The sequence below is a fragment of the Rana temporaria genome, chromosome 10 (genome assembly GCF_905171775.1).
Source record: "Rana temporaria chromosome 10, aRanTem1.1, whole genome shotgun sequence".
Taxonomy (NCBI): domain Eukaryota; kingdom Metazoa; phylum Chordata; class Amphibia; order Anura; family Ranidae; genus Rana; species Rana temporaria.
Window position 1 is genome coordinate 21631245 of NC_053498.1, and position 60948 is coordinate 21692192.

The 60948-nt window shown below is 44.7% G+C and overlaps 1 protein-coding gene across 1 annotated transcript; it reads right to left on the reverse strand.

The window, feature by feature from the left end:
* Positions 1-14213: 14213 nt before the first annotated feature.
* On the reverse strand, positions 14214-54116 carry LOC120915807 (mucin-5AC-like). Its single transcript, XM_040326606.1, has 9 exons — positions 54026-54116; positions 39862-39981; positions 37597-37749; positions 35611-35757; positions 31531-31668; positions 26492-26611; positions 24992-25144; positions 21531-21671; positions 14214-17574 (listed from the first exon to the last, which is right to left on the reverse strand). The coding sequence occupies exons 1-9, from the start codon at positions 54075-54077 to the stop codon at positions 14651-14653; spliced, it is 3948 nt and encodes a 1315-aa protein (XP_040182540.1). The 5' UTR covers positions 54078-54116; the 3' UTR covers positions 14214-14650.
* Positions 54117-60948: the final 6832 nt, after the last annotated feature.

The window sequence follows — 60948 nt, forward strand, 5'->3', positions numbered from 1 at the left end:
ACTTGCAGGGTGCGTGGTTCATCAGTCTAGAACGAGAGAGAGACAACCTCGTGACAGGGTTGGGTTGGGAGGGAAGATACTCGCCTCCTGTCTTCATATAATTAATATTTTCCGTCACAAGCTAGGAAAATCTCGAATTATACATCAGACAGGAGGCTCATATCTTATGCAAGTTCAAAGCTATAACAATGCATATGACCAATAACAATCAAAATAATCCACAACACTGACATAGATATGTGTACCTCCTGTTCAACGCGGGATTGGCGGAAAAGCGGTCGCTGACAACAGTCCGCCGCTATAGTAAGTCACAGAGGAAACCGGGAAGAGAGGATTAACGTAGGAAACGAGGAGTTGAAAGACTTGCGAAGATCGCAGCGAGGCTGTCAAGGACATATAAGTCTGTAGACAGCGGACCACATACAGTTGTGGATGTGCGGGGAAGAACGGGTAGAAAACCGATCGAAGTACCGTCTGGTCCAACGCACGACGGAAAAAGACTTGAGTCTCTGAGGCGAGGAATGACGCCTGGATATGTCCAAAGCCTTGACGTCTGACCCACGATGATGGAAATCAGACACAAGAAGACAGTAAGCTCGAAAGACAGTAACCTCAAAACAGAGTGTCAACGTCCCCCAGCCCGAGAACATGATCATGACCTTGGAAAAATCCCAAGTGTGCTGGTACATTGGGCGATTTAAACTTAACGCCTTCAAAATTGACACACCAACGGATCCAAAGAGTCCGCCAGATAATTGGCTATTACAGACCCTGGCGCTTGAACGGGGTCGACCCGTCGTTGATCACACCAAGTAACCCAGAGTCCCCAGGTAGATCGAGATGCCGATCTAGTCCCGGGGCCCAGTCCAAGGCAGGGAATCCCTAGCTGTTCCCGAAAGGTCGTAGTCTGCGACCGGAACCCCGATACTAACCATGTGAGGAGAGGTAGGATGTGCTTCGTGAGTAGAGGGTGCAGATCCCCGTTCGGACCAGCGAGGAGGTGGGGGGAATGAGGAAACAACCTGGGGAGTTCCACTGTCATCCTCAGAAGGAGGGGAAACCATGGCTGCGTCGGCCACCACGGAGTGAACCGCACGACTGATGCCCTCCGGCTCGCTAAGTGAAGGAGGACCCTGAGGGTCACCGGGAACAGGGAAACGCGTAATGTGTCCCCTGTGACCACATTTGGTGGAGGGCGTCCACATGGTGCGCCTCCGGATCCGGCCTCCGGTTGTAAGAGCGCGGAAACTGGTGGTTGATACCCTGAACAAACAGGTCCATAGAGAAGGATCCGCGAAGTGAGCGAGGATCAGGGACCCTGACCGGTGCGGTCGCCAATCGTTGGAATCGGTCAGGTAACGAGAATCCAATCTGCCACCCTATAGGGATAGTCTGTGGCATATCCCGCAATCTGGACGATGTTGCATTCCAGGCAGAAGTGCCCGAAGTCTTACTAGATCCGCTAGGATTCTGGATCAGGGGCCCACCAAGCGATCGACGTACCGGACTGCGGGTACGTTGTCCGAACGCAATAGCACACAGCAGATGGACGTGCAAAAAAGGCCGTCAGGGGTGTACGTGTTGATGTGCAGCCGAGGGTTCTCTGCGGACCACGTCCTACCGGAGGACGAGGGACTGCACCGAGCACCCCAGCCGAGGCGGCTGGTATCCGACCCTATGACGAAATCCGGTGAGGAGTTGAAAATGTCTCGCCGTTCCGTTTGACGGCATGACGTAACCACTACCGTAGGTCCACCATGGCTTCACTTAGTTTGTATAGCGAAGCCCCTAGCGAAGATGTAGAGTCTCGAGTCTCTGGAGGGTTCGACAGTGAAGAGGGGCTGGAGAGTGGCCTGGATTGACACCGGGAACAGGCCGACTAAGCGAGTCAGTCCGAGTAAGGACACCCGCTGCTGCCCAGCATGATACTGATGTCTTTGCGGATGGCGGCTAATTGGGTATGGGTAGCCGAAGGATCGCTCGGTTGGTGTCCACCAAGAACCCCAAAAACTCTATCTCCTGAAATGGGGAGATAATAGGTGTTCGTGATCTATGAGGAGTCCCAGATCGCGAAGCGATCCGACCATCCAGGAGGCGTGTTCGCTCGCTAGGCGAGGGGAACCAGCCATTAGAAGTAGGTCGTTCAAGTAGATGTTCAACCTCACCCTTGTTCCACAGGGCAGTAAGTTGGTGAGATTTCTCAAGCTCCCACCGGACGAAAAACCGCCTTTCTTCTTCCTGATCGGGAAGATGTTGTTGAGGAAGTTCAAAGAGAGCGGGTCCATCTCTACTATCGGCTGTTTGGTCCAAGGTCTAGCAACCTGTTGTCCATTAGGACGGTGTTTAGGTTTGAAAAACCGAATGGGATGGTGAACCAGGTATACGCCTGGTAATATAACTCCATTTGTCCTACCGTCTTAAAGATATCATCAATTAGCGTGATCCCATTGTGCTAGGTCAACCGGCTTACAGAGGCGGTAGCCTGCTCACTAAGGCGTAGGGTTAGGTGATAGGTCCAGAGATCTAAGACCCAGTACTGTGAGGTCCCAAAGGCCCTCTCTATTCCCTTCCTGGAATACTGAATGATTATGGGATCCACCTCTGGAGTGAGCACCACCGTATTTGGTAATGGAAGGGTGAGTATTCCACCCTCAACTTGTCCGGTTAGCGTACCGATCGATCTCCGGGTCCAGCATTCGATCTATTGGATCACCTCAGGTAGAGGTGCCCAGTCACCGGAGTGTGGGTGGCCAATCACCTCCTGATCGAAAAATGGTACTCCACAAGAGTCCAATAAGGTTTTACCCTGGGACCTAGGGTTGGCGTCGTCATGGAGCGCCATGTGCCCACTGCTCACATAATCATCATCATTATCATCATTATTTTCATCCTCAGACTCAAAGGTGTTAGCCGCCTCGTACTCCGCGGACGACTCTGGAAGAGTCCACGAGGAGTCTGGCTCAGTCCGTCTAGCGGATCGCTGCCTCTGCATGTGCATCTCCCCGAGGCTCGGGGGTCGATTGGAGTCTGGGAAGGCAGTGGGTCGGCAGGCCCGGGAGGGTACTGCCTGGGGCATGTTATTTACTTCCCCTGCCGGGGAGTCCGTGGGTCGGCAGTCCTGGGAAGGTACTGCCTGGGGCATGTTATGTACTTCCCCTGCCGGGGAGTCAGAGGGTCGGCAGTCCTGGGAGGGTACTGCCTGGGCCATGTTATTTACTTCCCCTGCCGGGGAGTCAGAGGGTCGGCAGTCCTGGGAGGGTACTGCCTGGGGCATGTTATTTACTTCCCCTGTCGGGAAAACAATGGGTCGGCAGTCCTGGGAGGGTACTGCCTGGGGCATGTTAATTACTTCCCCTGCCGGGGAGATGGAGGCCACATTAATGTGACGGCGCATACGGGACGCCATGCCCTACTCAGGGGCGTTATATCATTGCCGGGAGATCCGGACATAGGGGTGCATGTGGGTTGGAACAACCGATGCCCTGATAGTCTGGACGGACCTACCGACCAGCTCAGGAACCAGTGCAGCACTGAGGTAGGTAGGGCCTTCCAGGGCTGCGTCCACCACTTCAGTGGCACCAGTAGGGAGTAAAGGATCTGTCGCCAGCCACAGGAGAAGAGTCAGCTGTCTGCGGACAGCACGGCCGTGCAGCACAGGAAGATACGGAAGTTATGTACTATAACTTGTATAGTAATTTCTATAATTCATTCAATTATTGTTATAATTTGTTTATTTATTTATATATATATATGTATTTATTTATTCAATTATATATAAAGTATAGTTTAATAGTTTATATTTTAAAATTTGTTTATTATATATATTTATATATTTATTTATTTATTTATTCAATCATATAGATTGTATAAATTATTTATTTATAGACATTTATGTTCATTGATTTATTTATATTTATTTAATAAGTCAATAATTTATTCATTCGTATAATTATTAAAATGTATTATTTATTTACATGTATTAATATATTCATTATATGTAGAATAGACTACAGGGGAATAAATTCCCAGAACAAGAACTGATGTTTAATGTAACTGAAGGTGAAGGAGTGACAGAAGCAGGGGAGGGGAGGAATTCCCCACCAGCTAGGTGTGAGTGACAGAAGTTAGATGAGGGGAGATATTCCCCACCACAAGGGGAGCTAGACGTGAGGCTCGGGGCTGTAGTCTCGCGAGACTACGGCCTAACGTGATTCGCATCGATCAGTGAGATCTACACAGAGTTCCAACCATACAGCCGCCCGCACCCTGGCGTGGCGGCGATGGGGAGAGACGGCCTAGCACACGGAGGATGGGGTCCCCAGGACAGGTCCGCAGCAATGACGCCGTCGATTCGCTACAATAGCGCGATTGGTGCAGGGAGATCCTCACCGCCACGCCCCCCTCAGAGATGAGACGCTCTGAGGAGAAGAAGGGAGGTAGGAAAAAAGGCGCCGAGATGTTAAAATGGCGCCGTCCTACCTCCAGTCAGAAAACGAGCAGTGTGCAGAGCGCACCGGGGGAAACAAAAGAAGCAAAGCAGCGGTATATTGTAAAATAAACAAATAAAGAAGCCCAATGACTGTAAGATGTACACATCAGAAGAAACCGCGTTCTCTACAAAACGGGTGGCACAGATAGCAAAGTGGGAAAAGCATACAGCCAAAACTAAACGTTTATCATTTTTTTAAATATCAGTTGTGCTTCATAAGACAGAAGGTTGATAGAACAACACACAGATGAAGGTCTGAGGGGATCAGAGGGTATATACAGATACAGGTGGAAGCTGAAGGGAATAGCGGAGGAGGGAAAAACCTCCGTAGCTGTAATAAAAGCCGGGGTGGGAGGGGGGGGGATCCCCAGCACCCTGTGGAAAGACGATGTGACATTAGGATCTACACAAATTAAAAAGGCTGCTGATAACCAAATAACAAGCAAGTCTACATAAAAATTATAAACATAGAGTAATGTACTTATCTGAGTTCTGGCTATGAGCAGAAAGAAAGAGGAATAGGTTACCTCAGACAGTCCCTTATATAGGCTACGGTCTGGGAGGGGCTACACTGGCCCAGGGACTGCTGGGAAGGGTAGTTCTTTGAATTTTTTAAGTTACAATAAATGTTTACTGTATTTCTGCTATGGGCATTATTAAAGAAAGATAATGCATAAGATATGAGCCTCCTGTCTGATGTATAATTGATCCTAGGTGAACTATTGTTCCTATGAAATGTATTGGTTTGGGGTTGCATGTCCAGTTTGGCGGTGGCTGAAAGACAGTCCAGGCATTTTTGTAGCAAAGCCATGAAGAAGTGAAGAACCACAACAAATAAATGGACACGGAGGTAATCCTTTCCCGACCAGATATAGGTAGATTCAGGTAGAGTTAGGCCGGCTTATCAGTAGATAAGCCGACCTAACTCAGAATCTATGCCGACTTATGTTTAAGCGTATGCTCAAACAGAGATACGCTTAAACATATCTAAGATAAGACGGCTTGCGCCGTCCTATCTTAGATTGCAATATTTTGGATGGCCACTAGGTGGCGCTTCCATTGCGGTCGGCGTAGCATATGTAAATGAGTAGATACGCCGATTCACGAACGTACGCCCGGCCGACGCAGTACTTTTACGCCGTTTACGTTAGAGATAGGCTGCCTAAAGTTAGAGCTAGGCCCTATTGGAATAGTAATGTCAAGTATGGCCGCCGTTCCCGCGTCGAAATTCGAAATTTTTACGTCGTTTGCGTAAGTCGTCCGTGAATCGTGATTTACGTCGTTTACGTCCACAGCAAAATCAATAGGCCTGTGCGGCGTACTTAGCCGCAAGGCACACTGGGAAATGTAGGCGCCCGGCGCATGCGCAATAACAAGAAAAAGGACAAAAACGTAAGGTCTAGCCTCATTAACATAAAACACGCCCCCTCACACACATTTGAATTCGCGCCCTTACGCCCGCCCGCTTTAGGCTACGCCACCGTAACTTAGCAGGCAAGTACATTGTGAATCATGTACTTGCCTCGCTAACTTACGGCGGCGTAGCCTAAACACGCTAAGCTACGCCGCCGCAAGTTTAGGCATCTGTACGTGAATCTACCTAATAGTCTTCAGTCATAAGAGTATGGTAGAGATTAGTAAATATCAGGTGATATAATTGACGGAATCGGAAAAAAAAAATACTTTTTCCAAAACATTAGGCAACTCCAGCTGAGAAATACATGTGACGATCTCCTAGGTGCAGGGTGCTTTAGACAAGCAGAGGTAATTCCATTATTACTCATAGGAGGCTCGTCATGACGCAACACCCAAATGTATCGCTGACAAATCCAAGTGACCTTTAGATGTTCTCTCACCTCGCTTTTTCGGATTGGTAAAGGTAAAATATTTCTGATCCTCTAATTATTATCAATATTGTATTTTAAATATGAACTTTTGGCTTCTTTAATAAAGAGTTCTTGTTATTAACCCCTTCCATACCGGGCGGCACTTACGCACCTTCCTGCCCAGGCCAATTTTCAGCTTTCAGCACTGTCGCACTTTGAATGACAATTGCGCGGTCATGCTACACTGTACACAAATTATATTTTTATCATTTTGTTCCCACAAATAGAGATTTCTTTTGGTGGTATTTGATCACCTCTGCGATTTTTATTTTTTGGGCAACAACTTTAAAAAAAAATGAAGTTTTTATTTTTTTCTGTTCATTTTTTTTGTAAAAAGTAAGTTTTCTTCTTCAGGTGGCACTGATGGGCACCGATGAGGCAGCACTGGTATGCTGCACTGATGGTAACTGTTAGGCGGCACTGGTATGCTGCACTGATGGGCTCTCGTAGGTGGCACTGATGGGCACTCATAGGTGGCACTGATGGGCACTCATAGGCGGCACTGATGGGCACTCATAGGTGGCACTGGGCACTCTTTGGCGGCACTGATGGGCACTCATGGGCGGCACTTATGGGTGGCACTGATGGGTACTTATGGGTGGCACAGGTGGGCACTGATAGGTGGGCACTGGGCATAGATGGGCACTAAGAGGTGGCACTGATAGACACTGGGTGGCACTGATGGGTGGCACTGATGGCATTGCTGGGCATCATTTTTGTCAGTGGCCATGTTGCCATGTTTTTTTTTTTTAATTAATTTTTTTTGTTTGTAAAAAAGTAAGTTTTCTTCTTCAATTATGGGCACTGATATGGCGGCACTGAAGGGCACCCCGATGAGGTGGCACTGAGGGTCACGATAGGCGGCACTGATGGGCACTGATAGGCAGCGCTGGTATGCTGCACTGATGGGCACTCATAGGCGGCACTGATGGGCACTCATAGGCAGCACTGATGGGCACTCATAGGTGGCACTGGGCACTCTTTGGCGGCACTGATGGGCACTCATGGGCAGCACTTATGGGTGGCACTGATGGGTACTTATGGGTGGCACAGGTGGGCACTGATAGGTGGGCACTGGGCATAGATGGGTGTAACGGTCACCATCGTTTACGACCTTCCATCCCATCCAAGACAGCTTATCGACACTCCACAATCAGGCAAACGAACGAGACCCATAAGAATTCCCCCCAGAAACGAGACACACAGCTCTTGTTTGAGGTTCAAAACAGGGAATGAATCTTTATTATCTGCACATGGTAACACATTCCTCTTCAAAATACATCCCTCCCACCCTTGGGAAACAGGGTGGGTTAAATTGTCCAATGACAATGGTGATACAGGTCAGGTGTGTTCAAACTTCTCCTTCAGTAAACAGTCTTAGCAGGGGGGGGGTTGCTGGAGTGATTCCCCCCCTTTCCTCACAGCAAGACACTTTAACATCCCATAATAGGTATGCAGACTGCCTACCAAGCTCCAATCCACATAGCAGACTTAATTACCACAATAGACAATGGAATGCAATCACACCCCACCCCTTTCATCACAGCAAGCTTACAAGTATACATCAGCCAACACACAATATATATACAATATCTGACCGCATTAAATGTGACTAGCACAGACCATAGTGGGGTTCTCATTCACCCTGTGCCCCTAAAGTGACTCCTGTTACATGGCTCCCTCCTTGTGGAACACTCTGGCAGACCCGGCTTGATCCTTTTCGGGTCAACTTGGGGATGTCCGGAACTAGGAGGCCGGGATAACGTCTGTTTGCCGGGATAACCCATCAGCATTGCCATTTGGCTTACCAGGTCTGTAGCTGATGGTGAAGGTGAATAATGGAATTCAGTTCAGGAAAAGTCACTTGCTTTGCTCTCTCAATGGCTCCCAAAACCTGTTGCTGATGTTCTTGGGACAGATACGGCACCACCTGGATGCAAATCCCATTTAATCTTTTGACAATTTCAGCCTGTTTGTGCATTTCAATGTTCAAGCCACGGGACATCTCATAATACATGACATAGTGTCGTTGCATCTCTGATTTCTCACGGGCCAAATTGTCACATTCCCATTTTAGACTGTGATATTGTGCCGGATCTACAGTACATTTCGGGGAAGGTAGTCTTACCCGGGTCTCAGCAGCAAGCGAGTTGGTTCCAGCAACGCGGGTCTGGGCACAGGTAGTCACTGTGTGGGCTTCAGCGGGGCACATCGGGGCGTAAGCAGAAACAAGGGGGGCCAAATCATTCCCCAGTAGTACATCTGCTGGCAAATCCTTCATCACCCCCACATTCACATGTCCCGAACCAACCCCCCAATCCAGGTGAACCCGGGCAACGGGTAGCCGGAAGACGGTGCCTCCCGCTACTCTTACGGCTACGGTGTCTCCGGTGTGCTGGCTCTCTGGGATGAGTTTCTTCTGTAGCAGGGTCATCGTGGCCCCAGAATCGCGTAGTCCATTGGCTACCTTTCCATTGACCCAGACAGTCTGCCTGTGTTGCTGCCTGTTGTCCTGGTTAGCTGCTTGTATCGGATCTGCCTCGTGCAGAATGCCCCAATGTTCTTCCTCCTCAACGCAGTGGGCCGCAGGCATGGATGTGCGGGGGTTCCCCCTTTCTGGCTGTTTCCATGACTGTGACTGCCTGGGTGGATTCAATGGACAGTCTATCTTTCTGTGTCCTAGCTGTTTACACCCAAAACACCTGATGGGCTGTGAGTAGTCCTGGGAGTTGAACCTAGGCTTCTGAGGATAAGTGGCCGCTGGAGGTGGTGTTGTAGGACGGTCCGACTGGGGTTTGTAGGCAATAGCCGGCGGGGGTGCCGCTGATCGATAATCCACCCGAGCTGTGGTCTTGACCACAGAGTTGTCCAGTTTGCGGGCATCTGTATATTCGTCCGCCAGGCGAGCTGCTTCAGACAAGGAGAAAGGGTTTCTGTCCCGGACCCATTCTCTGACTTCCCGGGACAGTTTGTCAAAGAAGTGCTCCAGCAGGAACACCTGCAGCACCTCTTCCCCGGATTCTGCTTGGCATCCATCGACCCAGTGGGATGCTGTGCGGTGTAGGCGGCATGCCCACTCGGTATATGAGTCTCCAGTCTGCTTGCTTGTCTCTCGGAACCGCCTCCGGTATGCCTCCGGTGTGACGGCATACCTGGCCAAAAGTGCTTCTTTTACCAGTCCATAGTTCATAATATCCTTGTCTGGGATGGCCCTGAACGCTTCACTGGCCCGGCCGGACAATTTCCCAGACAAAATGGTAACCCATTCCTCTGTGGGCACCCGGTGTAGGGCACATTGCCGTTCAAAATCAGCAAGGTACCCATCAATCTCCCCTTCAGTTTCAATGAAGTTCTTAAAAGCAGCAAAATGTATCTTTCTCCTTTCAGTTGGTGCTGCTGTGACTTCTGCTGCTGCAGAACCTCTTTGCCGTAGCCAATTTGCGTCCACAGCAGCTATAACCCGGTCTATGATCTCCGGTGGAGGGTTAGGACCATAGTGTGCCAGTCTTAGCTTAACAGCCCGATCAAAGCTTGCCTCCTCCGGGGTCCTGTCTGTTACGCTGGGCCTTTCCGTTACGTTGGGTCTTTCCGCTCCATCCATTTGGACAAGTTCTGTGATCATGTCCATCTTTTTACGGTTGCTGGCCGGTCTGCCCCGGCTCTCCAGTAAGTCCTTGAGGGTGGAGCGCTTCAGCCGTGCATACTGAGACTCCATTGTCCTGTGTCCTTGTAGCCGTCCTTTAAGCGATGGAATCATCCCACTGCTGTGCCACCACTGTAACGGTCACCATCGTTTACGACCTTCCATCCCATCCAAGACAGCTTATCGACACTCCACAATCAGGCAAACGAACGAGACCCATAAGAATTCCCCCCAGAAACGAGACACACAGCTCTTGTTTGAGGTTCAAAACAGGGAATGAATCTTTATTATCTGCACATGGTAACACATTCCTCTTCAAAATACATCCCTCCCACCCTTGGGAAACAGGGTGGGTTAAATTGTCCAATGACAATGGTGATACAGGTCAGGTGTGTTCAAACTTCTCCTTCAGTAAACAGTCTTAGCAGGGGGGGGTTGCTGGAGTGATTCCCCCCCTTTCCTCACAGCAAGACACTTTAACATCCCATAATAGGTATGCAGACTGCCTACCAAGCTCCAATCCACATAGCAGACTTAATTACCACAATAGACAATGGAATGCAATCACACCCCACCCCTTTCATCACAGCAAGCTTACAAGTATACATCAGCCAACACACAATATATATACAATATCTGACCGCATTAAATGTGACTAGCACAGACCATAGTGGGGTTCTCATTCACCCTGTGCCCCTAAAGTGACTCCTGTTACAATGGGCACTAAGAGGTGGCACTGATGGACACTGGGTGGCACTGATGGACACTGAGGGGTGGCACTGATGGCATTGCTGGGCATCATTTCAGTCAGTGCCCATGTTGCCAGTCAGTGCCCATTTGTGGGCACTGATTGGCATTGATTGTGTTAAAAAATTTTTTTTATTGTTCCCCCCCCCCTATTTTTGGGTGGTCCACTGTTGACATCCGATCAACGGCTCTTCCTGTTTACATCGTGATCAGCCGTGATTGGACACAGCTGATCACGTGGTAAAGAGCCTCCGCGGAGGCTCTTTACCGAGATCGGAGATGCAGGGTGTCAGACTGACACCCCGCATCAACGATCACGGGCGCGCGCCGGCATGTAATCCTGCAGGACGTCCATAGATAATAAAAACTGGCCGGGTCCTTTACCTGCATACAGGTCCGGGTCTTAAGTGGTTAAATAAGGTCCCAGTTTTTCACCACTATTATACATTATGAGAAGAAACAGACACACAAACACAATCAAACAGGAACACACTTTTATTAATTGATCAGCAAGTCTACAAATGATGTCATTAAAATGTTAATCACAGAGTTATTATACAAATTGTGAGTTATTATAAAATTCAAATACAACTGATAATGTGAATGTTCCCTGCACTGACCCGGATACAATATAAAGAATAGGTGCAGACAGAACATAAAAACACTTATCGTGGAAGAAACAAAAACATTCCAAGAGGAAAATCTACAGAATCCCACCCAGTTGCTTCATCCCTTCAAAGTGCTTAGTAAAGAAAAACAATATGCATCAGTTATTGTATAATGGGCCATATTCTCAAATACTTTACGCCTGCGTATCAGCAGATACGCCGACGTAAGTCCGATCCTATGTTTAAGTGTATTCTCAAACTGAGATACACGTAAACATGCCTAAGATACGACGGCCTGCGCCGTTGTATCTTAGGCTGCAATATTTACGCTGACCGCTAGGTGGCGGTCAGCGTAGAATATGCAAATGACTAGTCACGCCGATTCTCTAACGTACGCTTGCCCGCCGTAGTGTTTTAACGTCGTTTCCGTAAGCGATACGCGGCGTAAAGATAAAGATGCCCCCTAGGTGGCGTACTCAATGTTAAGTATGGCCGTCGATCCCGCGTCGAAATTTGAAAATTTAACGTCGTTTGCGTAAGTCGTCCGTGAATGGCGCTGGACGCCATTTACGTTACAGTCAAAACAAATGACGTCCGTGAGACGTCATTTAGCGCAATGCACGTCGGGTAATTTACCCGACGGAGCATGCGCATTACGATCGGCGCGGGAGCGCGCCTAATTTAAATGATCCACGCCCCCTACCAGGATCATTTGAATTAGGAGGGCTTGCGCGGGTGGACTTTACGCTACGCCGCCGCAAGTTTACAGGTAAGTGGTTTGGGAATCAGGCACTTGCCACTTAAACTTGCGGCGGCGTAACGTAAAGGACATACGTTCCGCCGCCTCAGATATTTAAGAATATGGCCCTATGTAAACAAACCATCACCTTGTAAAACAATCCATTCCATTTAAAATATAAATAAAAGGCAAAACATTTGAGTATAGATCTATAAACATTATAAAATACTTTTTTTTCCTCTTTTTTTTTGTGATCACATAATATTTTTTGCTGCACAAGGAGCTCAGAGATCTGGGGGAGGAGAAACAGCAGCATACTGGTCTTCCCAGAGAGCAGGGGGGGGGTCTGGACAAGTCTGATTACTGCTCCCGTGACCCGGTCCGAAGCTCCGGGACCACGGGACTCGTGGACCCGATCGCCGCTGGAGTCCCGGGATCGGTCCCAGGAGCTGAACAACGGGGAGAGCCGTGTGTAAACACAGCTTCCCCGTTCTTCACTGTGGCGCCGTCATCGATCGTGTGTTCCCTTTTATAGGGGGACACAATAGATGACGTCACACCTACAGCCACACCCCCCTACAGTTGTAAACACACTTCAGGGAACACAGAACCCCATCAGCGCCCTCTTGTGGTTAACTCCCAAACTGCAACTGTCATTTCCACAATAAAGAATGCATTTTTATAGCATTTTTTGCTGTGAAAATGCCAATGGTCCCAAAAATGTGTCAAAATTGTCCGAAGTGTCCGCCATAATGTCGCAGTCACGAAAAAAATCGCTGATCGCCGCCATTAGTAGTAAGAAAAAAGTAATTCATTAAAATGCAATAAAACTATCCCCTATTTTGTAAACGCTATAAATTTTGCGCAAACCAATCGATAAACGCTTATTGGGATTTTTTTTACCAAAAATAGGTAGAAGAATACGTATCGGCCTAAACTGAGGAAAAAAAATTATATATTTTTGGGGGATATTTATTACAGCAAAAAGTAAAAAATATTGCATTTTTTTCAAAATTGTCGCTCTATTTGTGTTTATAGCGCAAAAAATAAAAACCGCAGAGGTGATCAAATACCACCAAAAGAAAGCTCTATTTGTGGGGAAAAAAGGACGCCAATTTTGTTTGGGAGCCACGTCGCACGACCGCGCAATTGTCAGTTAAAGCGACGCAGTGCGGAATCGCAAAAACTGGGCTGGTCCTTTACCTGCATTTTGGTCCGGGTCGTAAGTGGTTAATGTTTTGTTGTGGGCATCTGATAATCTACCCATAATGCCATATGCAGCATACCTACTGTGTATATGTGTGTGTATGTGTGTATATGTGTGTATATGTGTGTATATGTGTATATGTGTGTATATGTGTATATGTGTGTGTATATGTGTGTATGTGTGTATATGTGTGTGTGTATATGTGTGTATATGTGTGTGTATGTGTATATGAGTGTGTATATGTGTGTATGTGTGTATATGTGTGTGTATATGTGTGTATATGTGTGTGTGTATGTGTGTATATGTGTGTGTGTGTATGTGTGTATATGTGTGTGTGTATATGTGTGTATGTGTGTGTATATGTGTGTATATGTGTGTGTGTGTGTGTGTATGTGTGTGTGTATGTGTGTATATGTGTGTATATGTGTGTGTATATGTGTGTATATGTGTGTGTGTGTATGTGTGTATATGTGTGTGTGTGTATGTGTGTATATGTGTGTGTGTATATGTGTGTATGTGTGTGTATATGTGTGTATATGTGTGTGTGTGTGTATATGTGTGTATATGTGTGTGTGTGTATATGTGTGTATATGTGTGTATATGTGTGTGTATATGTGTGTGTATATGTGTGTATGTGTGTGTATATGTGTGTGTGTGTATATGTGTATATGTGTGTATGTGTGTATATGTGTGTATGTGTGTATATGTGTGTATGTGTGTATGTGTGTATATGTGTGTGTATGTGTGTATATGTGTGTGTATGTGTGTGTATGTGTGTGTATATGTGTGTATGTGTGTGTATGTGTGTGTATATGTGTGTGTATGTGTGTGTATATGTGTGTGTATGTGTGTGTATATGAGTGTGTATGTGTGTGTATATGTGTGTATAAAGCACAGAAGCTGATCAAAGCTTGTGTGGTCAGTTTTTATCCTTTGGCTGACCATCAGAGATACAGGACACTGTGCAGACACACAGCATGCCTGTACTGGATAGTCTGTTCAGCCACCAAGCCCCCTTTGGTACACACCCCCCTCCCAATCACATTCTTTCTCTTGAACACGCCCCCTGCTTAAGCACAGCCTGCATTTTGCCAAAGGCTAAACAGACTATGGAATATAGGCACACGGTGTGCCTGCACAGTATCCTGTAACTCCGCCCCATTATGCAGAAAAAGAGATCACATGACAGAGCCTTTTACCTTGTAAAGAAAAAAAGGTAAGAAAGTGCATTTCTGAAACAAAGAAAAGGTAGAACTATAATATAAAGCATCCCGAAGGAAATCACAAACAGATATAAAGACCTGCCAGAGCCGTAACCCTCGCTGACTCGGCTAAGTCATGGAATAAAGGGAGGCGAGGGACGCAGTCAGAGGAAAGAGCAGAAGAAAGGGAAGAGAGGAACTTTCTCGGTTGCTTTTACTTTTGAAGAAGTGTGCGAAATCTGGGGTGGTGGGGGTCGTTTTTGTGGTCGTTTTTGTAGTAGTTTTTGTAGTAGTTTTAGTGGTTGTTTGTGGAACCTTGGTGCTACTACTACTACTGCTGGAAGTTCTGGGCTTAGTAGTACTCTGCAAAGTTGTAGTTGTTCTGGTGATACTGGTTGTAGTAGTGCTGGTAGAAGGTCTAGTAGTGGTGGGACTGCTGGTTTTAGCAGTATTGGCAGAAGATGTAGTAGTACTAGATTTAGTAGTACTGGGAGAGGATGTAGTAGTGCTAGGAGGTCTGGTTGTAGTAGTACTGGGAGAGGATGTAGTAGTGCTAGGAGGTCTGGTTGTAGTAGTGCTGGGGGATGATGTAGTAGTGCTGGGAGGTTTGGTTGTAGTAGCAGTGGGAAGGGATGTAAGAGTGCTGGGAGGGCTGGTTACAGTAGTATTTGGGAAGGATGTAGTAGTCCTGGGAGGGCTGATTGTAGTAGTGGAAATATATGTAGTAGTGCTGGGAGGTCTGGTTGTAGTAGTACTGGGGGATAATGTAGTAGTGCTGGGAGGTTTGGTTGTAGTAGCAGTGGGAATAGATGTAGTAGTGCTGGGAGGGCTGGTTGCAGTAGTATTTGGGGAGGATGTAGTAGTCCTGGGAGGGCTGGTTGTAGTAGTACTGGGGAAGGATGTAGTAGTGCTGGGAGGGCTGGTTGTGGTAGTAGTGGGAATGGATGTAGTAGTGCTTGGAGGGCTGGTTGTAGTGGTACTTGGGGCAGATGTAGTAGTGCTGGGAGGGCTGGTTGTAGTAGTAGTGGAAATAGCTGTAGTAGTGCTGGGAGAGCTGGTTGTAGTAGTGGGGATGGATGTAGTAGTGCTGGGAGAGCTGGTTGTAGTAGTGGGGATGGATGTAGTAGTGCTGGGAGGGCTGGTTGTAGTAGTGGGGATGGATGTAGTAGTGCTGGGAGGGCTGGTTGTAGTAGTAGTGGGGATGGATGTAGTAGTGCTGGGAGGGCTGGTTGTAGTAGTAGTGGCGATGGATGTAGTAGTGCTTGAAGGGCTGGTTGTAGAAGTAGTGGGGATGGATGTAGTAGTGCTGGGAGGTGTGGTTGTAGTAGTAGTAGTGGGGATGGATGTAGTAGTGCTGGGAGGTGTGGTTGTAGTAGTAGTGGGGATGGATGTAGTAGTGCTGGGAGGGCTGGTTGTAGTAGTAGTAGTGGGGATGGATGTAGTAGTGCTGGGAGGTGTGGTTGTAGTAGTAGTGGGGATGGATGTAGTAGTGCTGGGAGGGCTGGTTGTAGTAGTAGTAGTGGGGATGGATGTAGTAGTGCTGGGAGGTGTGGTTGTAGTAGTAGTGGGGATGGATGTAGTAGTGCTGGGAAGTGTGGTTGTAGTAGTAGTAGTGGGGATGGATGTAGTAGTGCTGGGAGGGCTGGTTGTAGTAGTAGTGGGGATGGATGTAGTAGTGCTGGGAGGTGTGGTTGTAGTAGTAGTGGGGATGGATGTAGTAGTGCTGGGAGGGCTGGTTGTAGTAGTAGTAGTGGGGATGGATGTAGTAGTGCTGGGAGGTGTGGTTGTAGTAGTAGTGGGGATGGATGTAGTAGTGCTGGGAGGTGTGGTTGTAGTAGTAGTGGGGATGGATGTAGTAGTGCTGGGAGGGCTGGTTGTAGTAGTAGTGGGGATGGGTGTAGTAGTGTTGGGAGGGCTGGTTGTAGTAGTAGTGATGATGGATGTAGTAGTGCTGGGAGGGCTGGTTGTAGTAGTAGTGGGGATGGATATGGTAGTACTGGGGGAGGATGTAGTAGTGCTGGGAGGTGTGGTTGTAGTAGTAATGGCGATGGAAGTAGTAGTGCTGGTTGTAGTAGTAGTGGGGATGGAAGTAGTAGTGCTGGGAGGGCTGGTTGTAGTAGTAGTGGGGATGGATGTAGTAGTGCTGGGAGGGCTGGTTGTAGTAGTAGTAGTGGAGATGGATGTAGTAGTGCTGGGAGGGCTGGTTGTAGTAGTAGTGGGGATGGATGTAGTAGTGCTGGTTGTAGTAGTAGTGGGGATGGATGTAGTAGTGCTGGGAGGGCTGGTTGTAGTAGTAGTGGGGATGGATGTAGTAGTGCTGGGAGGGCTGGTTGTAGTAGTAGTGGGGATGGATGTAGTAGTGCTGGGAGGGCTGGTTGTAGTAGTAGTGGGGATGGATGTAGTAGTGCTGGGAGGGCTGGTTGTAGTAGTAGTGGGGATGGATATAGTAGTGCTGGGAGGGCTGGTTGTAGTAGTAGTGATGATGGAAGTAGTAGTGCTGGGAGGGCTGGTTGTAGTAGTAGTGGGGATGGATGTAGTAGTGCTGGGAGGGCTGGTTGTAGTAGTAGTGGGGATGGATGTAGTAGTGCTGGGAGGGCTGGTTGTAGTAGTAGTAGTGGGGATGGGTGTAGTAGTGCTGGGAGGGCTGGTTGTAGTAGTAGTGGGGATGGATATAGTAGTGCTGGGAGGGCTGGTTGTAGTAGTAGTGATGATGGAAGTAGTAGTGCTGGGAGGGCTGGTTGTAGTAGTAGTGATGATGGAAGTAGTAGTGCTGGGAGGGCTGGTTGTAGTAGTAGTGATGATGGAAGTAGTAGTACTGGGAGGTGTGGTTGTAGTAGTAGTGGGGATGGATGTAGTAGTGCTGGGAGGGCTGGTTGTAGTAGTAGTAGGGGGGATGGATGTAGTAGTGCTGGGAATAAAAATGTTACTATCATTACAAAGGATTTTGATCTGGACAGGCTGCTGCCCATTGACACTGATCCCGGTGCCCCCGTAGTAGCACGCGCTGTCTGTTCCGCAGCCTTTCATGGACTCCAATGTCACCAATGTACTTCCTGAAATCAGAACATCAAATATTATTATTTTTCCTATAAATTGGAACTCGGAGCAAATCTGGATTCCTACTATTCAGTCCAACTTTTCACCGATCACCCAAAACATTCCACCACCCACCATAGCCCACCAAGGCGTGGGCTCCACTAGAACTTTGAAGGAACGTTGTGAGTAGGGATGAGCCGAATGACATGGCACATTAAAAATGAGAAGCCCACGTGCAGTAAGAGCGACTGCGTGTATGTGCAATTAAATAGCCCACGTGCAGTGAGTGCGACTTCGTTTATGTGCAATTAAATAGCCCACGTGCACTAACAGCAACTGCGTTTATGGGCAAAAAAACAGTACACGTGCAGTAACAGCAACTGCGTTTATGGGCAAAAAAACAGCACACGTGCAGTAACAGCAACTGCGTTTATGGGCAAAAAAACAGCACACGTGCAGTAACAGCAACTGCGTTTATGCGCAAATAAATAGCACACGTGCAGTAACAGCAACTGCGTTTATGTGCAATTAAATAGCACACATGCACTAACAGCAACTGCGTGTATGTGCAATTAAATAGCACACGTGCAGTAACAGCAACTGCGTTTATGTGCAATTAAATAGCACACGTGCAGTAACAGCTAATGCGTTTATGTGCAATTAAATAGCCCACATGCAGTAACAGCGACTGCATTTATGGGCAAAAAAACAGCACATGTGCAGTAAGAGCGACTGCATTTATGTGCAATTAAATAGCCCACGTGCAGTAACAGTTAATGCGTTTATGTGCGATTAAAGCGGGAGTTCCGCGGCAAAACAGGTTTTTTTAAATAGCATTTTGAAACGCTGGTGGTACAAAGAAATTAGTACTCACCAGTCTAATCCTCATAGCCGCAGGCATGGCGATATCCCTCCGAAAGATATTTTATAAAATATTGTGATGGACATTGCCATCTTTAGTCAGGGCACTCTGAAGCCCTCCTGCAGTATCTTCCGGGATGCGGTGAATGCTGTCCCAGCATTCACCGCTCTATCCCGCGCATGCGCAGTTTGACGGCGAGGCGCGCCGTCAACACTGCAGAGTTGCTAGGACAACGGCCGAGATATCGCGAGATTGCTCCTCTGGCTGCTGTGTCTCGTCACCGTCCAGAGACACACGTGTTAGCTCCCAAAATCCTTTGTGGAGCTAACCGACACGCCCATTCCCGAACCCCTACAACCCGGATGTGCCTGCTCGAGATGCTGCAAAGGGGGTATGTAGATTTTTATATTTTTTAGGAACGGCCAAATCGTCAGGTACATCGGGGGGACTATTAAAGTCAACAAAGTGACCTAATAGGGTGAACCTCCGCTTTAAATAGCACACATGCACTAACAGCAACTGCGTTTATGTGCAAATAAATAGCACACGTGTAGTAACAGCTACTGCGTTTATGTGCAATTAAATAGCACACGTGCAGTAACAGCAACTGCGTGTATGTGCAATTAAATGGCACACGTGCAGTAACAGCAACTGTGTTTATGTGCAATTAAATAGCACACGTGCAGTAACAGCTAATGCGTTTATGTGCAATTAAATAGCACACGTGCAGTTACAGCAACTGTGTTTATGTGCAATTAAATAGCACACGTGCAGTAACAGCAACTGCGTTTATGTGCAATTAAATAGCACACGTGCAGTAACAGCAACTGCGTGTATGTGCAATTAAATGGCACACGTGCAGTAACAGCAACTGTGTTTATGTGCAATTAAATAGCACACGTGCAGTAACAGCTAATGCGTTTATGTGCAATTAAATAGCACACGTGCAGTTACAGCAACTGTGTTTATGTGCAATTAAATAGCACACGTGCAGTAACAGCAACTGCGTTTATGTGCAATTAAATAGCACACGTGCAGTAACAGCAACTGCGTTTATGTGCAATTAAAAAGCACATGTGCAGTAACAGCAACTGCGTTTATGTGCAAATAAATAGCACATGTGCACTAACAGCAACTGCGTTTATGTGCAATTAAATAGCACACGTGCAGTAACAGCTAATGCGTTTATGTGCAATTAAATAGCACACGTGCAGTAACAGCTAATGCGTTTATGTGCAATTAAATAGCACACGTCCACTAACACTGAGTACTATGTTTAGGTGTAAACTAAACAGCATACAGGCAATACAACACGTTAGAGCACTGCATCTAGCACAATCTACTGCCTAACAAATAGGAAGAGCTGATCTAGCTAAGCTATACAGTGTATAAATATATGTACAACGCCTAGGATGTATATATATCCTCTACACACTGTAAATTTAACTAAACTGACTAGCCTGCCTGCTCTATCTATCTATCTGGTACAAAAGACACTGTGGCCCAGATTCACGTAGATCGGCGCATCTTTGAGCGGGCGTAACGTATCCTATTTACGTTACGCCTCCGCAACTTAGATGGGCAAGTGCTGTATTCACAAAGCACTTGCTCCGTAAGTTGCGGCGGCGTAGCGTAAATAGGCCGGCGTAAGGGGGCGTGTTTTATGTAAATGTTATGTGACCCGACGTGATTGATGTTTTTCACGAACGGCGCATGCGCCGTCCGTGGACATATCCCAGTGTGCATTGCTCCAAAGTATGCCGCAAGGACGTATTGGTTTCGACGTAAACGTAAATGACGTCCAGCCCCATTCACGGACAACTTACGCAAACTACGTAAATGTTTCAAAATTCGACGCGGGAACGACGTCCATACCTAACATTGGTACGCCACATGTACGCCACCATATAGCAGGGGTAACTTTACGCCGGGAAAAGCCTAACGTAAACGGCGTATCTGTACTGCGTCGGCCGGGCGTACGTTCGTGAATTCGCAAAGCTAGCTGATTTACATATTTCTAGGCGTAAATCAGCGTACGCGCCCCTAGCTGACCCGTGTCTAGTTGAGAAGCGGGGGGGGTGCTGCCACCACGAATTGAGGTCGGGGGGCTTTGGGTGCAAAAAAAAAAAGGGGGTACCTCTGGGTCCCTTACAAAAAAAAAGAGAGATAAAAAAAAATTATATATATATATATAAAAAAAGGGGGGTAGCCGTCCGGGCCTCTGTGGACCTCTGGGCCCTTTAATAATAATATATATATATGAAAACATTTTTTTTATAAAAACAAAATATAAAAAAGGGGGGTTGCCATCTGGGGCCCTGGGGACCTCCGGGCCCTTTAATAAAAACAAAAAATAAAGATATAAAATATTTTTTTTATAAAAAACTAAATTTAAAAAGGGGGGTTGCCATCTGGGGCCCCCGGGGACCTCTGGGCCCTTTAATAAAAACAAAATAAATAAATATGTAAAATTCTTTTTTTATAAAAACAAAATAAAAAAATGGGGGGTTGCCATCTCTCAGAACGCCGGAACACATTACACAAGGCTTCCAGGCGGCCTTATATGGTGTGGGGCGTGTACTAAACCCCCTGAGACCTAATCGGCCAAAGCCACCCTAACTTTGGCCAATTACGGCTCTCTGTACAGACGGCGCTCTGATTGGCCAAGCATGCGGGTCATAGTGCACGCTTGGCCAATCATCAGCCAGGAATGCACTGCGATGCCGCAGTGAATTATGGGCCGTGACGCGCCAAACTCGAATTTGGCGCGAACATAAAGTTCGAACTCGAAGCTCATCCCTGCTGTAGAGAGAAGAGAGTAGGAACACCAGTGGCCAAGCAACCTAGGCAGCAGTGCGCCCTAAGCGGCTGCCTAGTTTGCCTAGCGGTAGCACCGGTCCTGATCGGTACCACTGTGCAAAGACTGAAGGGAAGGTCGCAGTTCAGCTTTAAAGCAGACTGTGCTATCTGTGTTTAATGCTGAGCTTTCCTTTATTGGCGCTTCCTCCTAATGCCCATCTGAGCAAAGTCATGATTATAACAAGGTCACTGAATGCAGAATCAACCCAACTGAGCGTTTTCCTCGCATTTAATCATACGACGGGCACTTACCGTTTTTTACCGCGCTATACGTGACGCAGCGATTCTGATTGTCCAGGCACTGCACGGTGCTGTCCTCCAGACACGTGTTAGAGCTGCTTGAGTTGCACGATCTGCACATCAGGTTGCCAGTATTTTGACTCACGGCAGGAGCTGGAAAGTCACAAGAAGATATCGTATTATGCCGCGTACACGCGACTGTTTTTCATGACGAGGAAAATTAATTTTTTTAAATTGGTCATAAGTGGCGGCTGGTGCTCAAAATTTTTAGGGGGGCGCAAATAAATGAAAAAATAAAATAAAAAAGACAATTGCAGCCTCACTGTGCCCATCAAAGGAAGCCACTGTGCCCATCAAATGCAGCCACTGTGCCATGCCATCAATTGTCACCAATGTGCCCATCAATTGTCACCACTGTGCCATGCCAAACACAGCCACTGTGCCATCAAACGCAGCCACTGTGCCATGCCATCAATTGTTACCACTGTGCCCACATCATTTGTCCCCACTGTGCCCACATCAATTGTCCCCACTGTGCCCACATCAATTGTCCCCACTGTGCCCACATCAATTGTCCCCACTGTGCCCACATCAATTGTCCCCCACTGTGCCCACATCAATTGTCCCCCACTGTGCCCACATCAATTGTCCCCCACTGTGCCCACATCAATTGTCCCCACTGTGCCCACATCAATTGTCCCCCACTGTGCCCACATCAATTGTCCCCACTGTGCCCACATCAATTGTCCCCACTGTGCCCACATCAATTGTCCCCCACTGTGCCCACATCAATTGTCCCCCACTGTGCCCACATCAATTGTCCCCACTGTGCCCACATCAATTGTCCCCCACTGTGCCCACATCAGTTGTCCCCACTGTGCCCACATCAATTGTCCCCACTGTGCCTACATCAATTGTCCCCACTGTGCCTACATCAATTGTCCCCACTGTGCCCACATCAATTGTCCCCACTGTGCCCACATCAATTGTCCCCCACTGTGCCCACATCAATTGTCCCCACTGTGCCCACATCAATTGTCCCCACTGTGCCTACATCAATTGTCCCCACTGTGCCCACATCAATTGTCCCCACTGTGCCCACATCAATTGTCCCCCACTGTGCCCACATCAATTGTCCCCACTGTGCCCACTTCAATTGTCCCCCACTGTGCCCACATCAATTGTCCCCACTGTGCCCACATCAATTGTCCCCACTGTGCCCACATCAATTGTCCCCCACTGTGCCCACATCAATTGTCCCCACTGTGCCCACTTCAATTGTCCCCCACTGTGCCCACATCAATTGTCCCCACTGTGCCCACATCAATTGTCCCCACTGTGCCCACATCAATTGTCCCCACTGTGCCCACATCAATTGTCCCCCACTGTGCCCACATCAATTGTCCCCACATCAATTGTCCCCACATCAATTGTCCCCACTGTGCCCACATCAATTGTCCCCACTGTGCCCACATCAATTGTCCCCCACTGTGCCCACATCAATTGTCCCCACTGTGCCCACTTCAATTGTCCCCCACTGTGCCCACATCAATTGTCCCCACTGTGCCCACATCAATTGTCCCCACTGTGCCCACATCAATTGTCCCCCACTGTGCCCACATCAATTGTCCCCACATCAATTGTCCCCACATCAATTGTCCCCACTGTGCCCTGAAAAATGCTGCCAGTCAGATTGCCCCCCCCCCCCGCGCTCGGCACTTACCTTTCTGGGGTTCGCCATCCTCCTTGCACGGTCCCTCGATGACGCTTCAGCCAATCAGGTTACTGATAACCAGAATCAGTAAACCTGATTGGCTGAGACGGCCGTCAGTCTTATCCAAGGGACGTAGCCCACTACGTTCCGAGGATAAGACATCCGGGAGCTGAAGGGCTGTACTGGGAAAGCCGCTGGCTCTGATAGGCACTTCCGCACAGCCAACCAGCTGTCCTTATTCAGATAATCGGCGCCCAATGTCCGGTTATCTGAATAGGCTGGCCACAATAACATACACTCATACAATGCATCGATCGGGTCACAGGATCTGAAGAACGGGGAGAGGTGAGTGTAAACAAACCTTCCCCGTTCTTCTCTGTGGCTTGTCACTGATCGTCTGTTCTCTGATATAGGGAACGACGATCAGTGACATCACACGTCCAGCCACGCCCCCCTACAGTTAGAAAAAGCACATTAGTACACACTTAGCCCCTTAGCGCCCCCTAGTGGTTAACCCCTTCACTGCCATTGTCATTTTCACAGTAACCAGTGCATTTTTATAGCCCTTTTCGCTGTGAAAATGACAATGGTGCCAACACGCCCACATCGTCGTCATTTGAATTCCGCGCCCTTACGCCGACACATTTATGCTACGCCGCCGTAACTTTAGACGCAAGTGCTTTGTGAATACAGCACTTGCCTCTCAAAGTAGCGGCGGCGTAGCGTAACTACGATATGCTACGCCTGCTTAAAATTACGCCGATCTACGTGGATCTGGCCCCAAGACTATTTCTATTTTTGTTACAAGTTAAAATCAGTGGGCCAGATTCACAGCAGAAATACGCCGGCGTATCTACTTATACGCCGGCGTATTTTCAAATTTGCCGCGTCGTATCTTGATTTGGAATCCTCAAACCAAGATACGACGGCTTTTGGCATAGATCCGACAGGCGTACGGCTTCGTACGCCTTCGGATCGTAGGTGTAATTCTCCGGCGGCCGCTGGGTGGAGTTTGCGTCGTTTTCCAGCGTCGGGTATGCAAATTAGCTGTTTACGGCGATCCACGAAGGTACGCACTTTCGTCGCATTCTCTTGCGTCGGTTTTTCCCGTCGTAAAGTTAAGTGTGCTATTTAGATGGTGTAAAATTACACCATCCATGTTAAAGTATGGCCGTCGTTCCCGCGTCGAATTTAATTTTTTTATTTTTTTTGCGTAAGACGTCCGGGAATACGAAAGTACGTTACGCACGTCGCCGTTCAAAAAAGACGTCGGGGCGCTGTAATTTCGCGCAAAGCACGGCGGGAAATTTCCAAACGGAGCATGCGCAGAACGTTCGGCGCGGGAACGCGCCTAATTTAAATGGTACACGCCCCATTTGAATTAGGTGGGCTTGCGCCGGATGGCTTTACGCTACGCCGCCGAAAGTTTACATGCAAGTGCTTTGTGAATCAAGCACTTACGCTGGAAACTTGCGGCAGCGTAACGTAAACAGGATACGATACGCCGCAAATCTACATGAATCTGGCCCAGTATGTTTGCTAGAAAATTACGTAGAACCCCCTAAAATTATATTACATCCCCCCCCCCCCCCAAATGTTTCTTTATAGGAATAAATGTCTGTGATTATGTAAAAAAAAATAAAAAAAAAAATATTCAGGGTGGAACTCTGCTTTAATTATGTATTATTGGATACAGATCAGTGTCATGTGACATCATATGCTATATGTATGAACACGGTAAGATGTGATATGTACATACCCGTGGTGGTAGGTGGGACACATCTACTTGTATTACAGCAGGTGGTGCTGATAACAAGGCTTCTCGTTGGATAACTCATCACAATGGTCCGGCCGCACTCACTGGAGTTCCCACATCTCCCTACTTGGTCCACGGAAAGTACATTACCTAAAGCTAAAACACATACATGGTCATATTATACTGTATATACAGAATCTCACAAAAGTCAGTACACCCCTCACAGTTGTGTAAATATTTTATTATATCTTTTCATGTGACAACACTGAGGAAATGACACTTTGCTGCAATGTAAAGTAGTGAGTGTGCAGCTTGTATAACCACTTAACGACCCCTTCACCCCGATATACGTCGGCAGAAGGGCACGGCTGGGCACATCAACGTATAGGTACGTTGTCCTTTAAGCCCAGCCGTGGGGTCGCGGGCGTGCTCCCGCGACCCGGTCCGAAGCTCCGTGACCGCGGGACTCGCGGACCTGATCGCCGCTGGAGTCCCGCGATCGGTCCCCGGAGCTGAAGAACGGGGAGAGCCGTGTTTTAACACGGCTTCCCCGTTCTTCACTGTGGCGGCGTCATGGATCGCGTGATCCCTTTTATAGGGGGACACAATCGATGATGTCACACCTACAGCCACACCCCCCTACAGTTGTAAACACACTTGAGGTCACACATAACCCCATCAGCGCCCCCTGTGGTTAACTCCCAAACTGCAACTGTAATTTTCACAATAAACAATGCATTTTAAATGCATTTTTTGCTGTGAAAATGACAATGGTCCCAAAAATGTGTCAAAAGTGTCCGAAGTGTCCGCCATAATTTCGCAGTCACGAAAAAAATCGCTGTAGTAAAAAAAAAAAAAAATTGTAAAAATGCAATAAAACTATCTTGTAAACGCTATAAATTTTGCGCAAACCAACCGATAAACGCTTATTGCGATTTTTTTTACCAAAAATAGGTAGAAGAATACGTATCGGCCTAAACTGAGGACATTTTTTTTTTATATATTTTTGGGGGATATTTATTATAGCAAAAATTAAAAAATATTGCATTTTTTTCAAAAATGTCGCTCTATTTTTGTTTATAGCGCAAAAAATAAAAACCGCACAGGTGATCAAATACCACCAAAAGAAAGCTCTATTTGTGGGAAAAAAAGGACGTCAATTTTGTTTGGGAGCCACGTCGCACGACCGCGCAATTGTCAGTTAAAGCGACGCAGTGCCGAATCGCAAAAAGTGCTCTGGTCTTTGACCAGCAATATGGTCCGGGGCTTAAGTGGTTAAAAAAAAACTATTTACACTTTTATTTCCGAAAGCATTCTTCAATTACAGCATTTTTTCACAGCTGCCTAAAACTTTTGCACAGTCGTGTATATATAAATCAATTAAAATGTAGAAATATAAAATTAAAATGACATTAATCCAAAACTGTTTAATTTTTCCATTAACAATTTATGTACTTGACTTTTTTTTTCTGTATGATAAAGTAATAAAGTATCAGAAGTTACCATCTGTAGTTCGGTAGACCTCGGTCACACAGACGTCCTCCGTTGGTAAGCATATATAAGGATTGTAAAGAAGCTTTAGGTCGGTGGAATTGATGTAGTTGTTACAGAACAGGATATTGTCTAGGAAAGATATTAAAATTAAGTTATTGACAGTTGGTGAATATTAAATAAGCTTGTCAGGAATTGGTGTAGGATGGCTTCTAGAGTCTAAACCACACACAGTGGGGTGGGATTTACTAAAATAGACATCATTTGGTGCATCTGTGCATGGTAACCAATAAGCTTCTAACCTCAACTTGTTTAACCACTTGACCACTGGGCACGTAAACCCCCTTAATAACCAGACCAATTTTCAGCTTTTGGTGCTCTCACAATTTGAATGACAATTACTCATTCATACAACACTGTACCCAAATTAAATTTTTGTCCTTTTTTTCACACAAATAGAGCTTTCTTTCGGTGGTATTTAATAACCGTTGGGTTTTTTATTTTTTGCGCTATAAGAGAAAAAAGACTGAAAATTCGGTAAAAAAAAATAATTTTTCTTTGTTTCTGTTATAAAATTTGGCAAATTTAGTATTTTTTCTTCATTCTTTTGCAAAAATGTGAAAGATGAAGTTACGCCGAGTAAATAGATACCCAACATGTCACCCTTCAAAATTGCACACGCTCGTGGAATGGCGCCAAACTTTGCTACTTAAAAATCCACATAGACGACGTTGCAGGGTATTGTGGGGTATTGTGGAGTATTGTGGGGTATTGCGGAGTATTGTGGGGTATTGCAGGGTATTGCGGAGTATTGCGGGGTATTGTGAAGTATTGCGGGGTATTGTGAAGTATTGCGGGGCATTGCGGAGTATTGCGGGGCATTGCGGAGTATTGCGGGGCATTGCGGAGTATTGCGGGGTATTGCAGAGTATGGGGGCATTGCAGAGTATTTTGGGGTATTGCAGAGTATGGGGGCATTGCAGAGTATGGGGGCATTGCAGAGTATGGGGGCATTGCAGAGTATGGGGGCATTGCAGAGTATGGGGGTATTGCAGAGTATGGGGGCATTGCAGAGTATGGGGGCATTGCAGAGTATGGGGGCATTGCAGAGTATTGCACAGGGAGGGATGGCTGGATCTGTGACTGCATGTGTCACAGATCCAGCCCGCAGCAGCTGCTGCTGCTTCCGCTCTCTCCCCTCTCCTCTCTCACACTGTACCGTTCGGTACAGAGAGGAGAGGGAGGAACCGGCGTCATCACATGACGCCGGTTTGTTTACTAATGATCGCTCCGTCATTGGACGGAGCGATCACGTGGTAAACCGCCGCTATCAGCGGCGATTTACCATGATCCGTGATCAGCCGGGTCCGGAGGACCCGGCGGTCACGGAGACTCCCGTGTGCGCGCCCCACAGGGCGTGTGGGAGCGCGATTCTAGGAGGACGTACATTGACGCCCTCCTAGAGTTAAGCAACCGCCTTGTAGACGTATTTCGTCTATAGGGCGGTTGTTAAGTGGTTAATCAAGCTTTGACAATAAGGCGCCTTTCACACTGAGGCGTATTTCAGGCGTTTTAGCGCTAAAAATAGCACATAAATAACAACTGAAATAATCCTCCCCCAGCATTCTTAACGTGAAAGCCAGAGGGCGCTGTCGGGAGGAAAAAAAATCTCCTGCAAGCAGCATCTTTGGAGCGGTATAGGAGCGGGGTGTTTACCGCTCCTATACCGCTCCTTCCCATTGAAATTAATGGGAAACCCGCGGTAATACCGCCGGCAATGCGCTTCTGCAGAGGCGCATTGCCGGCGGTATTAACCCTTTTTCGGTCGCTAGTGGGGGTTAAAACCGCACTGCTAGCTGCCGAATATCGCAGTAAATACAACGGTATATCGTATCTCTGAGTCCGGCCGTCGTATCTATGCGCCTGATTCATAGAATCAGGTTACGCATAGATCTCCCTAAGATCCGACAGGTGTAAGTGACTTACACCGTCGGATCTTAGGCTGCAATTCCAGGCCGGCCGCTAGGTGGCGCTTCCATATCTTTTACGCGTCTAATATGCAAATGAGCATTTACGCCGATTCAGAAACGAACGACCGCCCGGCGCTTTTTTTTTATGTCGTTTGCCTTTTTCCGGCGGAAAGTTACCCCTGCTATAGCAGGGGTAAGTGCGGCGTATCCTATGTTAAGTATGGCCGTCGTTCCCACGCCGAGTTTTGAATTTTTTATGTCGTTTGCGTAAGTCGTTTGCGAATACGGCCGGACGTAATTTACGCTAACGTCGAAACCAATGACGTCCTTGCGACGTCATTTGGAGCAATGAACGCTGGGAAAATTTGCGGACGGCGCATGCGCTATTCGATCGGCGCGGGGACGCGCCTGATTTAAATAGTACCCGCTCCCTAGCCACGGAATTTGAATTCCGCCGGGGGATTTACGATACGTCGCCGCAACTTTAGAGGCAAGTGCTTTCTGAATAAAGCACTTGCTTCAAAATAGCGGCGGCGTAACGTAAATCACATAGGTTACGCGGATCTAAAGGTCCGCTAACCTATCTGAATCTAGCCCACTGTATGCAGGGCTCATCCGGCCTCTGCTATCGACGATCAGTGGCTGGCGACGGAAATGCTTTGTCTGGCACCGGCTGATTGGCTCTGGCTGTGACAAATCACAGCAGAAGCAATGCGCTGCCCTCTACCCAGAAGTGTAAAATTACATATATATATATATATATATATATATATATATATATATATATATGTGATTCTGCACAGCGTGGTCACCCTGTAGCAGTATATCTGCTATGAGGTGATCAGCAAGTGCTTAAAGCTGTACCCCAGGCAAACAGCTAAGGCCCGGATTCTTGTACCAGATACGCCGTCTTAACTCTGAGTCCGAGCCGTCGTATCTTGGCGCCTGATTCAAAGAATCAGATACGCCAAAATTTCACTAAGATACGACCAGCGTAAGTCTCTTACGCCGTCGTATCTTAACTGCATATTTACGCTGGCCGCTAGGGGCGTGTACGCTGATTTACGCCTAGAAATATGTAAATCAGCTAGATACACCAATTCACGAACGTACGCCCGGCCCACACAGTACAGATACGCCGTTTACATAAGGCTTTTCCCGGCGTAAAGTTACCCCTGCTATATGAGGCGCAGATGAGGCGTACCAACGTTAAGTATGGACGTCGGAAAAACATGCGTCAAATTTTTCACGTTTTACGTCGTTTGCGTAAGTCGTTCGCAAATAGGGCTGTGCGTCATTTACGTTCACGTCAAAAGCATTGGCTTCTTGCGGGTTAATTTGGAGCATGCGCACTGGGATACTTTCACGGACGGCGCATGCGCCGTTCGTAAAAAGCGTAATTTACGTGGGGTCGCATAAAATTTATATAACACACGTCCACATCTTCCACATTTGAATTAGGCGGGCTTACGGCGGCCTATTTACGCTACGCCGCCGCAACTTTGGTTTGAGAATAAGGCATTTGCCTGTCAAAGTTGCGGAGGTGTAACGTAAATAGGATACGTTACGCCCGCACAAAGAAACGTGCTTCTACGTGAATCCGGACCTAAATACGCAAATGTAATACATATGTGGGGGGCTGTTTTTACATTTGAAGTGGTTGTAAACACTTACATATACCCAGTGAAGTGACAAGCTTTAGGCGGCACACAGTGATGAAACAAATCCTCCTACATAAGTTGTACCTGTTTATCTGAACAGGTACAAGAGCTGTTCAAAGTTCAGCTCCAGAAGGCAGGGGCAGAGGTCTAACATCACTCACTGCACAGTAGGGAGCTGAGTGTAATCTGAGACCTGAGTGGAGGGAATAGACACACCCACTCTACACAGTCTCATAGGGAAACATGTTCAGCTGAGGCTGTCAATCACTTGCAGTGTGCTGGAGGGAAGCAGGGCTGAAGAAGATTTAATAGATGGAAAGATAAAAAAATGACTGAAGGTCCACTTTAACCACTTCCCGACCGCCGCATGTAGATATACGTCGGCAGAATGGCACGTACAGGCACATTGGCCTACCTTTACCTCCTTGCCTAGACGTGGGTCGGGGGTCCGATCGGGACCCCCACGCTACATGCGGCGGTCGGATTCCCGCGGGGAACGATCTGGGACGACGGAGCGGCTATTCGTTATAGCCGCTCCGTCGCGATCGCTCCCCGGAGCTGAAGAACGGGAAGAGCCGTATGTAAACACTGCTTCCCCGTGCTTCACTGTGGCGGCGCATCGATCGAGTGATCCCTTTTATAGGGAGACTCGATCGATGACGTCAGACCTACAGCCACACCCCCCTACAGTTGTAAACACACACTAGGTGAACCCTAACTCCTACAGCGCCCCCTGTGGTTAACTCCCAAACTGCAACTGTCATTTTCACAATAAACAATGCAATTTAAATGCATTTTTTGCTGTGAAAATGACAATGGTCCCAAAAATGTGTCAAAATTGTCCGAAGTGTCCGCCATAATGTCGCAGTCACGAAAAAAATCACTGATCGCCGCCATTAGTAGTAAAAAAAATAAAAAATAATAAAACTATCCCCTAAAATTGTAAACGCTATAAATTTTGCGCAAACCAATCGATAAACGCTTATTGCGATTTTTTTTACCAAAAATAGGTAGAAGAATACGTATCGGCCTAAACTGAGGGAAAAAAAAATTCTATATATGTTTTTGGGGGATATTTATTATAGCAAAAAGTAAAAAATATTGTTTTTTTTTTCAAAATTGTCGCTCTATTTTTGTTTATAGCGCAAAAAATAAAAACCGCAGAGGTGATCAAATACCACCAAAAGAAAGCTCTATTTGTGGGGAAAAAAGGACGCCAATTTTGTTTGGGAGCCACGTCGCACGACCGCGCAATTGTCTGTTAAAGCGACGCAGTGCCGAATTGTAAAAACCCCTTGGGTCTTTTAGCAGCATATTGGTCCGGTCCTTTTTTTGTATCTTTTATGTCTGCCTGGAGTTTGGGTTTAATCCCAAGGTCAATGGTCACATCTAAGTTTTGATGATAAAAAAAACAAATTACTTGGTTTTAAGGTTGTTGCTTGGTAAGCAGGGATGTACGATTTGTACCCGGAGGAACTACTGTAAAATAATGGAAGAAGCGTCGCTGCGAAAGCGGCATCACAACAGCCGGTCATGTTGTCATATCGGGCGCTCCCAGCTGAAACAGAAACAAAATGTGACATTGTTTTAGACTCGTATCCTGGAAAATTCTATAATAAATAGTAAGGTTAATGTGGTTATGATGTTGGGATGATCAATATTATATTTTATTGGCCTAATATAAAATTCAAAGTGCAACAAGTAGCATTCATCTGTCAGAATATCAGATAGTCATCAGTTGTATATAACGGGAGGGACCAGGAGTATACAACATACAGAGTGCAGGGATCAGGAGTATACAACATACAGAATGCAGGTATTAGGAGTATACAACATACAGAATGCAGGGATTAGGAGTATGCAACGTACAGAGTGCAGGGATTAGGAGTATACAACATACAGAGTGCAGGGATTAGGAGTATACAACATACAGAGTGCAGGGATTAGGAGTATACAACATACAGAGTGCAGGGATTAGGAGTATACAACATACAGAATGCAGGGATTAGGAGTATACAACATACAGAGCGCAGGGATTAGGAGTATGCAACGTACAGAGTGCAGGAGTCAAGAGTATGTAACATACAGAGTGCAGGAGTCAAGAGTATGTAACATACAGAGGGCAGGAATCAGAAGTATGCAACGTACAGAGTTCAGGGATCAAGAGCATGTAGCGTACAGAGTGCAGGGATCAGGAGTATACAGTGTACAGAGTGCAGGGATCAGGAGTATACAGCGTACAGAGTGCAGGAGTCAGAATTAAGTAATGTACAGAGTATAGGGATCATGAGTATGTAACGTACAGAGATCAGGGATCAGGAGTATGTATTGTACAGAGTGCAATGATCAGGAGTATGCAATGTACAGCGTGCAGGAGTCACGAGTATGTAACATACAGAGTGCAGGGATCAGAAGTATGCAACGTACAGAGTGCAGGAGTCAGGAGTAAGTAACGTACAGAGTTCAGGGATCAGGAGCATGTAACGTGCAGAGATCAGGGATCAGGAGTATGTAATGTACAGAGATCAGGGATCAGGAGAATGTAATGTACAGAATGCAGGGGTCAGGAGTATGTAATGTACAGAGTGCAGAGATTAGGAGTATGTAATGTACAGAGTTCAGGGATCAGGAGCATGTAACATACAGAGATCAGGGATCAGGAGAATGTAATGTACAGAATGCAGGGGTCAGGAGTATGTAATGTACAGAGTGCAGAGATTAGGAGTATGTAATGTACAGAGTTCAGGGATCAGGAGCATGTAACATACAGAGTGCAGGGATCAGGAGTAAACAGCGTACAGAGTGCAGGAGTCAGAATTATGTAATGTACAGAGTATAGGGATCAGGAGTATGTAACGTACAGAGATCAGGAGAATGTAACATACATAGTGCAGGGGTCAGGAGTATAAAATATTACTTCTTCTGCTCCTGAAAGCAGCTGCTGCCTGTAGTAATCCTCCACCTGCATCCCATAGAGAACAAGAAGTCCCCTAGTCTGGGCAAAGGAAAGAAAGGCTGGCTCTGCCCCCCATTGGCGACCCTGCCTAGGGTGATAGTGCTGCCACGGGTGGCACCGATGTTCGGATGCTCATTTTTGCAGATACTGTTTATTTCAAAACATTCCCCGTACCCAGAGGATCTATTTTACTGCTGGCCCTACTATTGGTGATAGAGGAAATAAGTGAAATTCTGTTCAGCAAATGGACAGCTCTCTATACAAATCTGGAGTAGTAATGTAGTAATTATATAGTAATGGAGGGACTAATGACTCCTATGCCGCGTACACACGATCGGTCAAACCGATGAGAACGGTCTGATGGACCGTTTTCATCGGTCAAAACCGATCGTGTGTGGGCACCATCGGTTATTTATCCATAGGTTAAAAAAAAAGCGATCTTGTTTTAAATTGAACCGATGGATACCTAACCGATAGAAGAAAACCGATCGTTTGTAGGCACGTTCATCGGTTAAATATCAACGCATGCTCACAATCAAGTCGACGCATGCTTGGAAGCATTGAACTTTGTTTTTTTCAGCACGTCGTTGTGTTTTACGTCACCGCGTTCTGACACGATCGTTTTTTTAACCGATGGTGTGTAGGCGCGACGGACCATCAGTCAGCTTCATCGTTTAAACCTATCAAAACGGTCCATCAGACCGTTCTCATCGGATGGACCGATCGTGTTTACGCGGCATAAGTCAAAGCTGCTTTATTTGATTGCTGTGATCTTAGCCAATTATAGGACTATAAAAAGTTTTAGCAAGCAGGTGGAGCGCTCAGCTTCTCTATTTGCATGCTGTTAACAGAGCTAAATAGCTCTAGCTAGAATTTACACACACAAGTCAATGACTTACAGCAGTTAATGACCCCTTATCAGACCAATCAGCCAATGAGAGACAGCTGTGCCAGAAAAGGAGCTACTTCTGCTGTGCAGTCACTTAGCTGTCCATAGTTCTCTGAGAATCATTTGTTATATTTCAAAGGTGTATCTATTAAACAAAGATTGTGTACATATGGGACAAGAACAGATATAACTTTTCATAATGTATAAATGTAAAAAAAAAATGAATAATGGATAGGAGGAAGGAAGGATAGAAGGAAGGAAGAATGGATAGAAGGAAGGATCGAAGGAAGGAAGAATAGATAGAAGGAAGGATCGAAGGAAGGAAGAATAGATAGAATGAAGGAAGGATAGAAGGAAGGAAGAATGGAAGGATAGAAGGAAGGAAGAATAGATAGAAGGAAGGATCGAAGGAAGGAAGAATAGATAGAATGAAGGAAGGATAGAAGGAAGGAAGAATAGAAGGATAGATGGAAGGAAGAATGGATAGAAGGAAGGCAGAATGGAAGGATAGATGGAAGGAAGAATGGATGGAAGGAAGGGTAGAAGGAACTGGAAGGAGGAATGGATAGAAGGAAGGATAGAAGGAAGGAAGAATGGATAGAAGGAAGGATCGAAGGAAGGAAGGAAGAATATATAGAATGAAGGAAGGATAGAAGGAAGGAAGAATGGAAGGATAGACGGAAGGAAGAATGGATAGAATGAAGGAAGGAAGGATAGATGGAAGGAAGAATGGAAGGATAGAAAGAAGGAAGGATGGATAGAAGGAAGGAAGGGTAGAAGAAACTGGAAGGAGGAATGGATAGAAGGAAGGAAGGAAGGATAGATGGAAGGAAGAATGGAAGGATAGAAAGAAGGAAGGATGGATAGAAGGAAGGAAGGGTAGAAGAAACTGGAAGGAGGAATGGATAGAAGGAAGGATAGAAGGAAGGAAGAATGGATAAAATGAAGGAAGGATAGAAGGAAGGAAGAATGGAAGGATAGAAGGAAGGAAGAATAGATAGAAGGAAGGAAGGATAGAAGGAAGGAAGAATAGATAGAAGGAAGGAAGGATAGAAGGAAGGAAGAATGGATAGAAGGAAGGAAGGATAGAAGGAAGGAAGAATGGATAGAGGGAAGGAAGAATAGATAGAACGAAGAAAGGATAGAAGGAAGGAAGAATGAAAGGATAGAAGGAATGAAAGTGGATAGAAGGAAGGGAGGAAGGAAGGATAGAAGGAAGGAGGAATGGATAGAAGGAAGGATAGAAGGAAGGAAGGATAGAAGGAAGGAAGAATGAAAGGATAGAAGAAAGGAAAGTGGATAGAATGAAGGAAGGATAGAAGGAAGGGGGAATGGATACAAGGAAGGAAGAATGGATAGAAGGAAGGATAGAAGGAAGGAAGAAGGAATCATTTGTTATATATCAAAGGTGTATCTATTAAACAAAGATTGTGTACATATGGGACAAGAACAGATATAACTTTTCATAATGTATAAATGTAAAAAAATAAAATTAAATTAAAAGCGAATAAATATAAATAAAATAATATATAAATATTTTTATAAAAATATAAATAAAATTTACCCAAACATATTACAGTTTTCTTTCAGGGGCAGTAGAGGTAGACACGCATAGAGTATATACTTTCCTGGGTCATGTATCATTATACACTTACTTGTGACAACCTCATTTTCCACATACTGCATGCACTGGCCCTGACTGCCTGTACATTGTATGACGTAGTCCATGGGGCACGGTACGATTTCCGTTCTGCTGCAGGCAGGGCAGGAGTAAGCATTGGGTACAGTGTTGACTGCAGGCACTGCATAAGGAAGGAAGGATGGAAACATGGATAGAAGGAAGAAAGAATGGATAAAAGGAAGGAAGAATGGATAGAGGGGAGGACGAATGAAAGGATAGAAGGAAGGAAGAATGGATAGAAGGAAAGATGGAATGGAAGGATAGAATGAAGGAAGAATGGATAGAGGGAAGGAAGGATAGAAGGAAGGAAGAATGAATAGAAGGAAGAACGGATAGAAGGAAGAACGGATAGAAGGAAGGAAGAATGGATAGAAGTAAGGAATGATGGAAGGATAGAATGAAGGAAGAATGGATAAAAGGAAGGAAGCATGGATAGAAGGAAGGAAGGATACAAAGAGAGGGAAGAGGGATAGAAGGAAGGAATGATAGAAGAATGGAATAATGGATAGAAGGAAGGATAGAAGGGAGGAACGATAGAAGGAAAGAAGGAAGGAAATATGGATAGAAGGAAGGAAGAATGGAAGGATAGAAGGAAGGAAGAATAGAAAGAAGGAAGGAAGAATGTATAGAAGGAAGGAAGAATGGATAGAAGGATAGAAGAAAGGAAGAATGGAAGGATAGAAGGAAAGAAGAATGGAATGATAGACGGAAAGAAGAATGGATAGAAAAAAGGAAGGATAGAAGGAAGGAAGAATGTAAAGATAGAAGGAAAGAAGAATGGATATAAGGAGGGAAGAATGGATAGAAGGAAGGAAGAATGGATAGAAGGAAGGAAGGATAGAAGGAAGGAAGGAAGAATGGATAGAAGGAAGGAAGAATGGATAGAAAGAATGAAGGATAGAAGAAAGGAAGAATGGAAGGATAGAAGGAAAGAAGAATGGATAGAAAAAAGGAAGGATAGAAGGAAGGAATAATGTAAAGATAGAAGGAAAGAAGAATGGATAGAAGGAGGGAAGAATGGATAGAAGGAAGGAAGAATGGATAGAAGGAAGGAAGGATAGAAGGAAGGAAGAATGGAAGGATAGAAGGAAGGAAGAATAGAAAGAAGGACGGAAGAATGGATAGAAGGAAGGAAGAATGGATAGAAATAATGAAGGATAGAAGAAAGGAAGAATGGAAGGATAGAAGGAAAGAAGAATGGAATGATAGAAGGAAAGGAGAATGGATAGAAAAAAGGAAGGATAGAAGGAAGGAAGAATGTAAAGATAGAAGGAAAGAAGAATGGATAGAAGGAGGGAAGAATGGATAGAATGAAGGAAGGAAGGATAGAAGGAAGGAAGAATGGAAGGATAGAAGGATGGATGGATAGAAGGAAGGAAGAATGGATAGAAGGAAGGAAGGATAGAAGGAAGGAAGGATAGAAGGAAGGAATAATGGATAGAAGGAAGAATGGATAGCAATAATGAAGAATAGAAGGAAGAATGGAAGGATAGAAGGAAAGAAGAATGGAAGGATAGAAGGAAAGAAGAATGGATAGAAGGAAGGAAGGAAGGATAGAAGGAAGGAAGAATGGATAGAAGGTAGGAAGGATAGAAGGAAGTAAGAATGGATAGAAGTAAGGAAGAATTGATAGAAGGAAGGAAGAATGGATAGAAGGAAGGAAGGATAGAAGGAATGAAGAATGGAAGGATAGAAGGAAGGAAGAATGGAAGGATAGAAGGAAGGAAGGATAAAAGGAAGGAAGAATGGATAGAAGGAAGGAAGGAAGAATGGATAGAAGGAAGGAAGGATAGAAGGAAGGAAGAATGGATAGAAGGAAGGAAGGATAGAAGGAAGGAAGAATGGATAGAAGGAAGGAAGGGAGAAGAAAGGAATGGAAGGATCAAATAAAAAAATAGAAGTGTTAAACTATATAAAATGTGATGACAACACTGAAAAAGGTTTTCTTTGATCTACTTACAGACGGGTTTTGTAGGGGTACATGAGCTCGTAGTACAACAAGTAGTTGATGTCACCGTTTTAAATTGTAAGTCTGTCATGGTGCCCTTATAGTTACAATAAGAGGAGGAGGAGCACATTCTTTTGAACACGTACATTGGGGGGTATCCACTATCTACAAACAGAGAAAATGTATAGAGTCAAATATTATTCTCTCCCGCAATTTCGTTAGAATCTCTCCTGGACTTATCCAAGAAATTAAAAATGTAATCATAAAACTTACAAGTTATATTTGCTATGTAAAGCAGCCTTTCTTAACCTTTCATGTCTCGGGGAACCCTTGCTAAAATCAATTTAATGGGAAGAATGTCTCTTACATTGACAACCAATGGATAGAATGCCCCCCTCCCTCTTACAGTGGTAGTCTGCCACCCTTACATAAAGCTAAAAAGATCAATGGTGGAAAGCTGCTGCCCTTGCCAAGTATTTGTTATAGCACTGACTAGTAGACATGTGCATTCATTTTTGTCCAAATTTAGGGTATTTTCGTTATCGTTTTAAAGCGGATCTCCACTCTAAAGTGGAGTCCCGCTGATCGGCACCCTCCCCCCCTCCGGTGTCACATTTGACACCTTTCAGGGGGGAGGGGGGTGCAGATACCTGTCTACAGACAGGTATCTGCACCCACTTCCGGCCCTACGATACGGGCAAAGGACGGGTTTTTTTTCCCCTTCCCGTCCGTCCCCCGTTGTGTGCTGGGAACACTCGGCTCCCAGCACACAGCGGGAGCCAATCGGCGGGCGCAGCGCGACTCGCGCATGCGCCGTAGGGAACCGGGCAGTGAAGCCGGAGCGCTTCACTTCCTGGTTCCCTCACCGTGGATGGAGGGGGGAGCAGCAGGGTGACGAGCGATCGGCTCGTCATCTGCTGCGATCACCGCTGGACTCCAGGACAGGTAAGTGTCCTTATATTAAAAGTCAGCAGCTGCAGTATCTGTAGCTGCTGGCTTTTAATATATTTGTTTAGTGGCACATCCGCTTTAACAAATGAAAACGAACGCGCAGAATCCGAAACACGAAAGATCCGACATAAAAAAATGCTTTATTTTGGTTTTCGTCGCTACAACAGTTCAATATAGATATGGAGATTCGACATGACGCTGACAATAGCGATCTGTGTCTATCGAACCTGCGGTTGAATGTGCCTAACCTTAACTCTATTAGTCCAATATTATTCTACATAGAGAGGAAAGATTTGACATTATAGACAGTGTTGGGGGAGACCATTCGACATGAATGACGAAGATTCAAGTAAATATGAATGGACTGTTAGGACTTCTTTGCTACATGGTATTTTACTCCAGTCCCCTTGGTGAAACCACTGAGGAGCTCATCATGGGAAAACATTTCTGTTCAACGTATGCCTTCTTGTTGGGGTCCCTAATAAAGACCCGGGGGGGGGGGAGATCCACAGAGCAAGTACGCCTTGCTTTCAAATTTCCTGCGTCGTATCTTTAGTTTGAATCCTCAAACCAAGATACGACGGCATCTGGGTTCGATCCGACAGGCGTACGGCTTCGTACACCTTCGGATCGCAGATGCAATACTTCGGCGTCTGCTGGGTGGAGTTCGCGTCGTTTTCCGCGTCGGGTATGCAAATTAGCTTTTTCCGACCATCCACGAACGTACGCGTGGCCGTCGCATTCTCTTACGTCGGCTTTTTACGGCGTATAGTTAAAGCTGCTATTTTGCGGCGTATAGATAGACTTGCCATGTTAAAGTATGGCCGTCGTTCCCGCGTCGAAATTTGACTTTTTTTTGCGTAAGTCGTCTGTGAATAGGGATGGACGTAAGTCACGTCTAAGTTCAAAAAATGACGTCGTTGCGACGTCATTTAGCGCAATGCTCGGCGGGAAATTTAGGAACGACGCATGCGCATTTCATTCGGCGTGGGGACGCGCTTCATTTAAATGAAACCCGCCTCCAACCCGCCCAATTTCAAATCCGCCGACAGAAATACACTACGCCGCCATAACTTACGGCGCAAACTCGCTAAGGATTCGAAAATGCGCCAGGTAAGGTACGGCGGCGTAGTGTATCTCTGAATACGCTGCGCTGATCTACATGTATGTGGATCTGGCCCCTGATGTCTCCCAAATCTTTGAGGAGCTCATACCCACCACCACTAACTTTAAGGGTCCATATGATATCCCCAGCAAGGGCATGGAATTATTTAATTAATTATTTAATTAATATATCCATAAATATATGGTTTTATGTGGTCTCACCTGTGTATTGTTTGGTCAATTGAGATAAACATACTGAGGTGGATGGAGAGCATATATATGCAGTTCCTGTGCACGAGGTTGATGTATTAGTAGTACAGTAGACGCAGGATATGCTAAATGCTGAAAAAAAAAAATAGTATGAGTTATAGGCCATGGAAACAATTATTCTATCAACAGGATAATTAACACAAAACTCAGTATTTGACTTCATTAATGCATTCTGTATGTAAACCCTATTTTTTTTCCTCCCACAAATAGAGCTTTATTTTGGTGGTATTTGATCACCTCTGCGGTTTAAATTTTTTTGCGCTATAAACAAAAGAACAGCGTACATTTTTACTTTTTGCTATAATAAATATCCCCCATTTTTTTCCCCAAAAAATAATTTTGTCCTCAGTTTAGGCCTATGTGTATTCTTTTACATATTATTGGTAAAAAAAAAAATCGCAATAAGCGTTATTGATTGGTTTGTGCAAAAGTTATAGCGTATACAAAATAGGGGAAAGAATTATGGCATTTTTATTATATATTTTTTTACTAGTAATGGCGACGATCTGCAATTTTTATCGGGACTGCGACCTTATGGCGGACATATCGGACACCTTTGACACTTTTTTTTTTACCGCTGGCATTTATACATCGATCAGTGCTATAAAAATGCACTGATTACTGTGGAAATGTAAGGCCTCGTACACACGACAGAGTTTCTCGGCAGAATTCACCGAGAAACTCGGTCAAACCCGGATTCTGCCGAGAAACTCTGTCGTCTGTACACTTTTGGCCCGATGGAGCCGCCGAGGAACTCGTAGAGAAAATAGAGAACATGTTCTCTATTTTCTCGTTCTATGGGAGAAGGCGGCCCGCCGAGCTCCTCGGCGGCTTTATCCCTGAACTCGACGAGGAACTCGACGAGGAACTCGACGTGTTTGGCACGTCGAGTTCCTCGGCCGTGTGTACGGGGCCTCACTGGTAGGGAAGGGGTTAACACTAGGGGGCAATCAATGGGTTAATTGTGTTCCCTATACATGTTCTAACTGAAGGGGGGTGGAACTTACTAGGGGAAATGACAGATCGCTGTTCATACATATCATTCATTCATACGTAATTTCTCTCCTAAGAGAACCGGGAGCTCCTGGTTCCGGCTCTGTCACGAGCGATCGTGGGTGCCTGGCGGTCAAAACACCCGTCGGGTACTCGCATCGGCTCCGGGGGTGAGCAGTAGGCACGTGCGTGTACCCTTCGGCGGCGGACGTCTCTAGTAGGGTAACCACATTTCCAAACTACCATTCAGGGACACCCTCCCTTCCCAAAAATCAGATTGTGCTGTAATGAATCACAGCACAGTGATTGGACACAGGAGGCAGGATTTATGATTTCTCCAATCACAAGCAGGAGGCGGGGATTGTGCTCCTCCAGGCATTCCCGGCCAGGACAAGTACTGTCAGTGAGTAAAGTGGTGATGTGGCGCCCTTTTTTGGGGGCATCAGATTGGCCCTGGGGGTGGCTGTGTCAGTTTCATTCTGGGACACTGTATTGTCCTGGAATGAATGCGCCCGGGACAGACCTGCAAAATGCAGGACTGTCCCGGGAAATCCGGGACACATGGTCACCCTAGTCCCTAGTGGCCACAGGGCGAAGCGACGTAACATAACGTTTCTCCCAGCCGAGCAATGTTACCGTAGTAAAACTGATCGGCATGTGGTAAAACCATGACCGAGTCACTTTTAGGCTGGGTTTACACTATTTGCGAAGCAGCTATCCCATACGGAAGAAAAATATATTTCCAATATATTTATTAAAAAAAATTATATATTTTTAATATATTTACAATATATTGGCCTACGCTAATATATTTTTACATCTATTCCAAAAATGTAAATTAAAATATATTTTCCAAAGGCATATATTTGAAAATATATTGTTTTAAATATATTTTCCAGATATTTTTGAAAATCTAAAAAAAATGCATTTAACCATATCTTTTTAAATATACTTGTAAATGCATTCCAAAAATATAATTTAAAGGTATTTCCAAACACATATATTGGAAAATATATTTTTTAAATATATTCCTCAGATTTTTTTTTAACACATAAAAAAAGTAATTCCAACATATATTTTTACATACATTTGTAAATGCATTCCAAAAATATAATTTAAATATATTTCCCAAAGGCATATATTTGAAAATATATGTTTGTAAATATATTTTCTAGATATTTTTGAACATATAAAAAATGCATTTAAACATATATTTTTAAATATACTTGTAAATGCATTCCAAAAATATAATTTAAATGTATTTTCCTAACACATATATTGGAAAATATATTTTTTAAATATATTCTTGAGACTTTAACATATACAAAAGTAATTTCAACATATATTTCTACATATATTTGTAAATGCATTCCAAAAATATAATTTAAATGTATTTTCCAAAGATATCTATCAGAAAATATATTTTTAAAATATATTTTTTTCTGATATTTTTGTAATATTGACTTGGAAAATAAATATATAACTTTGATAACATTCTGAACACATTTATAAGAGACCCACTCCCATTTTAATTTGGTTTGTTTTACTGTTTAAAAAAAAAAAAAGATTCAAATATAATATTTTTTTTTTTTATAAGCTTTCAAGCACATAATCCATTTAATACAAAGCAGATAAACCTCTCGCATCCATTTTCTATTCCCAAATAATTTTCGTACAAGTCATTCTGAATTGAGAACGCTTGTCGGCGGACCAGCAAAACATCTTAAAATAGAGCAAGTCCAGTTACCTTGATTTATTGATTGACCTGAATGAATGAGAACCTTCAGACATCCACATCCACAGTCCAAGGATCTTGTCTGCTTACAGAGTACCGAGATAAACTCTGGATATAAATCTTCAATGTTCTGTTTAATCCATGAATCAGAAGTTGCACTATTATTACCAAACTCACTCATCAGTGGGCCAGATTCAGCAAAGAATTACGCCGGCGTATCCATAGATACGCCACGTAAATTCAAAGCTGCGCCGGCGTATCTACTATCTGTATTCAGAAAGCAAGATACGCCGACATTAGCCTAAGATCTGACTGGCGTAATTCTCTTACGCCGTCGTATCTTAGGGTGCATTCTCACGCTGGCCGCTAGGTGGCACTTCCGTGGTTTTCGGCGTAGAGTATGCAAATTACCTAGTTACGCCGATTCACAAACGTACGTGCGCCCGGCGGTAGTTTTTTACATCGTTTGCGTAAGACTTTTTCGGCGTAACGTTGCTCCTGCTTCTATGAGGCGCACGCAATGTTAAGTATGGACGTCGTTCCCGCTTCGATTTTTTTATTTTTTAAGTCTTTCGCGAATAGGGCTGGACGTAATTTACGTTCATGTCGAAACCAATACGTCGTTGCGGCGTACTTGGGAACAATGCACACTGGGATATGTACACGGACGGCGTCAATCACGTCAGGTCATCACACATTAACAAAAAACACGCCCCCCCTTCCACATTTGAATTACGCAGGCTTACGCCGGCCCCAACTCAACGCTCAACGCGATTGGCACTGCGCTGACAAGCCATTCACCTCTGCAGCTAGGGGTTCGGATCCCGGTCTCGGCTACATGTGAATTGAGTTTGGTGGTCTCAGCCCGGCTCCCGGTGGGTGTGCTATGCGAGGTAAGCCTGCGCTTAGTACACCCACCCCCCTCCCACAAAAACCACCACACTTACACGCACTCGAAATTGGGTTAACATGCACGCACTTTGACCACGTGGTCTCTAAAAAGAGAGGCGAAGGACTAACGGGGCTGGTTGAGCGGGCTAGATCCTCTCACTCCCTTATAGGGAGTCACTCTGCCCGGTTGGGCTTCAAAGCGGAGCAGGTAGGGCGGGCTGTGTGGGAGGACCCCCTCACACACCAGCCATTGCCACCCGGGGCATGGAGAAAGGTGGCAGATTGCCTCTGGGGGAGGCCTGCCTACTCCCAACTCCTGCAGTCCGGCTCCTCTCTCGAGTACACGCACAAAATACACTTAAAAAAAAAGCAAAAAAAAAAAGAAAGCTAAAATTTTTATTTTTTTGGGGGATTCTGACAGATGGGCCGCCAGCCGCTGTCAAAGCACCTGACCAAGACTGACTGACAGCTGGTGAATGGAAAACCGGAATAAGCACTTGGAAGAAGAAAACCGACAACTGAGACAACTTGCCTTTGGTAAGCGGACAACTTAATTACGGTGGTGGGCACCTGACTAAAACCTATAATTGCCGTACTACCGCGCTGCAATCACGTGCCTTTCACTGCAATTATTGGTGTTAACATTTTGCCTCCTCACCACCTTGCAGAATTTCTCAGAGGCGCATTGGAGCATTGCATACCGCATTATGAATGAGCCCTTAGTTGCATTTGGCAATAGCACTTTTAGCCCTGGTTCACACTGGGTACGATTTGGAACGATTTGAGATGCGATTTGACATGTCAAATCGCATCTCAAATCGGCGGCAATTGTCGGCAATGGCACTGTCCTAATCAGTGCGACGCCGCATCTGCGATTTCAAAAAGTAGTTCCTGTACTACTTTTTGCGATTTCGGGCCGCGATTTACATTAAATTGCGGCCGAAATCGCGGCAAAATCCCAGCCGCAAAATCACGGTAAAATCGCGCATTTTACCGCGATTTTGAATTCGCAGCAGTGTGAACCTAGGCTTAAGGCTCATTCACATGGGAATTTGGGGGTGGTAAAACCTACACTCTTTAGCTGCTAAGTGGGAGGGGGTCAGGGTGCCATGGGAGGTGGATGCTTGAGAGTTACTATTAGCTCTCAAGCAACTAGAAACAACAGTACCAATGGGGATCGTTGGGTAACTGGGAGTTTACTGTAATACATTCATTATAGTATCCAGTGCCGGCCCAAAACATTGTGCTGCCTGGTACCAAGAATGAAATGCTGCCCCCCCCCCCCCCAAAAAAAAAATTACGTTCACCAAAATGCCCCCACATCCATTATTTTATATCATGATAACTAAAGTGGACCTATCATGGCTCTATACATGTATATAGGAGTATAAAAAGGACCTGTTATGGCTCTATTCATGCAATTAACCCCACAGTGGAGTGGAACGGGAGGAGCGGTTGGGCGGCAATTAGCCCCACAGTGGAGTGGAGAGTGGAGCTGGTGGAATGGGATGGCGTGCGGGCAGGAAATTTGCTGCCCCCCTGAAAGTGCTGCCTGGTACAATGGTACCATCGGGTCCCATGGTAGGGCCGGCCCTGATAGTATCGGTGAGTGCACTGAGGTAACTACATACTATATGCACAAGTAGGATTTTCTGTTTTGTGGAACATCCTTACTTTTACCTTGGGAGAAACCCTCCTGGAATATTTTTGATCTAGTGGGGGGGTCAGCAGCAGACTGGAGGAAACCCTCTAATCATGTAAAAGTACATTTTTCCACAAGTCATCAATTTCTAACAAATGAAATGAATGGATATAGTGAGAAAATAGGCCATTATGTTACTTAAAAAGTTTTTATGCATTTCCATAGTGTTGCCTGGCATAATGGATATTTTGAAAACAACAAGAGCGCAGCTAATAGTACTGAAGGATGATGGTGGAAGTTCATCCTGTGTGGGTGTATCGTGTGCATCACCTTCTGTCCCGTCTGAAGAGTTGAGCTCATCTCCTTGTCAAGTGTCGTACTCAAGGCCTAAACAGGTAGGTTTTCTTTTGGTATCGAAACATTAAAACGTCTTTTTTTTTTTTTAAATATCAAACATGTCCTACTCCTATTTACCTGCTCTGTGTAAGGGTTAGCACAGAGCAGCTCAGATCCTTCTCTTCTCAGGCCCCATGCCGGTGCTCCTGAACCAGAGCTCTGTGTGTCCAATCACACACCGAGCCTTGCCTTGACCCCATCTCTAAATTAGCTCACTGGCTGTGATTGACAGCACCGTGAGCCAATAGCTCCCACCACTACAGAAAGCCAATCAGCAGTGCAAGTCCCTGGAGAGACAAGGCTCTCGTGGACATCGCTGGATCGAGAGGGGGCTCATGTAAGTATAGGGGGGCTGCTGCACACAGAAGTTTTTTTTACATTCATGCATAGAAAACATGAAGGTAAAAAACCTTGTACCTTTACAACCACTTCAATAAAAAGTAACCTTTAAGGCGGTGCCTCCAAGCGGCTGACAGATGGAGAGAAGCCGGTACAGTTAGACCCTATGAAAACATCAGCTTTGACATGTAGACTGTAAGCCAATTTGACTGTTGTGTCAAAATGAGATATCTTGCTCAGTCTGGTAGTAGTCTGAACTAATAAGGCAAGTTGTAGGCAAGATGTTCATTTTTATACAGATTTTTTAAAAGTCTACAATATTTTGATATTTTTATACATGCTTAATTTTGTTAGTTTTATTTACTCAGCTGCATCTATTAGACCCCTTTCACACTGAGCCAGTATTCAGGCGTTTTAGCGCTAGAAATAGCCTCTAAAAAGCTCATGAAACTGCATCCCTTTCAGTGCAATGAGTACTTTCACACTGGGGCGATGCGCTTGCGGAACATTAGATAGAGTCCTGCAAGCAGCATCTGGGGCGGGTTGGAAGCGCTATAAATAGCGCTCCTAAAACGCACCTGCCTATTGAAATTAGAGGGCAGCACTTCCAAAGCACTTTAAAAGCGCATTAAAAACTGGACTTTTTCCCTTTAAAAAAAAACACCTAAAAAGTGCTACAAAAACACTGCAAAAACCGTCGGAGCTTTAGCAGCGCTGCAGTGTGAAAAGGGTCTTATATGGCTTTTGATTCACAGGGAAAATCTAATAAGTCTAATATTTTCCATTTACTTTTTAAAGCTGCCAGTTTGGCAAAGTTTCCTGGGACTTCAAAAGGTGTGATCAGTGACGCTGTTACGAGAAAAATTTCCGGCGTTGAAATATCACCTGAAGGGAAACATCAGGAACCTCATCAGAATACCACAAAGAAACTTTTATGTCATTAATGTCATTTACCACAGTTAACACCACTTTCTATTCTCTGTGTTGTAGTTTTTGTATATTTACATGATAATAAAGATGTGTGTATTGTACTGTGTTATTGTTTTTATTTCCAAACATTTGCTGGTTTTATAGGCCTACAATATATAAAATACAATATATAAATGCACAGCATTTCAAAATGTATTTTTTTTTTATTTTGCATTCAGTACATTTACATTTATATTTAAAATATATTTAAAAAAAAAACATTCTTAATATATTTTCCCAAATATATTGCCATATATTTGAAATGCGACAATTTTGGCCATATTCAATATATTTAAAAAATATATTTCAATATATTCGTCCATATATTATTGGATATATTGGGAAATGCATTGTGAAATATGTTGCAAATATATTCATAAATATATGTTAAATGTACTTCTAAATGCATTTAGCAATATATTTTTGCAGCCATAAATATATTTCAAAGTGCATTTTGGAATGCATTGTGAATGTATTCAGAAATATATGTTAAATGTACTTCTGAATGCATTTAGCAATATATTTCCGAATACAGTATATGCACAATGCATTCCAAAATGCACTTTGTAATATATTTATGGCTGCATACATATATTGCTAAATGCTAAATGCATTCAGAAGTTTAACATATATTTATGAATATATTTGCAACATATTTCACAATGCATTTCCCAATATATTCAATAATATTCACAAATTTGAAATATATTGAATCTGGCCAAAATTGTAGCATTTCAAATATATGGCAATATATTTGGGAAAAATATATTAAGAATGTTTTTTTTTTAAATATATTTAAAATATATTTTTCTTCCACATGGGTAGACGCAGGGGATCTGGTGCATCCCTGTTCACCATTTCAGGGGGGAATCAGATCCTGATCGTTGCCTGAATTCAGACCTGAAATGGAGCCAAAGACGCACGGGACCCTTCTGCTGTGAGTTCTGTGGCCCCCATGGAGATGTGTGAACCACCTCCATTGAGAGCCGGTCACACTCTCCTGTCATGCGATTTGGATGCGGGGAAACCCTCATTTAATTCACATTGGTGTGAACCCAGCCAACATGTCATGGCTCAATATAATAAATATTTTGTCTACTTAAAGGGGTGGTTCACCCTAAAAACTACTTTTTCTTATTCCACTGCCCCCCCACATTACAATCCGATTAAGGCTCTTATTATTTTTTTCATGCTGTACATACCTTAGTACAGCGTATTCACCCGAGCTCCCCCCGTCACGTAAGCCGCGTCACGGTTGGCGAAAGGAGCCGAACGGCGAGTCGGCGCTATACTGCGCATGCGCATCGCCGTTCGGCTCCTTTCGCCAATCGTGACGCGGCTTACGCGACGGGGGGGAGCTCGTTTTTGGGCAAAACGTCAATCACACACATGTGAGGAACGCCCACTCCCGCGGGACTCGCAACCCGGATGCACGGGTGAATATGCTGTACTAAGGTATGTACAGCATGAAAAAAATAATAAGAGCCTTAATCGGATTGTAATGTGGGGGGGGGGCAGTGGAATAAGAAAAAGTAGTTTTTAGGGTGAACCACCGCTTTAATTTCTTCTGAAAGCAATTTTTAAAAATAATTTAAAAAAACAAGATATGGCCAATTTAGTTGCAATCAGAATGAGACAGGGCAGATAGTAGGGCTAATATGACTAATGTCTTTTTCGGGTTGTTTGTAATTATATATTGTATATGGTTTATATTCATGATAAAGACTGCTACAACTTCTTCTTCTTCTACTACTACTGTATATTAGTATTATTATAATTATAAGTATTATTATTATTATTACCGTACCTGTTATTAAAGGAAACCTATTTTTAGGAAAAAAAATGCAATGGCTACTACTACTGACCTTCTTGTAAAAATAGTAGTTACGTAACTGTTTCTGGATTCTTTATTATTACTGACTGGAAAATCAGTTATAGTGTGTTTGGTACTTTTGAGGTCAAATTCTTGACCCCTCCCCTTATATTATGGATTCCTTTTTACACAGCATATCAAAAAAAAAAATATATACAGTATGGGGCAGATCCACAAAGAGAGTACGCCGGCGTATCTACTGATACGCCGGCGTACTTTCAAATTTCCCGCGTCAAAACTTTGTTTTGAATCCTCAAAACAAGATACGACGGCGTCTAGGTTAGATACGACAGGCGTACGGCTTCGTACGCCTTCGGATCTAAGATGCAATTTTTCGGCATCCGCTGCGTGGCGTTCACGTTGTTTTCCACGTCGAGTATGCAAATTAGCTATTTCCGACGATCCGCGAACGTACGAGCGGCCGTCGCATTCTTTTACGTCGTCTCTAGTCGGCTTTTTCCGGCGTATAGTTAAAGCTGCTGTTTTGTGGCGTATAGTTAGACCTGCCATGTTAAGTATGGCCTTTCGTTCCCGCGTTTATTTAAAAAAAAAAATTTTGTTTGCGTAAGTCGTCCGTGAATCGGGATGGACGTAATTCACGTCTATGTTAAAAACAATTACGTCCTTGCGACGTCATTTAGCGAAATGCACGGTGGGAAATTTAGGGACGGCGCATGCGCAGTTCATTCGGCGCGGGGACACGCTTCATTTAAATGAAACACGCCCCCTAATCGCCGATTTGAATTACGCGCCGTTACGCCGCCAGAGATAGACTACGCCGCCGTAACTTACGGCGCAAAATCTTTATGGATTAGAACCAAGGACAAGTAAGTTACGGCGGCGTAGCGTATCTCTGATACGCTGCGCGGGTGCAGATCTCTGCGGATCTGCCCCTATATATATATATATATATATATATATATATATATATATTGCCAAAAGTATTGTGACCCCTGACTTTAGACACACATGAACTTGAAAGGTCTTAGTAGGGTTCAATATTGAGTTGGCCCACCCTTAGCAACTACAACAGCTTCAACTCTTCTGGGAAGGCTGTCCACAAGGTTTTGTGTCTATGGGAATGTTTGACCATTCTTCCAGAAGCGTATTTGTGAGATCAGGCACTGATGTGGACAAGAAGGCCTGGTCTTGGTCTTGGTTTGCTGATGCCTTAAGAGTTCCCTTCAGTGAAACTAAGAAGCCAAACCCAACCCTTGAAAAACAACCCTGCACCATAATCCCCCCTCCACTAAATTATTTAGACCAGTGTACAAAGTACATAAAGACATGGATGAGTGAGTTTGGGGTGGAGGAACTTGACTGGCCTGCACAGAGTCTTGACCTCAACCCGATAGAATGCTTTTGGGATGAATTAGAGGGGAAACTGCAAGCTAGGCTTCCTCATCCAACATCAGTGCCTGACCTCACAAATAAGCTTCTGGAAGAGAGAATAGTCAAACATTCCCATAGACACACTCCTAAACCTTGTGGACAGCCTTCTCAGAAGAGTTGAAGCTGTTATAGCTGCAAAGGGTGGGCCAACTCAATATTGAACTCTACGGACTAAGACTGGGGTGCCATTAAAGATCTTATGCGTTTAAAGGCAAGTGTCCCAATACTTTACTTTTTAGATATTTCTGAGAAGGTGTCATGGCTGAGTGCAAGACTTTTTCAACCAGTTCTCTGGGGTCTACCCAAAATACAAAGGCTGGGAACTCTGGAGCATCGTACACATGGACTTTTTACCGCTGGGAAACCGGAGGGGAAAACCCAGAACCTGCTCGGTTACTTTTTCCCCCTACACACAACCGGGTTACCCGACAGGAATACTGCAATGAGAGCTTTGATTGGGAAACCCATCCGTGTATATGCTCCCCCGCAGTCTTTTCCCACCCATAGGAAAACTGCCGGCTTAAAAACCGCCGGGAATCCCGGCGGGAAAATAAAGAGCTGGTTCTCTTTTTTTCCCAAGCAGTTTTCCTGTCGGGAAAACTGCGATGGTGCATACAAACGACCGGGATTCCCGGCCAAAATCTCTTTCGATGGGAAACCCGTACGTGTGTACGAAGCTTGGGAGTCTAGTTCTGGGAGTCTAGTTTTGGGAGTCTAGTTTTGGGAGTCTAGTTCTGGGAGTCTAGTTTTGGGAGTCTAGTTCTGGGAGTCTAGTTCTGGGAGTCTAGTTTTGGGAGTCTAGTTTTGGGAGTCTAGTTCTGGGAGTCTAGTTTTGGGAGTCTAGTTTTGGGAGTCTAGTTTTCATTAACATACAATGGACAATCCCAGCTACTAAACCTTTAAGCCTTTGTTAGGACAGACAGGGGCAGATCCTCAAAGAAATTACGCGGCGTATCTCTTGATACGCTGTGTAATTTCAAATTTTGCGCGTCGTATCTTTGTTTTGGTTTCCACAAAACAAGGTACAACGGCATCTGTGTTAGATCCGACAGGCGTACTCTCTCTTCGTACGCCATCGGATCTTAGATGCAATTTTTCGGCGTCCGCTAGGTGGCGTTCCCGAAGTAATCCACGTCGAGTATGCAAATTAGCTATTTCCGACGATCCACGAACGTACGACCGGCTGTCGCATTTTTTTACGTAGTTTCCGTTCGGCTTTTTCCGGCGTATAGTTAAAGCTGCTATATGGTGGCATACTTAATGTTAAGTATGGCCGTTGTTCCCGCGTCTAATTTTGAAAATTTTACGTTGTTTGTGAATGGGGCTGGATGCCATTTACGTTCACGTTGAAAACAATGACGTCCTTGCGACGTCATTTGGAGCAATGCACCCTGGGAGTTTTTACGGATGGCGCATGCGCAGTTCGTTTGGCGCGGGGACGCGCTTTATTTAAATGAAACACGCCCCCCTACCTGCCCAATTTGAATTCCGCCGCGAGAGATACACTACGCCGCCGTAACTTACGGCGCAAATTCATTGAGGATTCAAACCAAAACCAAGTAAGTTACAGCGGCGTAGCGTATCTTACATCTGCGCCGGGCGCAGCGAATGTATGTGGATCTGCCCCACAGTGTTCAAATTTAATACAGTTGATGCTTGTATAGTATACACAGTCAATTATGCCAAACACAGCTCCCCAGACCCTCATAAACAAAAAGAACTAGGCAGGATTTTTCCTTGCTAGAAGTTCCAGAAAAGAGCATCTAAAGAAGATGACCAATTTTTTTATATTTAAAAATTTTAATTTTTTAAGTTATGTTATGTGAATGGGGGCATGCAACAAATACAAAGTAGGTAATATCCCAATCAGGCTGCAAAAGTAGAAATACACTTATGCCCTGTACACACGATCGGAATTTCCATTGGGATAAAATCCGATGGAATTTTCCATCGGAATTCCGTTCAAGCTGTCTTGCATACACACTATCAGACAAATTCCGACCGTCCAAAACGCGGTGACATAAAACACAACGACGAGCCGAGAAAAATGAAGTTCAATGCTTCCGATCATGCGTCGACTTGATTCTGAGCATGCATGTTTTTTTTTCCGTCGGAGTTCCACACAGACGATCGGAATTTCCGATAGGAAAAAAAATAAAACCTGTTCTATTTCTAAACTCCGACGAAAAAAAGTCCGCTGGGGCCCACACACGGTCGAAATATCAGATGAAAAAATTCCATCTGACTTTTTTCATTGGAAAAAGCGATCGTGTGTGCGCGGCATAAGTGTCTTAGAAAGTATTAAAGCTATTGGTCTGCCATGACAGCCAGACAACTAGAACTAGAGAGCAACAATGGAAAACTCTGAGGGGCAGATCCACAGTGAGAGTACGCCGGCGTATCTACTGATACGCCGGTGTACTTTCAAATTTCCCGCGTCGTATCTTTAGTTTGAATCCTCAAACCAAGATACGACGGCATCTGGGTTTGATCCGACAGGCGTACGGCTTTGTACGCCTTCGGATCTAAGATGCAATACTTCGGCGTCCGCTGGGTGGAGTTTGCGTCGTTTTCCGCCTCGGGTATGCTAATTAGCTATTTCCGACGATCCACGAACGTACGCGCGGCCGTCGCATTCTCTTACGTCGTCTCTAGTCGGCTTTTTCCTGGGTATAGTTAAAGCTGCTATTTTGCGGCGTATCGTTAGACTTGCCATGTTAAGTATGGCCGTCGTTCCCGCGTCAAAATTTGTTTTTTTTTTCTTGCGTAAGTCGTCCATGAATAGGGATGGACGTAATTCACGTCTAAGTTAAAAAAATGACGTCGTTGCAACGTCATTTAGCGCAATGCACAGCGGAAATGTAGAAACGGAGCATGCGCAGTTCATTCGGCGCGGGGAGGCGCTTCATTTAAATGAATCACGCCCCCTAACCGCCGATTTGAATTACGCGCCGAGAGATACACTACGCCGCCGTAACTTACGGCGCAAATTCTTTGTGGATTCAAAGAATTAAAAAGTAAGTTACAGCGGCGTAGCGTATCTCTGATACGCTGCGCCTATCTAAATGTATGTGAATCTGGCCCTGAATTGTTTCTGTGCAAGATTAATTTAATATTATTTAATATATTATATTATGATATTAATATTTAATATTTATTAATATTAATATAATATTAATATATTAATATATAATTAATATATTAATATTATCATTATTAATTAATATTTAATATATTATTTATTATTAATATAATATTATTATTATTATTATTATTATTATTATTATTATTATTATATTATTAATAAAAATAATGATGAAATAATTAATTTATGAAATAATAATAATAAATAATAATAAAAAAAAAAAAAACACACTCCTAAACATGTACAACCAAAAACACAATTGATAAATACATATAAAATAAATACAAACTATCATAATTAATTTCCATTTAAACCCTAAAAGGTAAATCTAAAATATAACCAAAAACTATGACATTGATATAACTTTTGATGCTAAATAATTGAAATTACTTACTTGGAAAGATTATATATATTTTTTTTATGTATTAAAAAATAATAAATAAATAAATGCATAAATAAAAGAATACAAATGGGATAAAATAAAAAATAAATAAATATCAATGTCTACTATAATGGATTGTCTATAGCAGATCATAAAGCTGCTAGTGACTGTCATGGATTGCCATAATTGTAGATTGTGAATAATTTGTGGAGACGTATTTTTGGCTGAGGCTTGTAATATAGGATCTGATGTGGTTGGCTCATACCTGTTGCCGAGTCATTATCCTTGAAAGAATATTGAACCTTTTGTTAGCATAATAGAATATTGCAATTCCACATTTCTTGTCTTTCCTCTCTTACCTGTGTCCAGCAAGCCACAAAGGCAGAAAAGAACTGTGAATGGGATTATCATGATGCTGGCATGTCCACACACCACTAATGTCTGCTGGTCTCTAGGTTATGGCCATCATTTATAGGTACGGCTTGTCATAGAAACACAGAGGTGGTGACACCACAACGGATGAATAGGATTAGGTGTTGCATTTAATGGGCAGATATAACAATGCATAGTGTGATCCAAGTCAAAAGGATACATTTAATACAGAATAAATTCATAGGGCCAGATTTACAGAGCAAGTACGCCGGCGTATCTACTGATACTCCGGCGTACTTTCAAATTTGCCGCGTCGTATCTTTAGTTTGAATCCTCAAACCAAGATACGACGGCTTCTGGCTTCGATCCGACAGGCGTACGGCTTCGTACGCCTTCGGATCGTAGGTGCAATACTTTGGCGCCCGCTGGGTGGAGTTCGCGTCGTTTTACGCGGCGGGTATGCTAATTAGCTTTTTCCGTCGATCCACGAAGGTACGCGCGGCCGTCGCATTCTCTTACGTCGTCGCTAGTCGGCTTTTCCGGCGTATAGTTAAAGCTGCTATTTCGTGGCGTATAGATAGACTTGCCATGTTAGGCCCCGTACACACGACCGCAGACCAGTTTCAGCAGACATGTTCGGTCGTGTGTACGGCCGACCAGACAGGTTTCCAGCGGACATTTGTCCAACCGACCGTTTTCCAGCGGACAAATGTTTCTTAGCATGCTAAGAAACATGTCCGCTGGAAGCCTGTCCGTCGGACATGTTCGGTCGTCTGTACAGACTCACCGTACATGTCCGATCGGCCGCCATCCCTCGCATGCGTCGAAGTGATTCGACGCATGCGTGGAAGCATTGACCTTCCAGGGTCGCGCACGTTACCGCGTCATCGTCGCGGCGACGGCGCGGCCACGTCACCACGCGGATTTCGGTTTGATGGTGTGTACAACCATCAGACCGAAATCTCCGAGCGGACATGTCTGCTGAAAACGGTCCGGCGGACCGTTTTCAGCGGACAGTCCGCTTGTCTGTACGGGGCCTCAAAGTATGGCCGTCGTTCCCGCGTCGAATTTAGATATTTTTTTTTTGCGTAAGTCATCCGTGAATAGGAAAGGACGTAACTCACGTCTACGTTCAAAAAATGACGTCGGTGCGACGTCATTTCGCGCAAAGCACGGTGGGAAATTTTGAAACGGAGCATGCGCATTTCAATCGGCGCGGGGACGCGCTTCATTTAAATGAATCACGCCCCCTACCCGCCCAATTTGAAATACGCGCCGAGAAATGCACTACGCCGCCGTAACTTACGGCGCAAAATCTTCCTGGATTCGAAATTCCGCCAGGTAAGATACGGCGGCGTAGCGTATCTCTGATACGCTGCGCCAGGGCAATTCTTTGTGAATCTGGCCCAAAGTTCTTACATAATATCTTATTTATTTATTTAGTTTTACCCTTTTTAGACTAATATGAAAATATAATTAGCTTAGTATAATTATTATTCTTTTTTTTCTTTTTTTTTTATAGACTTTATTTTCACATTATGGCAGAGTGCTCCACCATTCCTCTCTGTCAGCGCACTCTATGGGTCAGCTCAGCTCAATCACTGTGCTGTAATGTGAATCAAAGGTTTATATAAAAGGAACACAACCATTTGTATTTTTTATTTATTTTTATGAAATAAAAATGTTATATAACTATTTAATAATGTGGTTTGAGCATCCTCATCCTGATGCCGGGTTCCCCACAATACCTCACCTTTTTGAGTATGGCTTTGGCACATATCAGACACTTCCAAGGTCACCTCCCGGCATCCTCTACAGTGCCAGTGTGGGCTTTACCATTTTTACCAGCTATGACTAAGCACTAGTTTCAGTGCGAAACGCGTCAGCGCTCAGGTTTTTTTTTTTGCTGTGACTTGTAGTGCTGTCCTTTTAATAAAGGCTACAATTTGTTCAGAGGGCAGCTGTCCAGAGACAATTTTTGTTCCTGGTGGGCTTTACCATCCCGTTGGAGGTTCAATGTTGGGGTCCGGTTTCCTTGGGGCTCCTCGTCCCCTCATTTACCGGGGCGACGCAGTGCCGAATCGCAAAAAGTGGCCTGGTCTTTGACCAGCAATATGGTCCGGGGCTGAAGTGGTTAACCACACAGAACTCCTCTTAATAGAAGGATATATGTAAAAATATAGGGCCAGATTCACAGAAGAGATACGACGTCGAATTTCCATTTTTTTATTTTTTTTCGTAAGACGTCCGGGAATACGAAAGTACGTTACGCACGTCGCCGTTCAAAAAAATGACGTCACTTCGCGCAAAGCACGGCGGGAATTTCAAAACGGAGCATGCGCAGTACGTCCGGCGCGGGAGCGCGCCTAATTTAAATGGTACACGCCCCATTTGAATTAGGCGGGCTTGCGCCGGACGTCTTTACGTTACTCCGCCGCAAGTTTATACTCAAGTGCTTTGTGAATCAAGCACTTACGAGGAAAACTTGCGGCGGTGTAACTTAAAGACGATACGTTACGCCGCTGCAGTTCTTTCTGAATCTGGCCCATTGTATTTTGGTATCTGTATAGATTTAATACATGTAATGATAAAGTGCAATATTTAAATTTATTTTGTTTAATTTATATTTTTGTTTTTTATTTTCCTTTTTATTTTACATGCCATCCAAGCTGTCCATTAAAAGTGACGGCAACAAGAGATTTTTGATTTTACTTGTAGTGAAGCATCATTATGCAACCGGTTTTGATTATTTAAATTTTTTATTATTTTCCAAGACTTTTTTATTTTATTTTCAGTAACAGTTCATAGTTTGCTGCACCACAATGCAGTCTAATTAGAATATTGTATCTACATAATAGCCATGTATCATATTTACAGATGCACCAATGTCCATGGATAATGTTTTTGTGTTTATTTTATTGTATTGCTTTTGTTGTTATGTTGGTGTATTTAGTTGGTGTGACAACTAATTCTGCAACACAAAGTGTCACGAAAATGTACCCATTCTCTTGTATGGTCCATTTAATGAAACTTTGCTACTTTACAATATAAGTTCCCCCACTGGTGAGGGAACAGTATATGTCTGAAAGCTAATGATCCATTTGATACTCCATTGGAAAGAGAAAAAGACTGTGGCCAATCAATGGTATGATTATTTTTTTATTTTTTTAAATCTCGTAGACTTACATAAACTGTGATGTTTGTTGGTGCGCTTATTGGTTAATTTCTCCCTGGTGTGGAGTGTCGTGCTCGCCCCCTCCCCAGTGTTGCCAACCGTCCGTATTTTTACGGACAGTTCGTAAAAACTGGCACTTTTTCCCCCCGTTCGTAAATGTCCGTGGCTGTGGAAATGTGCCAGTAAAAATAGCCGAGATCGGTTCAGCTTGGAACTGCGCATGGAGATAGGAGGCAGGGGGTGATTGGAGGCAGGGGGTGATGGTGGCTGCGGTAGCACCTCAGAGGGGGATGGAGGCAGGGGGCAATAAGGGCAGGGGGAGATTGGAGGCAGGGGGTGTTAGTGGCAGGGGGTGATTAGAGGCAGGGGGTGTTTGTGGCACCGCAGAGGGTGGGGGATGGAGACAGGGGTTGTTGATGGCACCACAGAGGGGGGTGGATGCAGGGGATGATGGAGGCAGGGGGCCTGGGGGAGATTGGAGGCAGGGGGAGATTGAAGGCAGGGGGTGTTAGTGGCAGGGGGTGATTGGAGGCAGGGGGTGTTGGTGGCACCGCAGAGGGGGATGGAAGCAGGGGGTGATTGGAGGCAGGGGGTGATTGAAGGCAGGGGGTGATTGGAGGCAGGGGGTGATTGGAGGCAGGGAGTGTTAGTGATGGTGGCTGCTGTGGCACCGCAGAGAGGGATGGAGGCAGGGGGAGATTGGAGGCAGGGGGTGTTAGTGGCAGGGGGTGATTGGAGGCAGGGAGTGTTAGTGGCAGGGGGTGATTGGAGGCAGGGGGTGTTAGTGGCAGGGGGTGATGGTGGCACCGCAGAGGGGGATGGAGGCAGGGGGTTATTGGAGGCAAGGGGTGATTGAAGGCAGGGGGGTGATGGTGGCTGCGGTGGCACCGCAGAGAGGGATGGAGGCAGAGGGAGATTGGAGGCAGGGGGTGTTAGTGGCAGGGGGTGATTAGAGGCAGGGGGTGTTAGTGGCAGGGGGCGATTGGAGGCAGGGGGTGTTAGTGGCAGGGGGTGATTAGAGGCAGGGGGTGTTTGTGGCACCGCAGAGGGTGGGGGATGGAGACAGGGGTTGTTGATGGCACCACAGAGGGGGGTGGATGCAGGGGACGATGGAGGCAGGGGGCTGGGGGAGATTGGAGGCAGGGGGAGATTGAAGGCAGGGGGTGTTAGTGGCAGGGGGTGATTGGAGGCAGGGGCTGTTGGTGGCACCGCAGAGGGGGATGGTGACAACGCCAAATTTCCATGCAAAATAATTGTACTGATTTCTGCACCTAAAATCAGACATAATCATACCACCAGGGAGGTTAATGTACTCTATACAGATCTGCATTAATTGTCTCTTTTATTGAATATTGTCTGCTTAACCTTCCACTTTTTCTTAATTTCTCCTAAGTTACAGCTTCTTAAGTCATTTGTTTTCTTAGAAAAGATATTTGATTACCCTTTCATAGGTTGACGCTCCAATTTCAGACTCCTGCTGCCTCTCTGTTTCTTTTGTGCTGTTTTGACTCTAATGACAAGCGTGAAATTGTGGGCTTTAGGCAGCATTGTGCCCTAATCCCGAGCGTCCAAAGTCAGTGAAAGGAAAGACTGTAAAATCAGTCATATGATAATTATTATATTCATTATCTGTGCTGTGAACATTTGCATCATAAATGGTTTATGCAAGCAGAAAAAAATTACTTGCTATAGAATATCTGAGAAGATCTGAGGACACAATGAAGTGATTTCACAACGCAGGAGGTAGCAGAAGATAGTGTATACTAAACTAATATATGGTATATACATATATATATATATATATATATATATATATATATATATATGTATATATATATATATATATATATGCATACATACATACATACATACACACACTATATTATTTAAAAGTACTGGGTACAGACACGTACCTGTACGTCGCCTTTAAGAGCCCAGCCGTGGGTCGCGTGCGCACGCGCGCTCGCTACCAGGTCCAAAACTCCGCGCCCGCAGAACCCGATCGCCGCCGGTGCCCAACGATCGGGTCACAGGAGCTGAAGAACGGGGAGAGGTGAGTGTAAACAAACCTTCCCCGTTCTTCTGTGTGGCAGTGACACTGATCGTCTGTTCCCTGATATAGGGAACGACGATGAGTGACGTCACACCTACAGCCACGCCCCCCCTATAGTAAGAATCACTCCCTTAGGGCACACTTAACTCCTTAGTGCCCCCTAGTGGTTAACCCCTTCACTGCCATTGTTACTTTCACAGTAATCAGTGCATTTTTATAGCACTTTTCGCTGTGAAAATGACAATGATGCCAAAAATGTGTCAAAAGTGTCCGATGTGTCCGCCATAATGTCGCAGTCATGAAAAAAAAATCGCTGATTCCCGCCATTACTAATAAAAAATAATAATAATAAAAATGCCATAAAAGTACTTTGTAGGTGCTATAACTCTTGTGCAAACCAATCAATATACGCCGCCAATACTAGTAAAAAAAAAATTATTAATAAAAATGCCATAAAACTATCCCCTATTTTGCAAACGCTATAAAGCCACGTACACACGATCAGTCTATTCGATGAGAACGGTCTGAAGGACCGGTGTCATAGGTTAACCGATGAAGCTGACTGATGGTCCGTCACGCCCACACACCATCGGTTAAATAACCGATCGTGTCAGAACGCGGACACGTAAACCACGTTTTTGTTTTTGGGTTTTTGTGTTGTTATGCAGATGGAATGTTAGGATATAGGGAAGCATGAGAGTAGGAATGCAATGGTATGGGTGGGATCAATTATAAAGGGATTTTTCCAATTAATGCAATTAAAGTAATTTGATGAGACCAAATTTATGTGTACATTAAAAAATTGAGTGGATGGGTAGTGGGTTATGTTAGATACTGTATTATATGTGCTGTTTTGTGTAAAACGAAAAATGTATAAATAAAGATTACAAACAAATAAATGAAGATGTTAACGTTGAAGATATCATAAGGGATGTAGGAACCATCACAAGGAATGTGTCTTCAAATAAATGGTATGACTTAACCACTTCCATACCGGGCACTTACGCCCCTTCCTGCCCAAGCCAATTTTCAGCTTTCAGCACTGTCGCACTTTGAATGACAATTGCACGGTCGTGCTACACTGTACCCAAACAATTTTTTTATCATTTTGTTCCCACAAATAGAGCTTTCTTTTGGTGGTATTTGATCACCTTTGCGGTTTTTATTTTTTGCGCTATAAACAAAAGAAGAGTGACAATTTAAAAAAAAAACACTATTTTTTACTTTTTTATTTAATAAATATCACAATTTTTTTTTAAAAAAAACGTTTTTTTTCCTCAGTTTAGGCCGATATGTATTCTTCTACATATTTTTGGTAAAAAAATCGCAATGATCATATATTGATTGGTTTGCGCAAAAGTTATAGCGTTTACAAAATAGCTGATAGATTTATGGCATTTTTATTTTATACATTTTTTTACTAGTATTGGCGGCGATTTGCGATTTTTTTACTGTCACCGTGACATTGCGGCGAACACATCGGACACTTTTGACACGTTTTTGGCGCCATTCACATTTATACAGCGATTAATGTGATAAATATGCACTAATTACTGTATAAATGTGACTGGCATTCAAGGGGTTAACACTAGGGGGTGAGGGAGGGGTTAATATGTATACCTGTATTGTGTTCTAACTGTGGGGGAAGGGGGGTGACTGGGGGAGGTGACCGATCTGTGTCC

What these genes read in the sequence shown, in the direction of transcription:
- LOC120915807 (XM_040326606.1), bottom strand. Translation starts at nt 54,077, where the DNA reads ATGATAATCCCATTCACAGTTCTTTTCTGCCTTTGTGGCTTGCTGGAC. An exon ending in TTGTGGCTTGCTGGACACAG is followed by an intron (nt 39,982 to 54,025) that starts GTAAGAGAGGAA and finishes TTTTTTTTTCAG; the next exon opens with CATTTAGCATATCCTGCGTC. An exon ending in GTATAGCGCGGTAAAAAACG is followed by an intron (nt 17,575 to 21,530) that starts GTAAGTGCCCGT and finishes TTCTGATTTCAG; the next exon opens with GAAGTACATTGGTGACATTG.